The 67,393-nt window shown below is 52.6% G+C and overlaps 5 protein-coding genes across 18 annotated transcripts; 3 read left to right on the forward strand and 2 right to left on the reverse strand.

Annotated features, from left to right (window-relative positions):
* The first annotated feature begins 2,853 nt into the window (after positions 1–2,853).
* On the forward strand, positions 2,854–28,053 carry MYH6 (myosin, heavy chain 6, cardiac muscle, alpha). The gene is made up of 37 exons (XM_011930829.1): positions 2,854–3,054; positions 4,298–4,441; positions 4,690–4,846; positions 4,942–4,969; positions 5,235–5,346; positions 5,652–5,744; positions 6,264–6,327; positions 6,572–6,670; positions 7,217–7,320; positions 7,415–7,553; positions 9,440–9,708; positions 9,980–10,150; positions 11,359–11,668; positions 12,689–12,759; positions 13,045–13,132; positions 13,222–13,339; positions 13,486–13,609; positions 13,896–14,032; positions 15,658–15,913; positions 16,073–16,315; positions 16,462–16,638; positions 16,923–17,068; positions 17,328–17,418; positions 19,502–19,891; positions 20,220–20,346; positions 20,434–20,552; positions 20,887–21,083; positions 21,605–21,788; positions 22,025–22,190; positions 22,295–22,419; positions 23,318–23,626; positions 23,817–24,020; positions 24,905–25,030; positions 25,234–25,509; positions 26,631–26,726; positions 27,364–27,498; positions 27,863–28,053. Exons 1-37 carry the CDS (start codon positions 2,854–2,856, stop codon positions 27,884–27,886), a joined length of 5,820 nt encoding a protein of 1,939 aa, XP_011786219.1. The 3' UTR covers positions 27,887–28,053.
* A 2,105-nt stretch (positions 28,054–30,158) lies between these two features.
* CMTM5 (CKLF-like MARVEL transmembrane domain containing 5) lies at positions 30,159–33,081 on the reverse strand. Of its 10 annotated transcripts, none has more exons than XM_011930832.1 (5): positions 32,518–33,081; positions 31,430–31,582; positions 30,809–30,901; positions 30,549–30,633; positions 30,159–30,457 (listed from the first exon to the last, which is right to left on the reverse strand). In XM_011930832.1, the coding sequence occupies exons 1-5, from the start codon at positions 32,641–32,643 to the stop codon at positions 30,444–30,446; spliced, it is 471 nt and encodes a 156-aa protein (XP_011786222.1). In that variant the 5' UTR covers positions 32,644–33,081; the 3' UTR covers positions 30,159–30,443. The 10 variants fall into 10 exon arrangements, with proteins under 10 accessions (XP_011786222.1, XP_011786226.1, XP_011786229.1 ...); XM_011930836.1 differs by having other exon boundaries at positions 31,430–31,468; positions 32,518–32,831; XM_011930839.1 differs by lacking the exon at positions 31,430–31,582.
* Positions 33,082–33,493: 412 nt separating this feature from the next.
* On the reverse strand, positions 33,494–37,091 carry IL25 (interleukin 25). 2 transcript variants are annotated; one of them, XM_011930843.1, is made up of 3 exons: positions 36,933–37,091; positions 36,513–36,733; positions 33,494–34,269 (listed from the first exon to the last, which is right to left on the reverse strand). In XM_011930843.1, the coding sequence occupies exons 1-3, from the start codon at positions 36,939–36,941 to the stop codon at positions 34,014–34,016; spliced, it is 486 nt and encodes a 161-aa protein (XP_011786233.1). In that variant the 5' UTR covers positions 36,942–37,091; the 3' UTR covers positions 33,494–34,013. The 2 variants fall into 2 exon arrangements, with proteins under 2 accessions (XP_011786233.1, XP_011786232.1); XM_011930842.1 differs by having other exon boundaries at positions 36,513–37,045.
* A 7,035-nt stretch (positions 37,092–44,126) lies between these two features.
* On the forward strand, positions 44,127–53,183 carry EFS (embryonal Fyn-associated substrate). Of its 3 annotated transcripts, none has more exons than XM_011930844.1 (6): positions 44,245–44,870; positions 48,743–49,021; positions 49,295–49,435; positions 49,537–50,259; positions 50,622–50,711; positions 51,927–53,183. In XM_011930844.1, the coding sequence occupies exons 1-6, from the start codon at positions 44,853–44,855 to the stop codon at positions 52,359–52,361; spliced, it is 1,686 nt and encodes a 561-aa protein (XP_011786234.1). In that variant the 5' UTR covers positions 44,245–44,852; the 3' UTR covers positions 52,362–53,183. The 3 variants fall into 3 exon arrangements, with proteins under 3 accessions (XP_011786235.1, XP_011786234.1, XP_011786236.1); XM_011930846.1 differs by lacking the exon at positions 48,743–49,021 and having other exon boundaries at positions 49,537–49,653; positions 49,882–50,259; XM_011930845.1 differs by lacking the exon at positions 48,743–49,021 and having other exon boundaries at positions 44,127–44,870.
* A 2,740-nt stretch (positions 53,184–55,923) lies between these two features.
* SLC22A17 (solute carrier family 22, member 17) lies at positions 55,924–63,290 on the forward strand. 2 transcript variants are annotated; one of them, XM_011930847.1, is made up of 10 exons: positions 55,924–56,958; positions 57,152–57,655; positions 57,748–57,851; positions 60,188–60,342; positions 60,936–61,101; positions 61,301–61,446; positions 61,611–61,716; positions 61,875–62,092; positions 62,394–62,505; positions 62,670–63,290. In XM_011930847.1, exons 2-10 carry the CDS (start codon positions 57,389–57,391, stop codon positions 62,956–62,958), a joined length of 1,563 nt encoding a protein of 520 aa, XP_011786237.1. In that variant the 5' UTR covers positions 55,924–56,958; positions 57,152–57,388; the 3' UTR covers positions 62,959–63,290. The 2 variants fall into 2 exon arrangements, with proteins under 2 accessions (XP_011786237.1, XP_011786238.1); XM_011930848.1 differs by having other exon boundaries at positions 55,924–57,655; positions 61,061–61,101.
* Positions 63,291–67,393: the final 4,103 nt, after the last annotated feature.

The following is a 67,393-nucleotide window of genomic DNA, read 5'->3' on the forward strand; positions in this document are numbered from 1 at the left end:
AACCCCCTGGCTCGAATTCTGGGGCCTCGAGTAACCTAGAGCTGGGGACAGGTGGCCTGCATCCCCTGGGGGTAATGATTTGGCATAAGCACCTGCAGGAGAAGGGGATGTGGGGTCAACTCAGGTCCCTCCAAGGACACTGAGAAAAGGTCCGAATGCCCTGGAGAGAGAGGTGTGTTCCTGAGCCCAGGAATGGGGCGGCTGCGTCCTAGGGAGCCTGGGGAGAGGCCACATCTTAATGGAAAGTGCTCCTCCCCAGAGAAGCTGACCCTTGTCTCCCTACCCACCTCCACAGCCTAGAGCTATATTGAGAGGTGACAGTAAACTGGTGGGAGGGGGGCTGGGAGAGTGTTCCTGGGTGTGCGGGTGGGGGGGGAAGCCAGAGCAGGGGAGCCTGGCTTTGTTTCCTGAACACAATGTCCACTCTTAGTCATAACAGGAACAGCCTGCTGAAGCCCTGACACCTACAGCCTCTGAGGGGTGGCAGCATTGGAGGATGGGGAGCAAAGCCTTGAGGACCTGGGGTGCTTGAGGACACCCACAAAGAAGAGCATGTGAGTATTAGCCCTGGAGGGCTTGGAAGGGGGCACCAAAGTTCCGCCTGGGGAGGGGGCAGGAGACAGAGCCCCACCCCCATGGAATGCGGAGCCTGGGGACTAGCTGGTGTAAATCCCCAGGCCTGCCAGGCACCTGCACCCTCTGGCAGCCCGGAGAGGCAGAAGGGGGCAGCCCCCCACCCACCCCCCTCCTCCCTCAGGCCCTGGGATTAACACCATCTGCTTCTGCCCACCCCACCCCAGGAGTAGAGAGTGGCAGGGGAGGGCAAAAGCCTATGTGTGCAAATGTGGATGTGCAAATGTGTGCATCCGTGCACACAAAAGAAAGTAGAAAAGAAATCTGCAAACTTGAGTGGGTAAGTGTGAAAAATCTGCATGTGTGGCTGAAGATGGGCACAGACACAGTCAAGTCTACATGTGAGAGAGCTGAACTGGGGTTCTGTGTGAAAATCTGCCTGAGGCGGCAGGGGAGAATCCCTTCCATTGTTTGAGCAGGTTGTATGATGGCCACTTTATCAGGAGCATCAGGGAAGGGGTGGGGACTCCAGATGTGTCCCCAAACCAGGGTGGCCTCAAGACCTCGGGAGGACCCTTGTCTGGAGACTTGGGGAATAGAAGGAGACCAGGCATGGCACTTGTGCAGACTGAGGCCAGGACAGAAGTTCCTGACAAAAGAAAACTGAGCCATGGAAGTGGACAGCAGATCCCTTCCCTGGGCACCATACTCCAGCTTTTAGTCCCTAGCACTGGGGACTCCAGTTCCAAGAGCAGGAAGATGCTCCCAGCCTGGGGCTGTGTGGGAGCAGGTCAGAGTGGGAAGGAGGGGCTGGGGAACAGGGGAGGAAAGCCCATGGTTGGGAGGGAGAGGACAGGCATTTGGCCTGCAGGAGAAGGTGACCCTAACCCATGTGTTCAATTCACCCTTCAGGTTAAAAATAACTGAGGTAAGGGCCATGGTGGGGTGGGAGAGGCGGTGCGAGAAGGTTCTGTCTTCCCACTATCTGCTCATCAGCCTTTGGAGGGGAGGAATGTGCCTAAGGACTAAAAAAAGGCCATGGAGCCAGAGAGGCTGAGGCAGCAGACCTTTCATGGGCAAATCTGGGGGCCCTGCTGTCCTCCTGTCACCTCCAGAGCCAAAGGATCAAAGGAGGAGGAGCCAGGAGGGAAGAGTGGTGGGAGGGAGGGTCCCTCCGGAAGGACTCCAAATTTAGACAGGGGGTGGGGGAAATGAGATATAAAGGAACTGGAGCTTTGAGGACAGACAGAGACTCCTCCGGCCCAGGTAAGAGGAGGTTTGGGGTGGGATGCCCTGAAGCCCGTCCACAGATCCTCCACCGTGAGGGACCTCCTTCACCAGGAGTGGGGTGCAGATCAGTTGGAGGCTTAAGGGCTCTGTTAAAACTGCCTATCTCCAGGCCCAGGGAAGTTCCCCCTGACACAAGGAAGTTCCACAGGAAACCCAGAAACCTCTTTTCTTCTCTGACTCTCCATTTCTTTCTCTGCATCATTCTGTGTCTCCTACATGTTGTCCCCATCTTTCCATCTTCCTTCCTCCTTTGGATGGCTTCCTTCCCTTGATCCTGGTTTTATCTTGTCTCTTGGTCTTCATCGACACTTGTCACAATCATGCTTCTTTGTCTCTCTCCCTTGCCCTTCCTTCTTGGCACATGTTCTCACATCCCTGCCTCTCTGCTTCTAACCCTGTTTCCACACCCAGTCCCTCACACTACTACTGACCCGGCGCCCTTTCTTTTCTGCCTCTGCATCTTTCTCTTTCTGACTCCTTGGTCTGTCCTGCCTGTCTGTGCTCCGGGCTGCCTCCATCCCCCGGTGGCCTGTTGTTCTTCACTCTCCTCATCTGTTCTCTCTGCCCGGCTCTACCTCTGGGGTTCCTTGCTCCACCCATGGTTCAGATTCTTCAGGATTCTCCGTGAAGGGATAACCAGGTGAGAACTGCCCCCATTTTCTCTGCAGAGAGCAGGGCATGCTTCTCCTGAGAGCCAGATTGCTGCACCAGGGTTCTGCTGTCCCACGCACTCAGCGTCACCCCTCAGCAAACTCCAGCCAATGCCACCCCAGGCAAACCCCTTACAGAGATTGTCCTTCAGCATCACCTCAGAGAGCAAGAGAAGCAGAGCCCTGAGTCGGGGAGGGTGCAATAGCAGGTGCCTCTCCCAGGGTGGAGGAGAGGAGCGGGTGCAGGGAGGGGGGCTGCAGAGGACAAAGCCATTCGCTGGAGCCTGGGCCCCTCAGGAATAACACAGCCCTCCTGTCTCTGACCCAGAGGAGCACCAAGATGACTGATGCCCAGATGGCTGACTTTGGGGCAGCGGCCCAGTACCTCCGCAAGTCAGAGAAGGAGCGTCTAGAGGCCCAGACCCGGCCCTTTGACATTCGCACTGAGTGCTTCGTGCCAGACGACAAGGAAGAGTTTGTCAAAGCCAAGATTGTGTCCCGGGAGGGGGGCAAGGTCACTGCTGAAACCGAGAATGGGAAGGTGAGTGGGGCATGGCGCCAGGGCGGAAGGGAAGGAGGTCTGGGGAAGAAGATGCAGAGGTGGGGCCACTCGCAGTGGGAGCTGAGAGGGCTGGAGAAAAACCAAGGCCAGTGGGGATGCCAGGACATGCTCCTTTGAGGAGCCCAGAATCTGATCCCTCTCAAATTGACCTAAGCAGGTGCAACAGGTGCCACCCAGGGCCATCTGCCCCTTGCCAGAGAGGATGCTGAGGGAGAAGGATCTCAGTGTTCGTCTCAGAGGGATCTTGTAGATAAAGAGGGCACAAACACAACATTAAATGATGCCCCTTCTTGCACTTGTATCCCTCTTCCCTGTGCCTCAGTTTCCTCCATGGGTCCACTTTCTTAAATTCTGTTCACTCAAATCAAGAGTAAATTCTTAGACCCAGATGAACACAAAGATCAGGAACTTTTGAGCTGAGCACTCCATCCTTGACTGGCACTCAGAAGCTGCTGGTCCCTGGTTTACTCATGCCAGCCAAGAGAATCACCCCTGGTTACCAGCTGCGGCTCAGGGCTGTGTGTCTCATGAACTTGTTGACTGAATGTTACAACCCATTAAAGTGTAGAATAACAGGCCACAATCCCCTGGGGCTTTTGACTCTGATCCCAGCTCTGCCACCCGCTAGTCACTGTGCAGGCAAATCATTTAGTCATTTAGAGCCATGGATTTCTCCACTATAAAAAATGCTGGAATACCTACTGGCAGGATCTGGTGACATCAGAGCATGGCAAACTGCTGCCAATCAAACCACACCAACAGTGATGGATGGGGAGTGTGGAGTAGATGGGTGAACTGCTTTTCCAGCAGGGGTGAAGGTTTGCCCTGAGCAACAGATACCCTAGAGCACTGCCCGCGGGAGACAGCCTTGGGGTTAGCATAAGGTGTGCACAGATCTGAGAGCTGCCAGTCTCCAGGTCTGCCCCAAGATCCTTGGAACATAGGGACTGAAGAGTGATGGTCATGGGCACAGGTGTCCCCAGGATGGTCTAGGCATCAGGCAAGAGAAAGGTATCCTAGGACAGTCTCTAGGATGGGAGATACTGTGGGAAGCGACATTATCTGGGGAAAGTGTCCCAGGGGACATAGAGGGTAGGGGCTGGGGCACTGGTCAGAGCAAGGGGAGCAAGGCTGTGTCCTGGGAGGAGGTCAGTGGGCAATGCTGGCAAGGGTCCCGGAGGGAGTGTGGTCACCCATCCTCCTGCCTATGTGCCCCCTCCAGACGGTGACTGTGAAGGAGGACCAGGTGTTGCAGCAGAACCCACCCAAGTTCGATAAGATTGAGGACATGGCCATGCTGACCTTCCTGCACGAGCCCGCAGTGCTTTTCAACCTCAAGGAGCGCTACGCAGCCTGGATGATATATGTGAGTGGCTCCTGCACACTGCAGAGACTTCCTGTCCTGCATAGAGGCCAAAATAAGCCAGGGAGGCTCTCCCAAGGAAACAGGGAGGACTCTCCCAAAGGACCCAAGTCCCCTTCCCCACTCCACCCCTAGTCAGTCACAGGAGGAGTAGAGCCAGCTGAAGTGAACAGGGACTTGTCTGGCTGCCACCACCTCCTGTCCCAGGTTCTCCCCACCAACCTCATGACCAGCCTTGTCTCCTGCTCCAGACCTACTCAGGCCTCTTCTGTGTCACCGTCAACCCCTACAAGTGGCTGCCGGTGTACAATGCTGAGGTGGTGGCCGCCTACCGGGGCAAGAAGAGGAGTGAGGCCCCGCCCCACATCTTCTCCATCTCCGACAACGCCTATCAGTACATGCTGACGGGTGAGCCTGGTGGCCCCTGGCCTCTGCCCCTCCTCCTGGACACCCACCCAGACCCTCAGCCCTCACCCCATTGCTTCTCCTCTTTTTTCTTCCAGATCGGGAGAACCAGTCCATCCTTATCACGTGAGCAAGTGCCATCCTCCCACAGAAGGGACTGGGCTGGGGGCATACAGGCTGATGCCTGGGGTGTAGCTGGGAGGAGAGGTTTAAGGCTGGGATTGCAGGGAGCATGGGGCACTGAGCTCTCATTAGAGGGGTGCCAGAGCAATGAACCACGACAGGCGTATCCTGCCGAGTGCTGGGCTCTGATGGCCAGGCTGGGAAGGGAAGCATGCTGTATGGAGAACAGTAGGAATTCTGAGTTTTGATTGGTTCCTGTGGTCCCCAGGGGAGAATCCGGGGCGGGGAAGACTGTGAACACCAAGCGTGTCATCCAGTACTTTGCCAGCATTGCAGCCATAGGTGACCGTGGCAAGAAGGACAATGCCAATGCGAACAAGGTGCCATGGGGGCCACAGGCTCGGCAGAACAGGGGTTGGGGGGCAGGCTGACCCGAGTTACCTGTGACATGGTGGGGACAGCCACACTGAGGTGGGCTTCTGATGGTCAGCCCAGTGTGGAAGACCTTCCTGACAGGAGACACTCACCCTGAGGTCTGGGTAGGATCCTATGGAGTTGCAGACCCACCAGAGGTTCACCCAACCCCCCACCTCCATTCCTCAGGGCCAAGGCAGCCTCCCTGCCTTCTCACCACTGCCTGGAGGTGGATGGAGGATGAACCCTTGTGGTTCTGCTCCTTTCACAGGGCACCCTGGAGGACCAGATCATCCAGGCCAACCCCGCTCTGGAGGCCTTCGGCAACGCCAAGACTGTCCGGAACGACAACTCCTCCCGCTTCGTGAGTGCCTTTGACCACTCCCAGTGGCCTCATCCATCCTTGACAACAAAAAGGGGGTGCTGTTTTGCCACACCCAGTTGATTGTACTGTATCTGGCTTTGGGATATCAACATGCTCATGTTGGTGGGAAGAGAGCTTAGGCTTTGAAGCCAAAGGCCTGACTTTCCACTTGCTCAGCAAGTCCTCACACCTCTCTGAGCCCTAGTTCCTTCACCTGTGAAACAGGGGGACTAATATCCACCCTGCAGATTACTGGGAGGATTAGGTGAGATCATATGAGGGGTACGAGCAGGTGGCATTCCATGTGCATTCCCCTCTGGGCCGAGGTTCCAACTAGGAGGTCCCTGCACATTGTGTGAGGGTGGCATCCTCTGCCCAGCTTCACTTATACTCAACTGAAACACCAAAGAGGTTGTTTACATTTCCAGAACCATCCAGGACTTCTGGGCTGAATAGAGGTCCAGGATTTCATTCTATCCTTCCCACCAGTTCCCTCACTCTGTCCCATTCGTCCCCCAGGGGAAATTCATTAGGATCCACTTTGGGGCCACTGGAAAGCTGGCTTCTGCGGACATAGAGACCTGTGAGTACCAGCAGGGAGGCTGCCACCCTCCAGGTCCCCCTCTGCCTTCTCTCCCTGCCTGGTGGCCAGTCTCATCATTCCTGCCATCTTCTGTCTTTGTCTGCATTTGCCTCTGGGCTTTAGGATCCTTTTTGTTTAAGCCACATCTTCTCGCCTGTGGGTAACCCCTGCCCCCATGGCCACCTTCTTCTGGCTCTACTCTCTTTCCTTCCTCACCTGCCTTCTTCCCCTCCGCCCACCTCAGACCTGCTGGAGAAGTCCCGGGTGATCTTCCAGCTGAAAGCTGAGAGAAACTACCACATCTTCTACCAGATTCTGTCCAACAAGAAGCCGGAGTTGCTGGGTGAGCCTGCCTGCCACCCCCCACCCACTGCTGTCCCTGCTGCCCTCCCCAAAGCCAGCTGTGTGCAGGGCAGGGCCCTCCTGCTCCCCACTGTGCCCCCATCTTGCAGCTCACTTCCCTCCTCCCTCTGCTCACTCCGCCAGCTCTGTCTCCCTTCCCACCCAAGATCACCTGAATCTCCTCTCGCCTCCCTGTGCAGTCACACACCTCACTCCTTCTCCACCCTTCTCTCCACTCCTCCCTCAGCTTGTTTTTTGCCTTCTCTTTATTTGCCTCCCTATCTCCCATGTGTCACTCCCCTGCCACCCTCCCTCCTCCTTGTTATTGGAGCCCCTGCCAGGGCCCCTCTTCTACCCTTTCACTTCCTCTGGGTTCACTCTTGGTCCTTGCTGACTTCTCTTCTCTCCCTGCTCCCTGTCCTCCCCTCCTCCATTCTCCCCGTCCCTTACCCCTCCTTGCCCCCTCCCTCCCTTTCCCAACTCTCCCTGCCTCTTCCCTGCCCTCCGCCTGCCCCTTTGCTCCTGCCCCGCCCCTTGCCTGGTGCAGACATGCTGCTGGTCACCAACAACCCCTACGACTACGCTTTCGTGTCTCAGGGAGAGGTGTCTGTGGCCTCCATCGATGACTCCGAGGAGCTCATGGCCACCGATGTGAGTGAGGGGGCTGCTGCGGCCGTTCAAGGGCCCCCAGGAGCTCCTGGGGCCACCGCTCCAACTCCTCTCTTTGCTTCTCGCTCTGTCCCAGAGCGCCTTTGACGTGCTGGGCTTCACTTCAGAGGAGAAAGCTGGCGTCTACAAGCTGACGGGAGCCATCATGCACTACGGGAACATGAAGTTCAAGCAGAAGCAGCGGGAGGAGCAGGCGGAGCCAGACGGCACTGAAGGTGGGAGGGGCAGGCAGGCAGCACTGGGAAGGCCGGAGGTGCTGACCAGGCTCTCCGAAGGACTCAGATCCTACAGAATCTGAGGCTTGTGGGGCAGTGGGGTGTGTTGAGGGATGGTGAGGGACAGGGACGTGGGAGAGGTGGGCAGATAGAAAGTCCACCACAATCCCACCAATTCCTCAACCTCCTGCACTCACCAGAACTGAGATGGGGATTTTTTCTCTGTGCCCAAGACTCGCCCAGCCCCAGGAAGTACAGCCCCTGAGCTCTGCACATCACCATCACTAATGCAGGGCCTTTGCTCCTCAGCCCTTGGGTAAGCCCCTGGTGGGCTCATACCATGTTCTATTTGGGAAGCAGAGGGCCAGGGGTCAGGACACAGCCCAGGGCATTGGTGCATCAGTTTCCTCCTCAGTGAAATGGATCGACGATCTTTACTTACTCCTCTGGTGGCTACTGTGAGGTCCTTTGAGAAAATGTGAAGGTGCAAACAGTGTTAGACAAGTGGCCAAGAACATTCTTTCCTACCTTCAGGGACCCGTCTCCAAGTCTGCCCAGATCAAAATGTCAACCTGAAGTTCGTGATAACATACCAACAGTTATTACAACATTCTTGAAATTACACCAAATAACTCCTCTAAATAGAGAAATCCCCATGTTAGGTGGCACATTTGGAAGGCTGGGGGTGGGAGTGTGGTGCTGTCTGATATACTCTTGGGGGTCTTGATCTCCCAGCCAGTCAGATTTGGTGACATGTGGATGGAGAGGACAGCACGGCCAGTCCCGGGCTAAACATTGGGGTAGAGAACGAAAGAGACAGGGAGCAGAGGACATCTAGCCCCTCAGCCACATCCCTGCCCTGGAGAGGTGAGGGACACAGTGAAGGTGGGGATATGCCCACAGCAGTGCTTGCGAAAGACCTGGCCCACAGATGCCAGAGATGTAGAGAGAGAGAGAGCTGAGAAGAGCCAGTTGTGGCAAGAGACCATGGGCTGGATAAGGGCGCCTGGGCTCCAGCCTGACTCAGGCACACATTGGTTGAGCAACCACGGCAAGCCCTGTGCTCTTCCAGGCCTTGATTTCTTCCTCTTTAAGGAGAAGAAATTGGACCTGATGCTTCCTAAAGTCTTGGCCCCAGGACAGAGAAGGAGGCTCACTCATTGAAAATGCTCACTCAGGCCAGGTGCAGTGGCTCACACCTGTAATCCCAGCACTTTTCGAGGTCAAGGTGGGCAGATCACTTGAGGTCAGGAGTTTGAGACCAGCCTGGGCAACATGGTGAAACTCTGTCTCTACTACCAATACAAAAATTAGCCTGGCGTGGTGGCTCACATCTGTAGTCCCAGCTACTCGGGAGGCTGAGGCAGGAGAATTGCTTGAACCCAGGAGGTGGAGGCTGTCATGAGCCAAGATCGTGCCACTGCACTCCAGTCTGGGTGACAGAGCAAGACTCTATCTTAAAAAAGAAAAGAAAGGGCCGGGCGTGGTGGCTCAAGCCTGTAATCCCAGCATTTTGGGAGGCCAAGACGGGCGGATCACGAGGTCAGGAGTTCGAGACCATCCTGGCCAACACGGTGAAACCCCGTCTCTACTAAAAAATACAAAAAGCTAGCTGGGCGAGGTGGCTGGCGCCTGTAGTCCCAGCTACTCGGGAGGCTGAGGCAGGAGAATGGCGTAAACCTGGGAGGCGGAGCTTGCAGTGAGCTGAGATCCAGCCACTGCACTCCAGCCCGGGTGACAGAGCGAGACTCCGTCTAAAAAAAAAAAAAAAAAAGAAAAGAAAAGAAAAGAAAAGAAAAGAAAGAAAGAAAGAAAGAAAGAAAGAAAGAAAGAAAGAAAGAAAGAAAGAAAGAAAGAGCTCACTTACTCCTTTCCTTCTCATCAAGATGCTGACAAGTCGGCCTACCTCATGGGGCTGAACTCAGCTGACCTGCTCAAAGGGCTGTGCCACCCTCGGGTGAAAGTGGGCAACGAGTACGTCACCAAGGGGCAGAGCGTGCAGCAGGTGTACTACTCCATCGGGGCACTGGCCAAGGCAGTGTACGAGAAGATGTTCAACTGGATGGTGACACGCATCAACGCCACCCTGGAGACCAAGCAGCCACGCCAGTACTTCATAGGAGTCCTGGACATCGCTGGCTTCGAGATCTTTGATGTGAGTTGGGACCCCTGGGAGGGGGAGAACAATCACTCGCTCACTCCCACATTCAACAGCCATTTGCTGAGAGTCAGTTGTGGACCAGACACAGGAAGGCAGTGGGGACTGTGCGGTGACAGAGGTAGTCATTGTCCCTGTCTTCAGGGGAAGCCCTCCTCCACTGCCCTGACATGGAGGAGACCAGCCACACCCTGCTGGGCTCGGGCACAGCCCCAATGGCCACTCACACCCATTTCCTGACTGCTCCCACCCCTCATGCCCCCTGCAGTTCAACAGCTTTGAGCAGCTCTGCATCAACTTCACCAACGAGAAGCTGCAGCAGTTCTTCAACCACCACATGTTTGTGCTGGAGCAGGAGGAGTACAAGAAGGAGGGCATCGAGTGGACATTCATTGACTTTGGCATGGACCTGCAGGCCTGCATCGACCTCATCGAGAAGGTGCCTCCTTGGCCTCACCACCTATGTTCCCTCCTCTGCCATCCAAAGTGGCAGCCGAGTCACTTCTACACCCAAGAAACTAGAGTCCCAAGAATCCCAGGCCTTTCTCCAGGCCCAGCTTCTCCCCACTGTGAAGTCATGGGCATGAACAGGATGATCCCCTCCCCGTCCTTCCTTTTCCAGGACCTTGCACTTTATGTCCCTGTGTGGTGGTCCCCTCAGTGTCTTAAGAGTGAGATGTGGTGAAGGAGAGGCCCCTGGCCCCTCTGACTGCCCATGACAAGCGTCATTCATGGAAAGATCCTAGGCTGAAATTAGAGATGTTTGCCTCCCACCACCTTCCTGTTGGTTGACAAATAAGCTAGTCTCCAGCTCTCTTGCCTATGGGCATTCCTGAGAAGAGACAAGGCCACAGGCGGAAGGACCTGTGGGCTGGGTCTGACTTGCTCTCAGGAAACCTCTGCTCTTTGTCAGCACAGGCCAGAGCCAGGAGTGTCTGATCCACACCCAGCCCAGCCACGGCCTTCAGAAAATGGGAGCTTCCCCACATATTTTGGGTCATTATCCAGATTCTTAACCAGAGTTCTCATCTTTCAGAGCCCTCAGAATCCCATAAAACTGTGTGTGACAAAAGCATGTGTACATTCATACGTGTGTGCATGTGCATGTGTGTGTGTACGTGTGTTTGTGTGTACATGTGTTTTTCTGGAGACAGTTTTTAGTTTCAACAAATTCTTAAAAGGATTCCTGCCCCCAAGAAAAGTCAAGAACTACCACGTTTTCAGAAGTGCAGAGTGTGGTGAACAACCTGGATCCTTCTACCTAACCCTTGAAAAATTGCTACTGGTGTCATATAGACAGAGCCTGGCCCAGTGCCTTTGACACACATCTGTCCCTGCCCTCCTGCCTCTGGGGCAGTGAGCCATCAGGGAGAAGAGGCTGTGCTGTGAGGCGCTGTAGGCCTTGTGGAGGGTGATTAGGAGTGCATGGCTCTTTGTTGTATCCACTGGGCACAAAGAGGGAGGAAGGGGCTCTTTTAATTCCAGGAATATTGGATTCCTGTTTTGGGCTAAGAGGTACCAGCACAGCCCCTCTTCAGCAGGCCAGTGCTACTGGCTCTAGAGTCCTTTTCCTGTCAGGGTGTGGGACTGTGGAAGCCTGGGAGCGTGCTCAGTGATTCTCTCTTTGCCTCTTCACCCTGCCCTCAGCCCATGGGCATCATGTCCATCCTGGAGGAGGAGTGCATGTTCCCCAAGGCCACCGACATGACCTTCAAGGCCAAGCTGTACGACAACCACTTAGGCAAGTCCAACAATTTCCAGAAGCCACGCAACATCAAGGGGAAGCAGGAAGCCCACTTCTCCCTGATCCATTACGCCGGCACCGTGGACTACAACATCCTGGGCTGGCTGGAAAAAAACAAGGATCCTCTCAACGAGACTGTTGTGGCCCTGTACCAGAAGTCCTCCCTCAAGCTCATGGCCACTCTCTTCTCCTCCTATGCATCTGCCGATGTTGGTAAGTGGGCAGCCCTTGCACTGGGCCAGGGGACTTCTGAAGGCACAAAGGGTCAGGGTCCTGATGCTTCAAAGCACATGACTCCAGAGGCAAGCACAGGGGAGCCCATGAGTCAAGCCACCTCCTGGCTCACCTCACCACCGTCCATCTGGGCTTCTGTAGCACCTGCCGTTCTCTGCTTTGTGTTGTGGGTGTTGATATAGCTGTCTCATGTTTCATCAAGATTGGGAGTAACTGGAAATCAGTGAGGGTGGCACATGCATCCCTGTACCGTGCCCAGCAGGGAGCGATGCATGTGGGAGTTCTCAACAAACATTGAGAGGACATTGAACAAAGGAGCCTCCAGTTCAGAAAAGGAAGAGAAAGGATGTGGCTTGAAATGAAGAAGACAAAGTGTAAGAAGAAAAGTAGAGGCTGGGCGCAGTGGCTCACACCTGTAATCCTAGCACTTTGGGAGGCCGAGGCAGGTGGATCACAAGGTCAGGAGTTCGAGACCAGTCTGGTCAATATGGTGAAACCCCCTGTCTACTAAAAATACAAAAATTAGCCTGGCATGGTGGCGCATGTCTGTAGTCCCAGTCACTCGGGAGGCTGAGGCAGGAGAGCTACTTGAACCCGGGCAGCAGGGGTTGCAGTGAGCCAAGATTGCGCCACTGTACTCCAGTGTGGGTGACCGAGTGAGACTCTATCTCAAAAAAAGAAAAAAAAAAGAAGAAGAAGAAGAAGAAAAGTAGAATGTGGAAAGATATAAGAAGGAAGGGCAAGTCTAGAAGAGGGAGGGCTAAGGGCACTGATGTATGTCAGTGCCTACTATGGGCAAGCGCCAGTGAGCTGCCCCAGAGGCGTGGTCTTATCTAATCCTCTTTACAACTTTGCAAAGTTGTTACTGTTATCCTCAATTCTTGGAGAATTCCTTACCCAAAGTCTCAGAGCTACCAAGCTAGCAGCAGAGCTCTGCCTCTGCTCAAGGGCTCCTCTATTTTCCAGCTCCTGTTCATTATTCCTGCTCTCATTATTTAGGGGACAGTGGTAAAAGCAAAGGAGGCAAGAAAAAGGGCTCATCCTTCCAGACGGTGTCAGCTCTCCACCGGGTAAGAAGGGCCCAGGGGTGCCAGGACACTTGGTGGAATGGCCCAGCCCAGAGTCTTCTGGCTGCATCACCTATTCTGATGCTTGAGTTTAATGAGGAAAGAAGCTAGAGCTACGTAGTCATTTTTTGGTGTGTAGGTTCCACACAAGCCTAAACTCACGTCATAAATTATGTGCCAGCCCCTGTTCCTTTGATGATTCTGGTGGAGAGTGTCTGGGAACCAGGATTTAAGGGCCTAAGAGATGGTCCTTGTGGCTCCTAACTCCCCACCTTCATCTGCCTCCAGGAAAATCTGAACAAGCTGATGACCAACCTGAGGACCACCCATCCTCACTTTGTGCGTTGCATCATCCCCAATGAGCGGAAGGCTCCAGGTGAGCCAGGAGAAGGCCTTAGTCTGGGGAGGACGGCTGCCATCCACTTTATGCTAAGGCTGACCCTTTTCCCTTCCCTCCTGCCACAGGGGTGATGGACAATCCTTTGGTTATGCACCAGCTGCGCTGCAATGGCGTGCTGGAGGGCATTCGCATCTGCAGGAAGGGCTTCCCCAACCGCATCCTCTACGGGGATTTCCGGCAGAGGTGGGTATGAGGGCGCCCCAGAGCTCAGAGAACAGGGAAGCCAGGGCTACTCTGGTGGGAGTGGGAGGCTGCAGGTAGCCCTGGAATTCTGTGGGCAGAGCACATCACTGCAGAGCATGGGTGACTCTGGGCACTTCCTTCCTCAGGTATCGCATCTTGAACCCAGCGGCCATCCCTGAGGGACAGTTCATTGACAGCAGGAAGGGATCAGAGAAGCTGCTCAGCTCCCTGGACATTGACCACAACCAGTACAAGTTTGGCCACACCAAGGTGAGTCTAGAGCCCCATTGGGTGGTTGCAGGGCAGGTGGCCATGTTGAGTGGAGCAGAGAGGAGTTTAGGAGGCAGAACCCTAATTCTGGCTTCCTTATCAACCTTACCAAGGGCTGAAACCCAGGCTTCACTCCGGTCTTGTTTGTCTAATTTTTACTCTCACTTCTAGAAGGCATGGGATGATGGGTCACCTGGGAGCTCATCCAGGGTCTTCCACCCTCTTCTTCCACCCTGGATGCTCCCCTCTGAGGCTGCGGCCTATTGCATCTACCCCTTGCCTGCAGGTGTTCTTCAAAGCAGGGCTGCTGGGGCTGCTGGAGGAGATGCGGGATGAGAGACTGAGCCGCATCATCACACGCATGCAGGCCCAAGCCCGGGGCCAGCTCATGCGCATTGAGTTCAAGAAGATAGTGGAACGCAGGTGAGACAGCAGGAAAAGGGAGGCATGCACTAGAGATATAGAGGCATATCTGCAATGTCAATTAGGTGTGGGTCAGGAGACCTGGGTTCAGACCTACCATCTGGCCTGGGAAAGTTACTTTACCACTTCGAATCCCATTGCAAATTCCTCTTCTTCTTTTTTCTAAGAAAATTCTCTATAGTAAAATGCAAATTAAGACACCAATGAAATACCATTTTAAAACACTAGACTTTGCTTGCTCAGATGGTCTACAAATTTTAAAAAATGAAAGAAACAAGTAGATAATAATAAAATGAAAGAAAAAATAATTTTAAAAAGTTTTAAAAATCACTAGACTGACAAAAATTAAGAAGCCTGATCCACTGCTTACAGATGTGTAAATCAGTGCAACTTCCTAGGAAAACTGTTTATCACTATCTTTTAAAGTTGAACAGCTGCATACTTCTCCATTCCACTCCTGAGTACATTCCTATAGAGAAACTCTTATACATGTACACCATGACATGAAAAATAATCTTTTTAGCAGCATTGGTCATAATAGCAAAGATCTTAAAACAATTTGAATTTCCATCCACAGGGGAATGGGTAAATAGTATTACAGTCATTCAGTGGAACATCATAAAACGGTGAAAAGAAGTGAACTCCAACTACATGGTACAATATGTCTGAACATTAAACCATATTGTTAGTAAACAAAGGCAAATCTTGGAAGGATACACACAGTATGATGTAATTTTTATAAAGCTCATAAATAATCAAAACCAGCCATTCACTGTTTAAAGATACATACATACGGCTCGGCACAGTGGCTTACGCCTGTAACCCCAGCACTTTGGGAGGGTAAGGCAGGGGGATCACCTGAGGTCAAGAGTTAGAGACCAGCCTGGCCAATGCAGTGAAACCCCATCTCTACTAAAATTACAAAAATTAGCTGGGCATGGTGGCAGACACCTGTAATTCCAGCGACTGAGGAGCTGAGGCAGAAGAATTGCTTGAACCTAGATGGCAGAGGTTGCAGTGAGCCGAGATTGTGCCATTGCACTCCAGCCTGGGCAACAAGAGTGAAACTCCATCCCAAAATAAATAAAATTAAATTAAAATAAAGATACATACATATGCGGTTACAGCAATTTTCAAAACAGCAAGGAAAGGAAAAATAAGATTCAAAGTAGCAGCTGCTCCTGGTGGGGTAAAAGGGGTGTAGGAAGGAATGCACAGGTAGATCAATGGCTGGTAACATTCTAGCTCTTGTTTGGGTGGTAGATTCATGAATAGTCATTTTGCTTTCATGCTTCATAACTTACTTAACATTCTTATAAGCAAACCCCTACATGATTTTTAACATATTTGAAGTTCTTATGAAAATTGAAAAACTGAACAGAGTAGACATTCTATAAGTGGTAGTTTCCATTACCACTACTATCCCAGCTGGGAGGATATAAACTGCCCTTTCATCAAATTGATTAATGAATATTTATCAGGCAACTCCATGTTCAATGTAGTGATGTTGGAGGTGGGTGTGCACAGGAAGGAAGTCTACATGCCTACGAACTTGCTTAGTAGGTCCCACGATTGGGAAGCCCTCTTTTATAGTGCCCCACCCTGCCTCCACGTTTCCTTGTCAGGGATGCCCTGCTGGTAATCCAGTGGAACATTCGGGCCTTCATGGGGGTCAAGAATTGGCCCTGGATGAAGCTCTACTTCAAGATCAAGCCGCTGCTGAAGAGCGCAGAGACAGAGAAGGAGATGGCCACCATGAAGGAGGAGTTCGGGCGCATCAAAGAGACGCTGGAGAAGTCCGAGGCTCGCCGCAAGGAGCTGGAGGAGAAGATGGTGTCCCTGCTGCAGGAGAAGAACGACCTGCAGCTCCAAGTGCAGGCGGTGAGGCCACATGATTATCGCTTCAGCCCTCGCCTCCCCTCCCCTAGATTATAGCCCATCTCACAACCAGGTGCTGGGAGTCTAGGAGTGCCAGCTCTTTTTAAGACCCTAGGTCTCCTCTCTTTAACCATCAGCTTCCTCCCTGTTCTCTTCTCCCAGGAACAAGACAACCTCAATGATGCTGAGGAGCGCTGCGACCAGCTGATCAAAAACAAGATTCAGCTGGAGGCCAAAGTGAAGGAGATGAATGAGAGACTGGAGGACGAGGAGGAGATGAACGCGGAGCTCACTGCCAAGAAGCGCAAGCTGGAAGACGAGTGCTCGGAACTCAAGAAGGACATCGATGACCTGGAGCTGACACTGGCCAAGGTGGAGAAGGAGAAGCATGCAACAGAGAACAAGGTGAGGGCAGCTTCCTCTGGCTTCATCCCAGGTCTCCTCAAGACTCCCAGACTAGAGCGTGGTCCTGTTCCTTGGCGTGGAAGTCCCCATAGATGTCTCCAGGCTGGTGATCTTTGACCCTAAAGGGGATGGGTTTTGGTCGGCAGGTGAAGAACCTAACAGAGGAGATGGCTGGGCTAGATGAGATCATCGCTAAGCTGACCAAGGAGAAGAAAGCTCTACAAGAGGCCCATCAGCAGGCCCTGGATGACCTTCAGGTTGAGGAGGACAAGGTCAACACCCTGTCCAAGTCTAAGGTCAAGCTGGAGCAGCAGGTGGATGATGTGAGTAGTAAGAACCATGCTCCTGCTCTCAGAGCAAGATTTTGCAGGCAATACCAATGGCCCAGAAAGTCCTGATCCCTAGAATTGACTTCTATGGCCCTTGGAGCTTTTTAACTCTCTGTAGTTCCTCACTAGAGTAGGTCTCTGAATCCTTTGTGCTTGCAGGATTTCTCTACTGGTTTGACTTCCAATCCCACTGGACTTCAAGTTTAGAGGGAGGCAAAAGAGCATACACTGTGGATGTCATGTTTTCCACACTTTGCTTATTTTCTTCTCTTCATCAGCTGGAGGGATCCCTGGAGCAAGAGAAGAAGGTGCGCATGGACCTGGAGCGAGCAAAGCGGAAACTGGAGGGCGACCTGAAGCTGACACAGGAGAGCATCATGGACCTGGAAAATGATAAACTGCAGCTGGAAGAAAAGCTCAAGAAGTAGGAGACTGTGGTGGCCAGGAGGGGCTAATGGAGGTGTCTGACCTGGTAGATAGAATGCAGGGTGCTGTACCTCCACTGCCCACAGTTGCCTTGGGCACAATGGGAATGAGGTCAATCATAGCCCTCTTGCTCCACTCTCTGGGCTGGCCTGGGGAGGGGGAGGTACTGATTTTGGTGTACTAAAGCCAAAAAGAGAATGAGCGCCAGAGGAAGGAAGGCTATTTGTCACTCCCCCACCCTCACCCTTCTCCTGCAGGAAGGAGTTTGAAATTAATCAGCAGAACAGTAAGATTGAGGATGAGCAGGCACTGGCCCTTCAGCTACAGAAGAAACTGAAGGAAAATCAGGTGACTTTTTTTCCCCAGTGCAGGAAAGTGGGATCTCAATAGCCCTGAGGTGACTGAGGCTGCAGGAGCTGCTTAGGGTTCTACACAATATCTGGAACTCCAGGCAGCCTCAAAGATCCAACCATCCCTGACTTACAGGCATCAGGAACACTAGCCTTCCTCTGTGGAGCAAGAATACATTGTGTTAGCAAAACTGTTTGAGAAGGGAGACTCATACCTACTAAAGGGCTTCTCCTTTTGAGATCTGCTCTGCCTCAGGGACTTTCTACTCTAAGACAAATGATAGAGCTCTATTCTCCTCTAACCCTTCCTCTGGTAGTTCTGCCCTCTGAATGTGGGGTGAAAAAAAAAAAGCTTCAAGGACCACCTTCCTGTGAGCTGCTCTGTTCACATTCTTCCTAATACTAACCCAGCCACTAACCCAGGCTGAGTCCCCATAGGGCACTCATGATAAGAGCCAATTCCTACAACCTTGAGCAAGTCACTTACCCTGCCTGATCCTCAGATTCTCTTCTCACCTGTAAAATGACACTGACAATACCTACCACACAGGACCAGAGGGGATAACTAGGAAATTCTATACAGGCATCATATTAATATAGCCCAATTTAGAGAAGTCAGCCAACCACTAGCCTAAGAAGGTATTGTTTTGTCTTCTCCATGGCCTTCTCATTCCTCTGCAGGTCAAGATTAAGTGAACAGCCATAGTCTCCCTTAGCTTTAATGAACCTCAAACCTCAATATGTTTTTAGTATCGGGTTTGTCAGAAGAGCCCTGAAGTCCACTGTCATCCCCATTTTAGAGCTACAGAAGCTACATGGCCAGAACTTGACATAGTGACCCCAAGGGCAACAGGAACTCAGCTACTGGGGCAGGACCTTGTCCTCTCACTTTGGGGCAGACTGTGGCTGGTAGAAAGAGGTAGACTCCCCTCTGCACTTGAGGCCCATGACCCAGGCTGCAAGTAATGTATGAATATAATTCCACTCCTCTGGGACTGCACAGGGATTGGCCCACCTTCATTAGTATGTGCCCTCCCATCTTCTTGGATGCTCCTTCTGGATTTTAGCTAGAATGTCGGGCCATCCTCAGGTTCTACCCCAGGTCTGGGCAACTTCTTTGGCCTCTTGGACTCAGAATAACAGTCCTATTAATCTCATCAGGTCTTGGCAATAGGCTATGGCTCCTCCTTCATCCCCAAGATCTTGCTCAGAAGTCCCACCTTCTCCATCCTGGGAGCAGAGGCACGGTGGTCCTCTCTGCTGCTCCTAGGACTCATCCATGAACAGTCCTTTAAAGCTGTCCATAACCCCAGGTGAAGGGATTCCCACTGAACCCCCGTTTTGCTCCTGGCTAACCAGACAACAGATCAAAATGGTAGATAGGATATTCTCCCAATTTAGCCAAGACCAAGGCTAAGACCAGAAAAGTGAGGTAAGGGCATTTAAAGAGGATGAGAAGATGAGGTAAAGAGGAGAGTAGCCTGCTAGCACTTTCCTGGCCTGGAAGGGAGCAATTGTCTTGAAACCCAGCCCTGGGTATAAACACAGCAAGCCTGGGAGAGCAAGGAATATGGTTGATTGGACTTTGTGGTTAACTTGGAGAATTGCAAAAGTATTTGATTGTTTTGAGGCATATTGTCACAAATATTTGTAAAATACAAGCACTCACTTTCCTGTCTTATGGATAGCAGAACAGAGCCTAGTGAATCTGGGGACTCTGAACTTCTTGATCTCACAGGATCCCAGGATTCCCCTTCAAACACAGATTCTCAGGATTCGGGGCTGCAGATGCTCAGACTGGGTCTGAGATGCCCTGGGGAGCTTCAACCAAATTCCTATTGATGGCCTATGCATTATAGGATATTCGGCAGCATCCCTGGCCTCTGTCCTCTAGATGCCAGTAGCAAGCCCCACCAAGTCATGACAATCAGACATTGCCAACCATTCCCTGGGGCAAAAAATTGCCCCTGGTTGAGAACCACTGCTTGAGAGGGACGTGAGTTCCTGGTAGCCTCTTAGAGCGGGGGGATTCCAGTGGAGAGGTGCAGGCAATGGGTCTGAGCCCTTTGTGTCTGATGCAGGCCCGCATCGAGGAGCTGGAGGAGGAGCTGGAGGCGGAGCGCACCACCAGGGCTAAGGTGGAGAAGCTGCGCTCAGACCTGTCCCGGGAGCTGGAGGAGATCAGCGAGCGGCTGGAAGAAGCCGGCGGGGCCACGTCCGTGCAGATCGAGATGAACAAGAAGCGCGAGGCCGAGTTCCAGAAGATGCGGCGGGACCTGGAGGAGGCCACGCTGCAGCACGAGGCCACGGCCACCGCCCTGCGCAAGAAGCACGCCGACAGCGTGGCAGAGCTGGGCGAGCAGATCGACAACCTGCAGCGGGTGAAGCAGAAGCTGGAGAAGGAGAAGAGCGAGTTCAAGCTGGAGCTGGACGACGTCACCTCCAACATGGAGCAGATCATCAAGGCCAAGGCAGGCTCTGCTCGGCCTCCCCTCTCCCTCTCCCCTGCACAGGGGCACCTCCCCCACACCTTCTCTCTGTCCAACATCTCCCTTGTCATTCTCATTCCCTTCATCACCCTTTGGTCTCTCTTCCTCTCTCTCCTGCCCCTCTCTGGCTCTCCTCTCCCTATCTCATGTTCCTCCTTTCTTTAATTCAAGTACCTCTTCAGACTGCGCCCTCCCACACCTTCTGTGTCCCCCTCCTGCCCTCTGGCGTTCCCCATCTCTGACCCTCTCTTCCTTCCTCTGGTCAGCTCAGCCCCTCCCACACTCACCTTTCCTGTCTTGCTTCCTGAAGGCAAACCTGGAGAAAGTTTCTCGGACACTGGAGGACCAGGCCAACGAGTACCGCGTGAAGCTAGAAGAGGCCCAACGCTCCCTGAACGACTTCACCACCCAGCGAGCCAAGTTGCAGACTGAGAATGGTGGGTGCCCCTAACCAGCGCTGCACCTGCCTACGGCACGACATGACTTGTGGAATGGCCCACGAGCCCCTCTCATTTCACCTCCAGGAGAGTTGGCCCGGCAGCTAGAGGAGAAGGAGGCGCTAATCTCGCAGCTGACCCGGGGGAAGCTCTCCTATACCCAACAAATGGAGGACCTCAAAAGGCAGTTGGAGGAGGAGGGCAAGGTGAGGCCCAGTGGGGAGGTGGGCAGGCTTGATGGCAGCCCTGGGGCAATTCACCTCAATGCCAGAAATGGAGCCTGGAGCTGGAGAGAGTCCTCTGCATGGGAAAGACCCTCCAGTCTAGGTTCTGCCCTGCAGCTAAACGTCATTTAATGCGTCTTTCCTTATTCTTAAGGGGATGGGGTGAGCAGACTGGAAAACTCCTCAGACAGTGAGGTTTCACATCAGCCCACGTGGTGAATAAGGCTAGGCTTGGTTGAAGTACTAGACAAGAAGAGAATCTAGAGAATGGGGCACAGGGAGTCCCTCCCACCTCCTGGTGCCCACCCCTCCCCAGGCAAAGAACGCCCTGGCCCATGCACTGCAGTCGGCCCGGCATGACTGCGACCTGCTGCGGGAGCAATACGAGGAGGAGACGGAGGCCAAGGCTGAGCTGCAGCGCGTCCTGTCCAAGGCCAACTCAGAGGTGGCCCAGTGGAGGACCAAGTATGAGACGGATGCTATCCAACGGACCGAGGAGCTCGAGGAAGCCAAGTGAGCTCCAGATACCCCCTTAACCTGACTCTCGGAGAGGAAGGGGCGAGAGGACCTGGGGTGGGGACCGGCAGAGTGGTCATGGGAAGGAAGTAGAAGAGACAGGAGGAACTCGGAGGGCAACAGAAGTGTTTGGAAGAAAGCCTGAACTCTTTACTCTGTGAACTCTGGCTGGCCCTGACCCGCTTCCTGTGACAGGCGAGCTTTTGGCCCGGGTTATACCTGATGCTCACGTATAAGACGAGCAAAAAGCTTGTTGGTCAGAGGAGCTACCGTCGATCAGCCTGTGTGGGGGGCGAGGGCAGGGGGCACTGACGCCCAGATGCCACTGCAGGTAGGGAGGATGCCTGGGCAGCCCGGGCTGGCGGACTCTGTTCCAGGCACGAGCAGGCTCAGCTCCTGCTAGGCTGGACTTAACGGCGTCTCAAGGAGATACAGGGAGGGGGTGGGAGGAGGTCCACCCAAGGCTCCACTGTTGCCCAGTAGAGTCACACACACACCCTCCACCCTCACCTGGGCAGAAAGAAGCTAGCCCAGCGGCTGCAGGATGCCGAGGAGGCTGTGGAGGCTGTTAATGCCAAGTGCTCCTCGCTGGAGAAGACCAAGCACCGGCTACAGAATGAGATTGAGGACCTGATGGTGGACGTGGAGCGCTCCAATGCTGCTGCTGCAGCCCTGGACAAGAAGCAGAGGAACTTCGACAAGGTGGGCCCTGGGTGAGGGCTGCAGCCAGCATACAGGGCAAGGGGGCGTGAGGGGTTCAGTGCGAGGCCAGAGCCATCCTCCTTGGAGGTTGGGGAGGAGGGCAGGGCTGAGCCCAGGCTCAGGGCCAGGGACAGATCTTGGATATGGGGCTGAGGCGGGGGGCTGGGGCACTGGGAAGCAGGAGGGCTGGGGGGCTAAGGCTGGGGGGCTGAAGAGTGAGCCTTGTCCCCGGGCAGATCCTGGCCGAGTGGAAGCAGAAGTATGAGGAGTCGCAGTCGGAGCTGGAGTCCTCGCAGAAGGAGGCTCGCTCCCTCAGCACAGAGCTCTTTAAGCTCAAGAACGCCTATGAGGAGTCCCTGGAGCACCTGGAGACCTTCAAGAGGGAGAACAAGAACCTTCAGGGTGTGCTGGGGGCCCAAGAGGCCAGAGATGAGCTGGTGGGAGGGAGGGTCATGCGGGGGCAGGGGGAACACAGGCTTTGAGCTTTCTGGCCCTCTGGTCCCCAGAGGAAATCTCGGACCTTACTGAGCAGCTAGGAGAAGGAGGAAAGAATGTGCATGAGCTGGAGAAGGTCCGCAAACAGCTGGAGGTCGAGAAGCTGGAGCTGCAGTCAGCCCTGGAGGAGGCGGAGGTGAGGGCTGAGAGCTCCCAGCACCCCAACCCTGGTCTGCCACTGTCTCCCACATCTCCCTCACCTGCAGGTGAACCCAAGACAAAATCTATTCATTCCATATTCTTTGTTCAACGTTATCTATCCACTATTCACTAACCATGACTACCTCCAAAGCCAAGGTCTGCACAAAGGAAAATGTCAGTCTGATTAGACGCCAAAGTTTTTGTTTCTTACCAGGTTTTAAAAGTTGGAATCTGGCCATGATAATAACCACTTAAACAGTGGGTGGGAGTGTGGGCTCCAGAGTCAAACAGGCCTGAGTTGGAACACAGCTTGAGGACTTTCACTGTGTCATTGAGCAAAATCTTTAATCACTCTCTGCATCAGTTTTCTCATCTGTAAAATGGAATTAATTGCACATACCTCATACAATTTTACACATGATTATTATAAAGATTAAGGGAGGTAACACATTTAAGCACTTAATATATATTAGCTATTGTTACTCTTCATTTTTATGCACCTGGGAATAGCCCTGAGTTTTCTCGGCTTCTAACTTTTCTCAGGAAAGGGTGAGGGACCTGGAAAACAAAGATAAAATTTTGAATTTGTGGTTATAAAAGTTCCTCTCTTTTCTGTAATACTTTAGACAGGTCAGGAATTCATGCAGTGTTAGTGCCAGAGGGTATGGTAATCGTGAGGTCCAGACCCTTTCCTTGACAGAGGAAGCCCAGGGAGTCAAGCACTTTCTCCCCAATAGCACCATGGTGGGCATGGATGCAGATCCCACCTCCCCATCTCTTCTCAGCTCTTCTTCTCTGGGCCATAGTCCTGGCTGACACCCTGTATCTTCTCATCCTCTCTCCCAACCCTGCCCTGTGCCCTGTCTGCCTGCCCTCGCCCCACCCCTTCCCAGGCCTCCCTGGAGCACGAGGAGGGCAAGATCCTCCGGGCCCAGCTAGAGTTCAACCAGATCAAGGCAGAGATTGAGCGGAAGCTGGCAGAGAAGGACGAGGAGATGGAACAGGCCAAGCGCAATCACCAGCGGGTGGTGGACTCGCTGCAGACTTCCCTGGACGCAGAGGCACGCAGCCGCAACGAGGCCCTGAGGGTGAAGAAGAAGATGGAAGGAGACCTCAATGAGATGGAGATCCAGCTCAGCCACGCCAACCGCATGGCCGCCGAGGCCCAGAAGCAAGTCAAGAGCTTGCAGAGCTTGCTGAAGGTACACGGGGACAGGACGTCCCCTCACCCAGAGGGGACTGGCCTCCACGTGGCCTGAAGAAGCAGTGGTGTCTCGATACAGGCACTAGATTCCTCCTGCCCCTAGGTTACTGCAGGGACCTCTGAGAGATGCCCTCAGTGAAGGGCACCAAGGCTGGCTCCCCGCTCATGCCCACTCTCGTGATCCTCAGGACACCCAGATCCAGCTGGATGATGCAGTCCGCGCCAACGACGATTTAAAGGAGAACATTGCCATTGTGGAGCGGCGCAACAACCTGCTGCAGGCTGAGCTGGAGGAGCTGCGTGCCATGGTGGAGCAGACAGAGCGGTCTCGGAAGCTGGCAGAGCAGGAGCTGATTGAGACCAGCGAGCGGGTGCAGCTGCTGCATTCCCAGGTGAGACGGTCAGGAGCCACCTTGCGGAAACCTGCCGAGTGCAGAGCCCAGTACATCTAGAAAAGCCAGATGTTCTAAGTGAGCACATCTAACCAGGGTCAGAAATCATTTCCTCTCTTAGGCCAACTCTCATCTATGGTGGCTGCAGAACCATTGTATTGAGAAAGCCGTCTCTGCTTAGAAGCTAAGAGTGTCATGATTGATTGCTGATATCTGCCAAAGTCACAAGTCTGGGAGTAGTGGAACGTATCCTGTTATTTGATATTCTTGAACTAAAGGACAGCCTCCAGCTTGTTCTGTAAAGATGAGAGTTTGGGAGTTTAAAGAAGCATAACTGCATCTCTTGCAAACCAAGCTGGATAGAACACCATTTTTCTGCAGTCCCACCCACCCATACTGTTTTCAGTTGTACTCTGCAATGAGACTTTGTGCCCACCTTTTACAGTGCCCTGTGGAGTTTTGTTCTTTAGTATGTGTGAGAATGACATCATCCGCTTACCTCATCCCCTCTTCCTTACCCCACTACATTCTTGGTATAGCTGTAAACATCTCTGGAATATTGTCCTGGTAGAAAGTTGTTTCCATTTTCCTTGGAATATTGGCATGCTCCTACAAAAACATGTTTCTGAAGAGCTCCAGGGTATTACTGCAGACCTTTTGCTATTTGAAGCCTTTTTTCAGAATTTAGTAATCTTAGATATAATGTCTAGAATGTATCCACTTTCATAGGAAAAGGGAAAGCAGGTACAAAACAAGGAATAGTCTAAAAGCAGGCTTGTTGTTATTTTAAAAATGACCACTTTTAATTCTCTCTGGAGAAAGAGTATGAAATCAGGTAACAAAGTGCAGTATATATTTGATCATTTTTCTCTCTCCATGTCTAGAACACCAGCCTCATCAACCAGAAGAAGAAGATGGAGTCAGACCTGACCCAACTCCAGTCGGAAGTGGAGGAGGCGGTACAGGAGTGCAGGAATGCCGAGGAGAAGGCCAAGAAGGCCATCATGGATGTAAGTGACCACCCACCTTCTGCCTCCCCTAAAGACGCAAACAAGGCCCTGGGTTCAGGCCAGGCCAGGCCACTGTGCTGTAACACCAAGCCAACTCTGCAGTTCTGAGGGTTTGAGGGCCTGATGGGAGAAAGGAGATCCTCGGGGGACAAAAGGCCCCGGCCCTGGGCCCATGTTCCTTGCCACCTCTCTCCTGCACACAGGCCGCCATGATGGCAGAGGAGCTGAAGAAGGAGCAGGACACCAGCGCCCACCTGGAGCGCATGAAGAAGAACATGGAGCAGACTATTAAGGACCTGCAGCACCGGCTGGACGAGGCCGAGCAGATCGCCCTCAAGGGCGGCAAGAAGCAGCTGCAGAAGCTGGAAGCGCGAGTGCGGGAGCTGGAGGGTGAGCTGGAGGCCGAGCAGAAGCGCAACTCAGAGTCGGTGAAGGGCATGAGGAAGAGCGAGCGGCGCATCAAGGAGCTCACCTACCAGGTGCGGCGGGGGGCCAGAGGCCAGGAGTACATGTGGAAGTGGCTTCTCTGGCCCCACTGCCCAACCCACACAGGGCTCCTGTTACCTCCTCCTTGAGATGCTGTCGGTACATTTAACCTTCTTCTCACGCTCTGCAGTCAGTTTGACTTCAGTCTGTGAGTTTTTCCAGCAAATGAAGAATCTACTTCTACTTCCTGAAAACTCTTCTAACTAGCCTTTCCCCAGTTTTTTTTTTTTTTTTTTTAAATAACTCAAAGTGCTACCATGAAGACTTCAGAACAGTCCAAAGAATCTTTCCACCTTCAACTGTGGGGATAAGAGTCAGGCGAGGGGAAAAGACCTGGAAATCTTCCATGGAACTTCTGGCACACAAAGAGAAGGCCACAGAGAAAGAGGACCCCAGAATGTTTTAAGACCTTCATTTGCATAGCTCAGAGTTGTGCCCTTGGCCCGTTATTTTCAGCGTACCTGGGAAGAAAAGGCCAAGGAGACAAGGGTGTCAGTCCATTTGATAGATGGATACCAGAGGCACAAGAAAGAGGTTACGGATACAGAACCACAGAGTGATTTGTGGACAGAAGTAGAAATGGCATCCTGGCACATACAATGATAAAGAGATAGGAATGATCGAGTGATGTTGGAGCCAGTGATCCTGATGCCTGAATTCTGGTCCAGTACAATATATTAGAATGTAGAATAATCTGGATTATGATAATACCCCCTTCTTTCTGCATTCCTCATTATTCCTCTTCTGGTCAAGAACTGCTGGCCAAGAGAACCTATGTAGGTCCAGGTTGGAGCTTTATCCACCAGATTGGAGCTGGATCAGATCTGATGCTTTTATATTACCACATTAGGGAATTCCATAGGTTCTGAGCCCCTGCCCCAATTCTAGCTTTAAGACTTCAGCCTTCATTGCTTTGTGGATCCTTGACTGACAACCCTGCATTGCCCCTTTGACCTGCAATGGAGTCAGAGAATCTTCCCCACCACATCCCCACCTGGATCATTGCAGGGAGGGGCAGCAAAGGCAAAGGGAGAAGAGCAAAATGATGGAGGAGGGAAAGGTGATTGTATTTGCTCCCCCTCCAAACTGGCTTCTCCCACCCTCCCACCCCTAGACAGAGGAAGACAAAAAGAACCTGCTGCGGCTGCAGGACCTGGTGGACAAGCTGCAACTGAAGGTCAAGGCCTACAAGCGCCAGGCCGAGGAGGCGGTGAGTTCAGAGTTTTCTTCCCTTTCTCATCAACACACGTACTATATGTGAGAACCAATGTATGTCTCCCCCAGAGGAGCCTGGTCAAAGAGTTTGCTATAAGCTGTAACTCTCAAACATTTATTGTACACATCTGGTATGCTCAGAGCCATCAGGTGTTCTGAATTAACAAAGTCACCACCTACAAGCTGCTTACAATTCAGACACCATAACCCAACAGAAGGCTAGTGCAGGACATGGGGCAGCCAAAGCTGAAGGCAGGAAGGTGGCAGTGGAATTGGGCCTGGAAGGGGACCCAGCTAGGCACAGGGCAGTGGGGAAGACATCTGGGTGTATGTGAGTTGCTGATGAGCATGCGTGCACAGGAACAGGTGCAGCAAAATAGGATTCTGAAGGGTCCCAGATCGGGCAGCATGGGATTTGTCTTGGGCAGTGGATGGCTGTGAAGGACTCTGAGTGCTGGACATGTTTGAGGAGAGCGCAAGGCAGGTGCAGGATACCCTTGGAAAGGCTGTTGCAAGAATATGCATGAGGCATGGGTGCCTCAGGGACAGGGAGCTGGAACCTCCGGTTGAGAGGCTGAGAATCCCACAGCCCATCTCCAGCTCATTCACCCATCCTCATTGTCCCACCACAGGAGGAGCAAGCCAACACCAACCTGTCCAAGTTCCGCAAGGTACAGCACGAGCTGGATGAGGCAGAGGAGCGGGCAGACATCGCTGAGTCCCAGGTCAACAAACTTCGAGCCAAGAGCCGAGACATTGGCGCCAAGGTGGGTCCCTTCCCTGGGCTTCACTAGTCACTTCCACATTAGCATGACCCCTGATTTGGGTGCCCCTCAGAGTGGGCACTGCTTGCCCTATATGTAGGCAGTTCTGGGGGTCCCACAGCTCACATAACCTGAGAATCCGCTCTCCTGCTCAAAACAGCCCCCCACTGTCTAGAACTTCTGCAGAGATCCCCAGTTCCATCCCCCTAAACTACAAGTGCCTCTAACTTGAGACCACAAGACCCCTGGGGCCCTGCCTCTCCCTCCAAGGGCATCTCCCTTAAGCCTCTGAAAGCCCCAGGGATTTGTCCCCACACACTTCTCCCTCTTGCCAGCTCCCCACTCACACCTCTTATCCTTGTTGCAGCAAAAAATGCATGACGAGGAGTGACACTGCCTCAGGAACCTCACTCTTGCCAACCTATAATAAATATGAGTGCCAAACTCTGCCTGAGCCCATCTGTCCTTCCTGCCAGCTGTCCATCCTGGATCAAGGCAGTAGGGGGCCTGAGAGGAGGGAGGCCCCCAGCCCCTGTATCAGAGCTGCCAGAGCCAAGGCGTCTCATATCCACAAGGAAAGAGACCGAGGTGCAGAGGAGTGAGGTGTTCTGCCTGAGGTGGACATCTGTGAGTCCCAGTTCTGCTCAGTCAACCACACAAAGGCGGAGAGGGAGAAATTTCAAAAGTGGAGAAAACGATGGCATCAAAATGGTGAGCCAGTCCTAGATGGTAGGCGATAGAATTTTGGTGCTGAAGTTGAAGCCACTCTCCACCTACCCCACCCCTGAGGCTGCAACAATTAAAGGTGTCCTAGGACCCCCTTTCTTTCTGAAATGAATTTTCCACCGATGCCAGAAAAAGCTCAGAGTTGGCTGAGAATTAAGGTATGGGAAAGGAGATGGGAGAGATTCCATTCTAGTCAGTCCCTAGGAAGTAACTCCCAGGGAGCCCCCTCCCTGTCTTCCCCAGGGGTCTCCCCCTGTCTCCTGTGATTCAGCACCTCACTGTGAGGGCATCTTGAGACTCTGGGGCCAATCAACACTGAGCCCAAACCAATATGCCATGAGGACCAAGTCTGGGCATTGCTCATTTCATGTTAATTCTCACACAGACACAGATAGCACAGGTGCCTGTACAAGGAAACACTGTGGTCACATTTCTGCTCTCTCTAAGCTCCTACTGGGGACAGTCTGGCCTGGGTCACACAGCTGCTTGTGGGAGAGGACTGGTCCTGACCCCATTCTGCACAAAGCAAATCCCCACTCCCCACTGGGCTTTGCAACCAGGCTCTGCTAACCACCTCCTTAACCCTTCACCTGGCACCCTATCACCCTGACTCCCCAAGTGGAGCCTCTTTTATCCCTCCTCTGAGACCATGAGAATGGACTGTGCATAAAGCCCTGAGAACTGTGAGCAGTGACCAGAGAAACACAAAATCCTGTTGGTTCTAGCCCAGGAGAGGCTGCCAGCCCTGATGGTGAGCCAGGACATAAGGATAGGAGAACAGGAAGCAGGAGGCAGGAAAAAGGCCAAGAGAGAGGAGTGGTTGCCACCAAGGAAGCAGAGCACAGTGACCAGAGTTCAAGATCCAGGGTTCAGGCAGGACTTGGGAGCTGGGGCCTGCAGCTGGAAGGAGCGCTCCCGAAGAAAGATTGTATCTCAGGGCAGGAACACACATGCATCAGGGAGAGGAGATAGCACGTCAGCTGGGATGGAACTGCTGAGCCAGGCCATGCTGGGCTCCTTGGGCTGGGCAGGAACGTCTGGCTGCATGTCCGTCTGTCTCAGCCCAGCGTGGCTGACTCCCGGGCTGCAGCAGTGTCTGCTCCAAACTCCCCCGAGCCTTCCCATAGCGTTCACCATGGGGATGCCTTGACCAGCTTGTCTCTTTCCCAGCCTTTGAGTGCTCAAGGGCAGGCCCCCCTGTCACCTCTGAGGCTCTGGCACCCAGCACAGGGTCTGTGCATGGGAGATGCTCAGGAAATGTGTGCTGAGGAGCTGGCAAGCTGGGAAGGTGGACCCACAGTGGAGGGACGAGTTGGCCGTTCTTTTCTGAGCTACAAGGAGGCTCAGTACAGTATCCAGAACACTCGCTTAGGTGTCAGAAGAGCTGCGTTCTGGCCCTAGCTCTGTCACAAATGAGTTCACCTCCCCTAGCTGGGCCTGTTTTATCTTATGTGAAATGAGGGCATTGCACCAGCTGATATCCACAGGCTCTCCCAGCATTCACATTCTGGGAAATCTCTCCCTTCTCTGATGCCTCAGGCTGCCCTCTCCCTGCGTCCCGTGGGCCAAGTCTTCCCCACACCACGAGGGGGAGCTCTGCACACACCCCAGGCGAGTGCCTCGCCTCCAGCCCACTAACCTATGGGAACAGGTGTGGTGGTGGGTACATGCTCCCTTGAGGAAGGCTGTGCCTTCTCAGACACAGAACTCCAGATGCCCAGCCACCAGGCACACCACAAAGTGGCCATGCACACAGAGGTGTAGTGTAGAAGTTTTGTGTTGGGAGATGTCTTCAGCTTCTTCTGGCTAGCCCCCACATCCTCACTGTTCAGACACGGTCCCAGAGACAGACCATGACCTGCTCCCGCAACATTCCCATGAATACTCCTTGGCGTTCCTGACCTGCCTCATTTCTGGGGAAGAAAGAGACTTGCCAGTAGAATTTGAATATTTTAATTTGGGAATGACTTAGGGGCCCAGATTCCTCCCCACCACCCTCCCTCCCCCCATAAGTTCCCCTCCTCTGGCCAGAGCTTCACCAGGAGCCAGATCCCGGAGCACCAGGCTCCACAGATAAGTCCCCAGGGACGTCTCAGGCTGGACATCTCTGGAAGTCTGGGGTGGGGTTTGGCGGGCTGGGGGTTAGTGAATCCCAAGGAGACGTGTCTGGGCTCCACTGTCCCCTCTGGCTGGCTGGGCCTAGGAGCCAGGTAGCCCCAGAGTCACTGCTGGTCCCCTGTGAGGATGGAGCCAGGTAAGGAACCACGTCAGGATGAGTAGCTAGGGTTGGGAAGGGCATCTCCTCTCCACAGAGCACGGGCACTCACCCTGGATGGCCCCGGGTGCCATCTCAGTCCGGTAGATCTTGAGGGCATCATAGGCAAAGACGGAAACCAGGATGATGCCAAAAACCTGTGGGAGTGCAAGTGGGGATGGCAAAACAGAGGCTATCTGGCCATTGGGTTAAGGTATAGGGCGAGGTGCAAGCCAGAACCCCAAGCCCTGGCTGTGGCTTCTGACACAGAAAGTGTGCAAGCACCAGCCTGAGCTCTTGAAGGGCTGAGGAGTCCTGCAGGGCTGAACTCACAAAAGCAGCAATGGCAGCTCCATCCCGGGAGGTCACAGCTGCAAAGGAGACCACCAGGAAGATGATGATGGCACTGACACAGCGCAGGAAGTCCTGGGGGCCAGGGGTGCAGGGTTAACAGGACCTCAGAAGGCAGGGGGCGTTGCTCTGAGGTTTTCCAGGCTAGCCAGCAGCCCGAACCTGAGGGATTCTGAACCCCTCCATGGGATACCCCTCACACAATATGAAGCACATTCAAGAGACAGAGGGCTCACACTGCTACCCAGGGAGTGGAAGCAGATGAACCAGAGCAACCAGGACCAGAAGCCAGGTGCTAGAGCTGGAGCCCAGGTGACAGCAGCTGGAGTCCACCAGCCAGGGGGCTCAGGCCAGGCCAGGGCTGGGGCTGGACCTTTGCTGAGTGGGAGAGCAGATCTAGCGGATGTGGTCCTCCTGATTGCCCACGGCCCTGCAGCTGTGAAATCAATGTGAGTCAAAGCACACCTTTGAGCGCAGGGCATAGCATGGGGCAAAGCCCAGCTGAAATGTGGAAATGGAAAGAAGCTCGGGGAGGAAAGGAAAACACACCATTTAGAGGAGAAGGAAGGGCCCCAAACTGGGCTGGGGGTCAAGGTTCCTCACCAGACAGGGCCAGTTAAGCCGGTCGAAGTGCTGGTAGTACTGGGTGGCATAGAGGAAGAGGAAGGCAAGTGTGATGAAGAACTCCAGCAGCGCCGCGGCCATGTAGGCAGAGATGGAGGCCGTGAAGCAGATGAAGATGATGAGGGTCAGGGCCTGCAGTACCGAGCATGTGAAACATGCCAGGAAGGGGACACAGGCAGGGGCCAGGGCTTTGCCTTCCCCTCCTTGGAAGCTCCCCTAGGCTGGCACCTACCACCTATCCTTGGAGGGAAGGAAGGACTCTGGCACATCTCCCTATTCCCTGGTGTTAGGAACCACCGTTGCAGGGCATTTGCCCATCAAGGGCAGTCTCCAGCCTCCCACTCTGTTCCCAGCAACCCCAGCAGTCTGGCCAAGTCATACAGCTCCCAGGAGCACTATCCCACAGTAATTCACGGGTACAGTGTGAATACCAGCCCCTGGAGTTGTGCCCACAGAGACCCGACTCCACAGGGACCAAGAGGCGCCCCCTGCCCCATAATGCTTTCCCCACCCCTTGATGCATTTGATTCCATGCCAAGAGAGAAGGCAGATGCTGCATAGTGGACTCTGGGGACCCCTTTAGCTCTGATGACCTAGGGTGGCATACATGCAGAGGCCTTAAGTCTACACTGTGGTCTTGCTAAGAAGGGGGAAGATCCTTTCCTGAGAAGAGATGTTTCTGGGCAGCAGACCACAGATAAAGTGCAGCTGCAGGAAGTCTGCCCTTTTTGATAGTTAGACTTCTTGGACATGCTGAGAAGTGGCCATGTTAGAGGCTGTCATTGCCCCGTCCCATCCCTATGTCTCATGCTCCCTCAATGTCCCAAAAAGTCATCCTGTCTAACTGCAGTCCTTCCTGCTGCAACTGAAACCTGCTGTAAATGCCTCCAGGTGCAGAGGCAGCAAGAAGACAGAGTAGGAGATGAAGGGGCAGCTGGGGGCAGGAGAGGTGTCCAGAGGGCCTGGGGAGGGAGGCTACTGAAGGGCAAGTTGGGGGCTGGCATAAGGCTGGCCAGGAACCGGGGGTCAGGGAAATGGAGGCACCAGGTTGGGGAGGCAGCTGTTACCAGCTCGGTTTCCAGCAGGATGCCTTTGTGGGAGGTGAAGAAGGCCTTGTCCACTGCGAAGCCCTGGAGCTCTGCAACTACCCCCTCCTCAGGGGGCCGGTCCCGGCGATCCCGAGCACTGAGCATCTTCGTGGGGCCCACCAACACAGCCCCTACTGCCAAAAGCCCAGCAAGAGAAACAGAAATCTGGCAGGATGGGGAAACAGGAGCAAGAAGGCACTTCGAGAAACCTGAAAGTGAAGCAGGAGGCTTGCCCACAGGGTCCCGCGAGAGAAGGCAGCCACTGGGGACCTTGCCCAGATGGGCCTTCACCCAGCTGCCCAGAGTGCCTCTGCTGCTGCCCGCACCAGCCCCCTAGAGACCCATGGGGAGGGGCAGAGAGGGAGGAGGCTCTAATCCCTCCCCTTGCTTAGAGCCCAACCCAGCCTGGAATAGAGACGGGAGGGAAGAGGAGGAGGTCCGAAAAGAAACTGGGAGGAGCTGGGATGTGAGTAGAGGAACAGGGGCAGGACTGGGAGCCCCCAGGGACCTAAGCCTGAAGACATTTGTGTCCCCCTTCCCTAAATTTAACCCTCTTCTTTGGCTGGTCGTTTCTCCCATTTCCTTTTAGGGAGGGTGTGAGCTGGAGCCCAGGCCAGGCAGCACCCCCAGGACCAAGCTGCAGCAGCCAGGACTGGAGGACAAAGGCGGATTGTTGGGGGACAAGGGGGCGCTGTGTGCCTGCTGCAATGCCTCAATGGACCTCTGTCTCTCCAGCATGCTGGGAGCGCAGCCTGGCCCCCACCCTGGTGTTCGGGGTGGGCCAGGGAGACAGAGATGGGAGAGGATGGGAGGGTGCAGCAGAAACTCTGGAGGGCAGAGAGAGCTGGCAGGGTGGACAGAGGTGAGGGCCGATGGTGGAAAGGAGAAGGGACAGGCTGGGAGACGGCGAGGTGTTCAGGCACCACGGATGCCAAAAACAGATTAGGCCATTTTAAAATAAAGATATTTATTTGGATAAATCTCTATACATTCAATAACAGCTTCCTCCTCAGAATCATCCATGTCAAAAGACCAGTAACTACACCAGAATGCACCCAAAGTAGATGCTTACTGAGTGATGAGTAAACAAGCAAGCAAATAAAATGAGGGGCTCTTTCTTCTCCAGCAAGGGGAAAATATCTAGAAAGTGCCTGTGCTGGGCCAGGGTAGCAGGGGATGGGAAGAGAGGAAGAGACAGGAGTGGTGGCCTCCAGAAATGGGCAGAACTTTGAAAACCTTTCCTGAGAGAAAATGACAGGACACCAGCTTCCAGTGGCCCTAAGCAGCAGCTGCTCTTTTCAAAATGTGCAGAAGTGCCGGTTTCCCCCAAAGCCCCCCATCCTGTCCCAGGATCTTGCTGCTCCAGACGGCACTTCACAGGGGCCAAGCATCTGGGCATCCTGGCTCTTCGTGGCAAGTGGTTGTACACCTGGCTCCAGGTTTCCCAAAAAGGCACCAGCCTCCAGCAGGTCCGGCTAGCCCATCACCCGGGGCCGCACACACACACAAGCCAAGGAAACACGGTACAGCCTGCGCTCCAGGCAGTAGCCCTTGTGGGTGCCCTTCTTGCCATGGCACGGCCGCCGGTAGAAGACAGTCTGGTTGTGGTAGAGCAGCTCCGAGTTGCCCCGGGGGTCCATGTGGGAGCCTGTCTGTAGGCTGACGCAGTGCGGGCACAGGCAACGGGCGTGGTACAGGTCCTGGGGGAGCCGGTTCAAGTCTCTGTCCAACCTGTGGGGGCAGCACTTGTCAGGCCCTGGAAAGATGGGCCAGAAACAGAGAGGGTGGGGTGGCGTGGGAGTGCCAGAGGAAGGAAATGGTCCGTCTGGGGCCTTGGCCTCTTGTCTCAGTTCTGCACCCACTTGCTGTGTAACTTTGAACAAGTCACCTCCTTCCTCTATTAATTTTTCCCCACTGTAAATGAGGGTAGCAGGTGACAGAGTACTTTCCAACTGGTCCTGGGACCCTGAGGGAGGCAGCGGAGGGTGAGCAGGCTCCTGCCGTAGCCTGCATTGACTAGCACTGCTTCTATCTGGCTCAGCATGAGGTTTCTTACTGTAATGATTACACTTTAGATTTTTGTTTGTTTGCTTGTTTTTGTTGTTGTTTGTTTGTTTGTTTGTTTGTTTGTTTGTTTTTGACAGAGTACCCAGGCTGGAGTGCAGTGGCACAATCTTGGCTCCACATCCTGGGTTCAAGCAACCTCCACATCCTGGGTTCAAGCGATTCTCCTGCTGCCCTCCACCATACCCAGCTACTTTTCATATTTTTAGTAGAGATGGGGTTTCACGATGTTGGCCATGGTTGGCCAGGCTGGTCTTGAACTCCTGACCTTAGGTAATCCACCCACCTGGACCTCCCAAAGTGCTATGATTACAGGCATGAGCCACCAGGCCGGACTTTAGGCGGTGTTTCTATTATTATTATTAGAGCATTATTGCAAAAGTAAAAACCACTCTGACATCCAAGTATAAAAGAGTATAAAGAGTGAAAGCTAATAGTCTCTGCCTACCAGTCCCACTCCCGAGAAGCTATCCTCAACTATTTCCTGCACATTCTTCCAGACGCTGTACAAGCTTATATTATAAGCATACTTGAGAGTGCATGGAAAGACTTCTTTACTTACTCTGAAAGGATTTCATGGCAAAAAAATAAAAAAAGAAAAATGAAAAACCCTGAAAAGTAGATGTCCCACAGGTCTGCGACTCCGTTAGTCTGGCAGGTGACAGTCCCCAGTTTGTAGGACTATTCCCCACACAGACAAGCACTGGCAAATGGGTTTAGCTAGCACACCACTTCCTAAAGTGGGTTCCCTAATAAATCCCCTGCACCTGTTGGGTGCTTAAATGAATTTGGGAAACACTCGTTTAATGGTTTACTTTCTACAGACTTCTTGCAGACTTTACAGATGACAGTATGAATCTCCAAGGGGTAAGAAATAGAGCAGTCTTTCCTAAGTTTACCTGGCATGACTTTTTTCTGAGAAGCAGCTCATGGGACGAGCGTTGCACAGAACACACTTTGGGGAAAGCCACCTGAGTGGTTCACAGACTCCCAGCAAGGGGTCTGGAAGACAGCTGAGTTAACCTCTGGCACCCAGCCTCCCCTAAGAGGCTCCCGTGCCATCTGATTTGGCCCAGGACTCAGTCGGCTTCTGAGACCGCTCCAAAGCATCATGACCTGTAGTATCCACACTAGATCCAATCTCAGTTAAATCTGACCCCCTCCCCAACACTGAACTTCTCCATCCACCCCAAAGCCAATACTAAGACAGAACTAGAAGGAAGAAGTGAAATCATATGTCTGGAATCCCTAATACCCTAGTTTTTAATATTTTGCTTCATTTTTCTTATTTCAGCCCTTCCTAATAGTTTTCATATCATGGCACAAATAGAGAATTATAATATTTATGTGGCACACTGAGTGAAAGAATACAGTAACCATGATCATGATCAAAGATATCAAGTCCACAGCTCCAGCCAGCCAGCTGCCCCTAAAAGTTGAGGGTTTCACTCCCTTAGTATGCTTATAACTAACCCATTCATGGCCCAGGCAGTATCATTTGGTATTGGGATGCTTCATGCCTGTATCATGCTATTATTCCCTAATATTTTACCCAGAAAAACATGGGCCATTATAGAGATTTTTTTAAAAGAAAAGGAGAGAACCAACATAAATACAGACTTTTACATACATTATATTTCATTTGATTTGTACATTAGCCTATGGGGCATTACATCATTTTACAGGTGAAAAAAAATCCTGAGTTTTGAAAACTTGAATTGACTCAGGATCATCCAATGAGCGTCAGAACTCGGACTCGAATACGGATCTTGTCTAATTCCCAAACCTTTACAGCCCCTCCAAGATCAAAATGGAGAAGTAAGCTGGAACTGCCCTGGTCCCTCACATGTACCCTGACCAGCACACACAGGGGAGCACGTGCAGGCATTCGGGAGGGGCAGCAGACTCACTCATATCTCCAGGGGGAGATGGCCCTGCTGTTGAGGGGCCCATCTTCACTGGCCCTACAGGATACTGGGTGGTAGCTGGGGCTAGCTGGCCTTAGGGAAGGCACAGGCACAGTGCTCCACCTCAGCAACTCCTCAGACAGGTCCTGCCCTTGGCTGGGGCAGCAGCTGGGCCAGTGGCTGTAGGTGTGGGTTCCCATGACCATTGCCAAGAATGCAACCACCTGTAGGAAAAGGCTAATGAGAGAACTGTTCTCACCTAATCTGGGTTGCCCCCTCATCTGCACCTCCCCCTGGGATCCCAGTTTCTCACTCCACCTAGCCCCCTGGCCCAAACCTGGCAGCTTAGCCTCCCTCCACCCTCAGCAGCATCTCTGCTCCTCTCCCTCTCAGCACAGCCCTCAAGCAGCCCTCTGCACTGACCTGGTACATGCTGGGCACTGCGCACTCAGTCAGGTGGAGCACTGGCTGACAGGCCTCGTGGAAGCAGGTTGACTGGAGCAGGTTAGGAGTCCTGATTTTATTTTCAGCAAGCCTGTTTTGTTTATTCAAATTTATTTCCACTATCTTTTTAGGGAGTGACTTGAGATTAAAAAACAAAACAAAACAAAAAAACTCTGAAAGTATTTCCAAAGGCTGCTTAAAATGCGATACTCATGGAAGTTGTGATGACCATCATTACATGCCTGGTAGCTGATTGGGTAAACTTTGCTCTTTGAACTTTTCTAGCTGTGGGGTCAAAGCAATAGCGGTCTGCTGTTCTGTGTTCTTGTGAACTGGCACTAGCAGAATTTCCCTGGTTGGTTTGGTAGCCAAAATTAGGAAATGTCTTGTGGCCTCCCTTCAAGAGGCCTCATTTCCATGATCCATTCTGCTCCCATCCAGGGTCTGGTTTCACCATGCCCCTCTTCTCAGGTGTCCTCCTGATCGTCCACCTTCATGATTATTTCCTTTCCCTTAGATAACCTTTGACTCCTATCCCCTTTGTTCTATGACCTCTTCCACATTTTCGATGACCCCAAAATTCTATGACCCCCATCATCTATGACTTCTCCCCCATTGTCCATGACCTGCTCCCTAACTCCCCCTTGCCCTCGCCAGTCACTGCCCCGCCCTGGGGATACAAGCCTACCCTCACAGGGCTGCCGGAAGGCCCTGACTTCCTGAGTTTGTTGGCTGGATGGGCAAGGTCTGATGGAAGAAGCTGTGGGTGAGTGTTCCCATTGCACAAATGAGAAGGTGAAGCAAGGAAGAGGAGGGAAACTGAAACAGCCTCACCTAAGACCCAACAGGAAGGAGGTCTCAGTTCCAGGGACCAACCTGCTCTCATTCACAGAGCCGTGGGGACCAAGCCTATGACAGGGCCAGCTACTGCTTTCAGGCCATGAAGTGAGCCCACTCAGCCTCAGCAGGCCCAGAAACATGGGCCACTGTCAGCCAGGAGGGAGTATGTGTGCCCTAGAAAGGCTTAGAGTTGAACTTGACCACAAAGACACAGGTCAGCTGGCTCCAGGCTGCTTGAGAGACACTGTACTGAGAGTGGGCCAGCCCGTCCTTCCCCCCAGGTCCTTCTCTTAATGCTTGCCTATTGGCCTGCCTCATCCCCCACACCCACCCAACATACCCATACACAGACATTGTCCCTAGAATGATGTGGCTTGATTTGCATGTGCTTTCCCTTAGAAAATACTCCTCTAGTAACCAAGGACTCAGGAAATAAACAAAGGGAACCAGGAATAACTTAAACTGCAAAGTGAGGAGGAATCTTTCCAATGCATTAGGGCAAAGCAGCCCCAAAAGAGACAAGTGATGAGGTCAGAGGGCGATCTGGAAAATTGGGAGAACCTGCTCTGCTCTGGTGAGTCTTGGGGCACCTGGAACTGTGGGATGGGGGGCTCTTAGAAGAAGCAGGTGGTGGCTGGGAGAGCTGGGGCACTCAGGAAGATTCATGAGGCCAGTATCATGGCCCTACTCTCACTGCCTCACCCTCTGCCCCCAGTACTTGCAGACATCCTCTCCCTTCCATATCCTGCTGGCCTTAGCTCCTGTGCACTTACATGTGCCAGGCATGGTGCTAAGCCCTGGGTATGCATCATCTCATTTTATCCTTACAATGAAACCATGACATGGAAACTATTATCCCCATATTACAGATGAGGAAACTGAGGCCCAAGGAAATTTAGAAACTTACCCAAGATCACAAAGAAAGAGGCTGAGCTGGTTTCCCATTCCAGCTCTGACCAATTCCACATCTAACCTCGCATGGAAGTGCCACACCATGCCTACCCCCAGCTGGCTGTGAATGGAAGGGGAGCCCCACAGTGAATGCTTTCCTACTCACCTGGGCTTGGGTTGGGACAAGTTTCAACAACACCTGCTGAGGGCCACAGGGTGTGTCTGCCTGCTTAGGCATCCAGCCCTGCTGTTGGGATTCACTGCACTAGCTCCCTTTCCTAGCCTTTGGTCTGGCAGACATGGCCTCAAGTTGGCTTCTGGTGCTCCTGGGAAAACCTCAATCCCAAAACAGACTCTTAGGAGGCAGTGCTGTTTCAGAAGAGCTGGATTCCTATGGATCTCACTCTCACCAATCAGAACCTCAGGGCTAAGAAGATAGTAGAACTGGAGTTGGCTCAGATCTCCTATCTTGACCCCTGCCCAGGAGGGGATGTTCAAATGAGCCAGAAGTGATCCCAGCTACCTGTTTCACTTGCTGACACTGCAGGGAGGACCCAGCCTAGGAACGTCGCCCCTCAGAAGAGTCCTTTGGGGTGTCCCCTTAGGACAGAGGGATAACCCCTCCAGGAAAGGTTGGCTTTTCCCATCCCCATGATGACCAGGACTTACCTGAGAACCTGTGCTCTGAGCCACATACCCCCACCCCACCCCACTTGCTCACCCTCTGTCCTTATCTCAGTAGCAGCTTTGTGGGACTCCTTAGGGTGACTCCCTGTCATGAGAAACATTTTCCAGTGGGGTTTCCTCCTGAGGTGACTAGTTTTGGAATCCCTGAGTCACTTCAGGTTCCAGGGAACCCTTGGGGGTGTGAGGATAGGCGGGTGACAATAGGGAGAAGGCTGGAGGCAGGGAACAAAGGAAAGTCTGCATGTCACATGACATCAAGGTCCCCTCCCAACACGTCTTCACCTGCCTAGGCCTGACCTGGCAGCTGAAGAGACCTTCCTGGGTCTCTGTCCCTGTGGCCCTGAGGAAAGAGAGAAGCACCTGCCAGGAAAGGCAGGGAAGATGTGGTGGAATACACTTCCCAATCTTGGCTTGGAAAGGCTCTTGGAGCTTGCAGAACATGAGAATATGTCTTCCCTGCCCCTTCTCAGGAAGATATGCAAGTCTCCACCTGCTGCCTTGAAGTCTTGGCCCTGCCAATGACCAGCTCTGGACCTTGGGCCTTCTCTCTGCTCCTCCCTCTTCAATTGTAGAAGTGGATGGGTTTCGGTGGGCGGAGATTGGGGGGAACATTAACCTGGACGGCCACAAAGGTGCCAACCAGCTTAGCTGCTCCAGAGCTCAGCTCCTGAAATAGTGCTGAATCCACAGGACTCATCAGGGCCTATCGAAGCTCATCGGCACTCACTGTACGTGAAGCTAGGGCACTGAACGTCAAAATGGTGAGATACTTCTGCACCTGCTGGTAAGTAGAAGCTTCCCTCAGCCTTGGGACATCACCTTACCATACCTCCCTACGATCCAGCAACTAAAGGTTGAACACCTGGCACAGATGGAGGCCCCCAGAACAGTGCTCCCACTTTCTGATTGGTAATGGTTTAGCTACAAAAATGTCTAGGCTCAGGAGCAGCCTTCAAGGAGAACTCAGTCTAGACCCTGGGAGACACATGGAGAATCAGAGTTAGCAGAACAAGGAACCCAACAAACCCATGTCTTTAGCCCAGGGCTGGAGCCCGGCTTACTCAGCTTTGTCCTATGGTCATGGCTGCCTTCGTTCACTCATCCACTCACCTAATATTTATTGTGCACCTACTGTGTTCCAAGCACTATTCTAACTGCTAGAAATGCAGAGGCGGACAGGCCAGACAAGGTCCCTGCCTCATGAAGCTTGCGTTTTAGGAGAAGAGAGATGACAAACAAGGAAACAAGATAATTTATGATAATAATAAGTGCTATGAAGAAAATGAAACAGCATTATGAGATAGGGAGTTACTGGGGGTGGGAGAGAGGAAGGCGGGGCAACTTTAAGTTGGAAAGCCAGGAAAGGCCTTTCTGAGGATGCAGGATTTGACCTGATGACGGAAAGGGTCTGGGGGAAGTGGTTTAGGCAGAGAGGGCAGGACATGCAGAGTCCTAGAGGTGGAAAACAGCATGGCATATTTGAGAAACAGAAAGGACAGTGTAGATGATGAACAAGAGATAAGGAGGAGAGATGAGATGAGGTGAAAGAGGTAGGCAGGGAGCAGATCACATAGGGTCCTCCAGGCTACCACGGAGCATTTGGATTTTATTCTGGGGTCAGCGGGAAGGTATTGACTGGATTCAAGCATGAGCTACATGATATATTTCTTAAGGACAGGCACCATGTCCTTGACATGCTAGTGCCACCACAGGGCCACCATCAAATAACAATAATAGTAGTTGCCTTTGTCCAAAATTTGTACCTCATGGGCCAGATACTGTTCTTGGAATTCTCTTAATCCTCATAACAAGTAAATGCTGAAAGTTTGATTAACACTCCTACTTTACAGACAAGGAACCAGAGGCTCCAGGAAGTCACAGAACTTGCCAAGGTAACGAGCCAGTGTTGGAACCAGAATTAGAACCCAGGCAATCTGGGTGCTATGGGTCCAAAGAGAGGAAGACTGAAGAATTGGTGAGCACCCAAGAAGTTTTGGGTAGCAGGAGAAACAAGGAGAGGTCCAGGAAGTCTTGGGGTCAGTTGAGGAAAAACCAGCTCATTGGACCTGCAGGGAAGGGGAAAGAATGGGAGAAAAGACTAGGACCCAGGAAGCCAGATGGAAGGGTTCCTTCCTTTCTTCTCCCTGAATATGGCAAGGGCAAACCTTGAAGACCCGCTGCTTGAGGCTGCCACCCACCCAGGGTCTCAGTTACCTGCCAAGTCTGGGTTTTCTCCCACCTCATCTGCCCTCAACAACGAACACGTTCAGCTTTCAGGAAAGCACAAGTCAGAGGGAAAGCCAAGGTAAAGAGGAAAAGCCACGGAAGAAAAGCACTGTGCCTGGCAATCTACATAAGCATACTCCTCACCAAAGTCACTGCCACAGAGGAGGAACTGAGACTCAGATGCCCTATAACTGGACCAAGGTCACACAGCTAGTTAAGTAGGATTAACTAGCTGTGTGACTGACTGGCTACATTCCACACCTGGGTATTCCAGAAGCAGTCTTATTTCCCACTGGTCTGCCCTCTGCTGTCCCTCTTCTACCCTTCCCCGGGCAGGGAAGCTGGCTGCCCATCTCCTAAGCCACCACCTTGCCTGGTCCTAGCAGCTTCCTTCCTGCTTAGCCTTTTCTGGCCTCCATCTATTTCCCCTCATGCCAGTCAAGGCATTCATCTTTGAAGACAGGGTTTCCTGACCACCTCCACCTTGGACCCCAATTTGCCTTGGCAGTCCCCTGGGCAGAGATCACACCAAGTCACTCCCCAGCAGCTGGATATCTGTGTGCCTGGCAGCCAGGTGCCCCAGGGCTGGGGTCTGGAAGAGGTTGGAAAATCTTCCCTAGTGGCCACCTCCAACCTAACTGGAGCTGGGAAGCAGGAGATCTCCCTGGAAATTTAAAAGTTCCTCTGCCATCCTAGTGGAGTTGGAATCTATTCAGGAGTCTTCCATCACAGAGAGCCAGCCTAGAGCCAACAGAGTTCATCCCCATCCACATGTTTATCCCAGAATCTCTCCCTATTCCACCCCATAGGCTCCACCACACCCTTCATGCAGAGGTTTCTTCACAGGTGCTCAGGCAATAGAGTGGGGAAGGAGCTGGGGCAGGTGTCCTGACCACACTGTCCTAGGAAATGCCTAGATGTGTGGGCCTGTGGAATATTGAGGCGGGCTTATCTGTTCAGGTCCTCAAGTTCACCAAAGGCCTTATGTTACATTTCTGATCTTATCTCCAAATAAGGTTATGCACATACATACAATAAGGTTACATATGTGTTTGAAGGGTTAATTTGTTCAATGTAAACATCCAAAATATACCACAGCTTTCAACCCTGTTTATCATCTTGCTTTTTAAATACTAGGAACCTCAAAAATGCAAGAAGGTAGGCTTCACTCAAGCTTGAGAGGCCCTGATGTGTGTGTCCCAAAGGAAAGGTCCAGGGAAGCAGCACAGACTAAGGAGTTACCCCAGGGCAGAGGAGCTGTGGGGGGTTAGGAGCACCGTCCTTGCAGTAGAAACTCCTGGCGGGGCTAGATCCCAGCTTCTCTGAAAGAGTTCTAGCAACTTTTGTGCCAGCGGTCCCCAGTCCTCTCCCCATAGCAGCAAGGGTGAGCCAGGCTGAAGAGGCCGACAGGCCCAGACTGGCAGAGGAGTGTAAGAGGCCGCACAACCTGCCCGCCTGCAGCTCTAGGGCCAGACGCCCTGCTTCATGTTCTGTCACCAGGGCCAGAATCCATGTCCAGCGCCAGACTCCCGCCCTGTGCCCCGGAAGAACGGCCCAGAGAACCCCGCTGCCCTGCAGGGGAGGCGCCGAGGATTGGAGAGGCTCTGCTAAGGGCCCCCCTGGGCTGGAGGCGCGCGCTCCCTCCCTTGGGAAAGACAGATGTGGGGCTAATGAAAGGGAGGCCGAGAGGCGCGGGGCCGGCAGGGGAGACGGGGGCGTGGCGGGGAAAGGAAAGCTCCAGGAGAAAGCCGACCGGACCACCGCGAGCGAGGCCTGCAGCGGAGTCCAGAGGAGGAAGGCGCCGGGGACTGGGGCAGGGCCAGGGCGGGAACGGGTGGGGGAGGGGTACCACAGGCAGTTGGACCCCAGGGTCCTGAGCTGAAACTCAACACCCGCCTTTGGAAGAATCGTCCCCCTTTCTCCTCCGCCCCTTCCCTTCCCCTCCCCTTTCCCCTCCCTCCTTTCTCTTAATCCCCAGGACTGAGCCCCGCGCCGGAGAGGAGAGGGCCTGAGGGGAGGAGAAAGGAACAGCACTGAGACGGGCCAGGAGCCCAGGAAGGGGAGGGAAGGGCAGCCGCGGGCCAGGGGTGAGCCTGGGGGCCACGCGCGACCCCTGGAGCCTTCGCAGCCCTCTCAGTGTCCCCACCCCCAGCCCAGGCGAGTCCGCAGGACCCGGGACCCTGCTCCTCCTTTGCCTTCTCTTTGCTCCTTCTTTTGCTTTGTGGCCTTTCTTTCCCTTCCCAGAGACACCTGGGAGCTGCCCCCAAGCTGTGGGGCGCGCCGCGGGGTCCTGCCAAGGGTGCCTGTGAGAGGGGGCGGCGGGGCCGGCGCCGGGTGCCAGGGGCCGAGGGTGGGAGCAGGAGCTCGTGGCCTTGCGCCCTGGAGCCGAGGACTGGAAGGGGGCTGGGCCCCTCTGCTGCCTGGGCGCGGGCAGCGCGTCGGGAAGGCCGTCCCGCCTGTTCCAGTGGTGCCTGTGTGCTGGTTGCTGCTGCTCGGGGTGAGGCGCCGTGGCGGCGACCTCAGACCCCTGGGCGCGCTGAGTGAGTGCGCGCGTGAAAACCGCCGCGCCGCCGGGGGTGCGAGTGTTTGGGCAGAAGCGGCCACTCCAGCGACCCAGCCTCACAGCCACGCTCTCGGGGGCCTTTGGCTCTGGGCAACTTGGGACAAACTTCTCAGTTATCGCTCTCCCTGCCTCCCAGCGGGGTCGCCGCAGACCCAAGCCCTGGGAGCACCGCTCTGCAGCACAGCCGGCGGGTGGAGAGGGTTGGCCCCTGAACTCGCTCATCCAGCCCAACCGCCCCGGCGGCTTCTCCCAGCCCTCGAGGCTCTCCTGAGCTGCCTGGAGAGGCGTAGAGCGCAGCCCAGCGCCCGCCTGCTCACCTGCCCCGGCCCCCGAAGGGAACTTTCGGCTCCTGCGAGCCCGGGGCGCCCCCGCGGCCTAGGGCGGGCAGCTCCCGGGGACTGGACGAGGTGGTGGCGCCCGGGAGGCCGCGGGGACAGCACGCAGCGCGCGCCCTTGGATGCCGTCCCGCAGCGACGCCCCGGCCCGCCCCGCTCCTCCTCCTGCCTGGCTAGCCTGCCTCTCATTTGGGAAGTTTTGTGGGTTTTCTTTCTCCTCCTCCAACCTTGGCGGAGGCCACGACTCAGGCGCCACAGCTGGGGGCTAGAGGCCGCGGATCATGGTGCGGGGCAGCCACCGCTGAAGTCAGCAAAACCAAGCCTGGCCTGAGGCAGGCTGCGCTGGAGGCCAAAGCCATGGCCATTGCCACGTCGGTGAGTCCACCAGGGAGAGGAGGCTGCCGGGGAGAGACCTCCACGGCCTGCCCTGCGCTCCTGTCACTTTATTTCTGCCCTCTCTTTGTCTCTCTCCTTGGTCCCTTTCTTCTCCAGGAGGCTGTGTCCCCCTCCTCTCACTTTTGTTTCCCTTCTCCCTCTCACTCCTCACCCCCTGCTCCTCCTGGCTCCGGGCTCGCCTCTCTTCCCCGCCCCCTCCCCGTTCTCCTTTTTCTTACTAGAGGCTGCGCCTGAATGGAGGGGAGGGGGCAAGCGTAGCCCGAGTCCTATCTGCTTCTTTTGGGCGGGAACAGATGGCCACTGGTGGTTGGCAGGGGCTTGTGATTGGGAGGCAAGTAAAAGGTTTGGAGGGGGCTGAAAGGACCTAGTGGCTCACGGAAAACGGAAAAAAAGAGGCTGAAGGACCCAAGGAGGCCCATCTCGAGACGAGGGATAGGGAAAAGAGGGAGATAGACCAAAGGAGGGAGATCAGGAAGGCGAAAGAGAAGACAGAGGGAGGAGGGGAGGTGATGTCAGCCAGCCTCAGGCCACTTTCCAGGGATCAGGACAAAGGGAGGAGACAGCTGGCATGATGGGACAGTGGGAGGAGGCCTCCCAGAGAGCACAGAGGCCCTCTGCCACCCACATGAGGCTGGCCATTCCCTCACCAGTCAGCTGGACCGCTGGGGGATAGAGCAGGAGTGGCCACACCCATCATCAATCAGCCCATCAACAACTCTGTCCTGCAGTGGCAGGGCCCAGAGGCTTGGCCCCATTAGACAGAACTCAAACTTAACACCAGGGAGGAGCCCTCTACAGCCCCACCTCGGTTTTCTGTTCTACAGTCTATGCAGTCTGAATCCAGGCAGCTTTGTTCCCCTTCCACCCTCTTCTAGGTCCTGCCTAAGCTTCCCAGGGAAGCGAGGGTGTCACTTGCTTTCTGGTCCCTTCTCAGTGGGGACTCTTGGAGAGATAATTGTGAGACTGGAAAGAGAAGCACAGAGCCACCCAATGTCCTCCCATACTCTTTGAGGACAGGTTCAAGTTTGGTTCTTTCTCAGACCAAACTCCTTTTTTTTTTTTTTCTGAGACAAGGTCTCACGCTGTCACCAGGCCGGAGTGCAGTGGCACAATCATGGCTCACTGCAGCCTCCACCTCCTGGGCTCAGGTGATCCACCTACCTCAGCCTCCTGAGTTGCTGGGACTACAAGCACACACCACCACATCAGCTAACTTTTTGTATTTTTTGTAGAGGTGGGGTTTTGCCATGTTGCCCAGGCTGGTCTCAAACTCCTGGGCTCAAGCAATCCATCTGCCTCAGCCTCCCAAAGTGCTGAGATTACAGGCATGAGCCACCGCACCTGGCCCCAAATTCCTTTTAGTTCCTCAATCTGTAACGATGGCCAGGAAACCCTAGCTCAGAGTGGGGAAGGAGGCCCTCTGGAGATAGAGTACCTCTGGGAGTACTCTGGCATAGAGATGCTGGTTCAGGAGCCAGCTAGTCAGCTTTGTAGTCCCAAGAAGGTAGATTTTTCTTTTTATGGTCAGGGGCATTTATGCTAATCAAACTCACAGGATTCTAATAACAGCTATTACTTATTGAGCATTTACTGCACCTGGCCCTGTGCTACGCTTTATCATAGTTTCTTTATGCATTATCTCATGCAACTCTCACAACCACCTTGTGAAGGTAGTACCGTTATTATCTGAAAATGGATACGTGCATACGGAATTCTACAAAGCAGAAAACTGAGACTCAGAAAGATTAAACAATCTGCCCAAAGGTACCTAGCTAGAAAGGGACAGACCTCCAAACAGTGGGTCGCAACAGTAATCCCAGCTGTTTAGGATGTTGAACCCAGGCATTCGAGGTTACAGTGAGTTACGATTGTGCCACTTTACTCCAGCCTGGACCACAGAGCAAGAGCTGGTCTCTAAATAATTAAATATTTTAAATAAAAATTTTAAAAGAAAGAGACACAGCCAAGACTCAACCCCAGGTCTGCCTCTAGAACTGTGCTTTTAATCCCCTGGCTAGATCCAAAAGACTGATTTATAATTTACAACTAAAAAGAAAAGTGCAGCACTAACCGGGAATTTTTGTCAACTGGTTAGCATGTTTCCTTGTGTGTGACAATATCCTTTAGAAACCAAAATATAATCAGAAAATGGTTCGATGGGTTGGGAATCAGGCAAGAAGAGGAGTCAATTTGTTGTTAAAATCACCCAGCCATGAGGGGCCGGACAACCTCACCACCAGAGGGAAACATCAACCAAGAGGAATATGCACTCCTGCTGGCTCTAGCAGGGCACCCTTCTCCCCAGGGTCTGGTGGCAGCCTGCCTGAGATATTTAACTTGAGATTTTTTTACTGCATTAGTTAGTCCATTTGGCTGCCTGGCTAGTAATGCCTAACTAGCTGCTGTCCAACACTACATGTAAGTCACCACTGCCTGGGACCCCGCCAGCAAGCATCATCATTTAGCAATCAAAACTGAAGCTGAATGTCATTGTACGTTTTGAGTGGTTTAAGCTTGATTCTACCAAAAGACATCATGGAGCAAAAGCTCTGCAAAGGGTTACAGCAAAGGGAAATTGGGTATAAGAAGGCCTTCCTGTGTGCTTGACTTGCTTTTGAGTTAGGGACCTTCTCAGCCACTGTTACTACTATTTCTTTTAAGTAGATTCCTACATTTGTGATTGTGGCGAAGCAGTAGCACAAGTGATTGAGAGCACAGGCTCTGGGATCAAGCAGTTTAGGGTTCAGATTATGCTCCACCAGCTGTGCCAGCGATATGGCATCAGACAAAGTACTAACCTCCGTCTTCCAGTTTTCTCTCCAAAATGGGGTAAGGATGGTTCCTCCCTCGTAAGGTTGTTGTGGGAATTAAATGAGATGAGTTGATTAATGCAAAGATTTGCACAGTGTCTGGAAACATTGTTTGCACTTGGTACCTGTGACTTATTACTTGAGCTTGTGGCCCTTGATGGAAAAAGCTTATAAGCCCCCACCAGACAGGACTAGAAACAGGATGATACATGTTTCCTTTTGGTTGGCCTGCCAACCCCCTTCACACACACACAAAGACACACTCTGTCCTTCAATGGAAGGGCCCATTGCTAAATGATGATGCCTGCTGGTAGATTCCAGGCAGTGGTGACACACACACAAGAATACACACTTTTCTCCATGGTAACCTCAGCCTCTTCTGGTCGAACCTTATTTGTTCAGACTGAGAGCAAACAATTGCTTTGTTTCTGTTTTCTTTCTTATTATGCCTAGGCACACTGTCTGGACTAGGCCTCTCCCAGCCTCTCAGAATGAGGGGTCTCTGCGGCTGCTTAATCTAATCTTTTGCTAGTGAGGGATAATGACTTGGGAACAGAGAGAAGGTAAAGGAGATTCTATGACAGACTGTAGCAGGGCTTCATATGTTTTGGAAGAAATTCATTCAACATGTGTATTGACCAATTCCAGGTCAGGCCTTATTGCAAGGACTACAAATATAGCAGTTCCCATGTCCATAGGGTTTACAATATAAAGGAAGAAATCGATATAAAAAAAGCAAATAGACATAGTATGAAGTATGAGGACAGAAACAGTAGGTGGAGACAAACAGAATGGGGTGGGGAGAAGAGTAAAAAATCGGCCTCTTTGAGGAGAACTGGTCTAGTTGAAGGAACTGAAAGGAAGAGGGAGAATGCAGGTGATGCAGCTGGAGAGAAGCTAGGGCCCAGGCAGAAAGCTGCATCCAGAGTGCAAGTTTTTAGCTTGAGGAAAATGCGGAGCTCCGAAGGGTTTTGAGCAGGGGATGACGTGACCTGAAAGGGGTCTGAAGACCCTTCTCCCCACTCCCACCTCCCCCACCAGGCCCAGCTGGCCCGGGCACTGTATGACAACACCGCTGAGTCCCCCCAGGAGCTGTCCTTCCGCCGAGGGGATGTCCTACGGGTCCTGCAGAGAGAGGGCGCTGGTGGACTGGACGGCTGGTGCCTCTGCTCCCTACATGGCCAGCAGGGCATTGTGCCTGCCAACAGGGTGAAGCTCCTGCCTGCTGGCCCAGCACCCAAGCCTGGCCTCTCTCCTGCACCCCCAGCCCAGCTTGGCTCACCATATCCAGCCCCAGATCACAGCAATGAGGACCAGGAGGTGAGAGTGGGAGCCTCCCCAACCCCAAGTCAGAAGAGCCCCATTCCTCCCTGACTAGCCCCACCCAGGGCCTGCAGCAGGTGGGCAGGGAGAGCCCTGAGGCCACAGCTCTTCACTGCTCTGCGCTGGCCAAAACCTGTCTACCAACCTTTCTGAGCTGTGGCCCTCTAGGTACAGGGGGAGTTGGAAGGTCTGTAAGCTCCTCGCACTCAGACATTATTTGATCACTGCCCACTCCGTTCCTCCTGACCCCCCATCTATTTGATCCCTCAGGTGTATGTGGTGCCGCCCCCAGCTCGGCCCTGTCCAACCTCAGGACCTCCAGCTAGACCTTGCCCACCCTCTCCTGACCCCATCTACAAGATCCCCAGAGCCAGTGGGACCCAACTGGCTGCTCCCAGAGATGTCTTGGAGGTGAGGACTAGAGGTCCCTGTGTATGTTGGGTGGGAGACAAATTGCCCCAAGGGAGGGTTCATTGCTGAGCTGACAGATGACTGACCACTCCTCTCCACAGGTCTACGATGTGCCCCCTACCGCCCTTCGGGTGCTCTCCAGTAGCCCCTATGACTGCCCTGCCTCCTTTTCCCACCCTCTGACCCGGGTTGCCCTGCAGCCCCCTGGAGAGGATGATGCTCCCTATGATGTGCCTCTGACCCCAAAGCCACCTGCAGAGCTGGAACCAGATCTGGAGTGGGAAGGAGGCCGGGAACCAGGGCCCCCCATCTACGCTGCCCCCTCCAATCTGAAACGAGCGTCAGCCTTACTCAATCTGTATGAAGCACCCGAGGAACTGCTAGCAGACGGGGAGGGTGGGAGCACTGATGAGGGGATCTACGATGTGCCTCTGCTGGGGCCAGAGGCTCCCCCTTCTCCAGAGCCCCCTGGAGCCCTGGCCTCCCAGGACCAGGACACCCTGGCCCAGCTTCTGGCCAGAAGCCCCCCACCTCCACACAGGCCCCGGCTCCCCTCAGCTGAGAGCCTGTCCCGCCGCCCTCTGCCTGCCCTGCCTGTCCCTGAGGCCCCCAGCCCCTCTCCAGTGCCCTCTCCTGCCCCAGGACGGAAGGGCAGCATCCAGGACCGGCCTCTGCCCCCACCCCCACCCCGCCTGCCTGGCTATGGGGGCCCCAAGGTGGAGGGGGATCCAGAGGGCAGGGAGATGGAGGATGACCCAGCAGGACACCACAATGAGTACGAGGGCATTCCAATGGCTGAGGAGTATGACTACGTCCACCTGAAGGTGAGTGTCCCTGGGCAGCCCCACCAGGAGGGACCCCAGGGGTACCAGGGGAGGAGTGTGGAGACCTAGGGCACAGAAGCAGAACTTCCCTGCCTCCCTTCTGTCCCCCTTCCTTCTCCCCTGACCCTCTACCCTGCAGCCTGGGACCCCAGTACTTGGGCACAACACTTGTACTAGTGCCACACTGTTCCTCCTAGACCCAGCCTGGGGCCACCAGAGCTCTCTGGAGTCAAAGGACTACAACCTCGGATAACAGGAGTGTCCTTGGGAAGGAAGGGAGGCTGGGAAGGGGCAGAAAGGCCACAGAAGCCACCCCGTCCTGCTCCCCCACCCCAGCACTAAGACCTCATGTCCCCCTGCAGGGCATGGACAAAGCTCAGGGATCTAGGCCCCCGGATCAGGCCTGCACAAGGGATCCTGAACTGCCCGAGAGGGGGATGCCGGCGCTGCAGGTGACCCTGGTGGGAATGGTGCTAAAGAAGGGGGCCGGGGAGGGAGGAACAGGGACTTGGGAGAAGAACTGAGCCATCATCCATGGAGGGAAATGGGTTAGGATGGAGTGAGAGTTCACAGGAACCAGGGACAGAGTGGAGGGCATGTTAGAAATCTACAGGAAGGAACTGGAACCTGGAAGAGGATGTTAGGAATTCAGAAAGAGGGGAAAGAATGTGTTGGAGAGGAGTCAGAAAATCAAGCAGCCAGGAGAGCAGAAAGTTTCTGAGTTGTGGGGTCAGAGCTAGGCCTGGGGACTTCTGAGCCTCCTTCCAACTGTGAATTCCTGGGCTCCTAAGAGACCTGGCTTCTAATCCCAGCTCCACTACTGAGAAGCCAGGGGCTTTGAAGCCGTCAGTTAATCTCTCCAGGCCTCAGAAAGTGAGGTGGTTTCCTCAAACCTGTGTAGAATGGTCGCAACACAATAGCTACCATTTATCAGGTATTTACCAAGTGCTAGACCCTGTGCTAGGCATGCTGCATGTGTTAGTATTAATCATAGTCGCAGTTAATACGCATCTGGTGCTCACAGTGTGCAATGCACTGTGCTAAGCCCTTTCTCTATATCATCGCAATTGATCTTTGCTGCAGCGTCATGAGGTACATACTAGAACTTCACTATCTAGTACAGTAGCCACTAGCTACATATGGCTATTGAGCGCTCGAGATATGGCTAGTTCAAGTTGAAATATGCTGCAAATATAAAATGCACCCTGGATTTTGCAGACTCAGTATGGGAAAAATCTCAATAATTTTCATATTGATTACATGTTGAAATTATAACATTTTTATATTTGGTGTCAGATAAAATATATCAGGGTTTTTTTTTTTTTTTACCACTTTTAATGTGGCTACTAACTCATCTAAAATTTCACATGTGGTTCACATTATGTTTATATTGGACAGTGCAGTACTAGACTCCTTGTTTTAGAGTTCAGGAAACCCAGTTCAAAGCCTTGTCTGAAATCAAGTTTGAGGTTGTTTGAATCCAGATCTATCTGATATCAAGTGTGGGCATTTCACTGCTGCTCTCTCTAGAATCTAAACTTTCCGATGGGCAGAGGTAAGAGCTAAAAGGATCGCCCTTGGGAAGAAAGGGAGGAAGGAGAAAAGAAGTGAGGGAGGAAATGGCACTGATGAGAATGTTCTCTCTGACCACTCCTCTTGCCCTTCAGGAGGCCCTGTCCCCAGGGGAGCCACTGGTTCTGTCCACCGGAGATCTACAGCTCCTGCACTTCTATGCTGGGCAATGCCAGAGCCACTACTCGGCCCTGCAGGTGGCCGTGGCAGCCCTGATGTCCAGTACCCAGGCTAATCAGCCCCCGCGACTCTTCGTGCCCCACAGCAAGAGGGTGGTGGTGGCTGCTCATCGCCTGGTGTTTGTTGGGGACACCCTAGGCCGGCTGGCAGCCTCTGCCCCTCTGAGAGCACAGGTTAGGACTGGAGGTACAGCACTAGGCCAGGCATTGCGGGCCACTGTGCTGGCTGTCAAGGGAGCTGCCCTGGGCTACCCATCCAGCCCTGCCGTCCACGAGATGGTGCAGTGTGTAACAGAACTGGCAGGGCAGGCCCTGCGATTCACCACCCTGCTCACTAGCCTGGCTCCCTGAAGGTCCTATGGCACAGCCCTGTCCCTCCCCTATCTGCCAAAGCCCCCCTCTAGGCCTTGGGTGGCTGGAGGGCTTTGTTAAGGGACTAGGAGAAGTGGGGGTATCTTTCCCCTTTCCTGCCCTTTCTGTTCATCTCAACCTCTCACAGAGGTGTCTTCTCCCCCTAACCCACAGCTTTTTGTATGAGCCATTTTGTATAAATTATTTATATTTAATATTATTCCCTGCTTTGTCAGGAGCAGGTACTAGGCTCTGGGGCAATGAGGAACTGGACTCCTCTCCTCAGCCTAGGGTGGAGGTCACTGCACTGCCACCTACCTCTGGAAGACTGGCCATGAAAAGTCAGGTGGCAGAAACCTGAGGCCACATAGAGCCTCTCTCTTTTCCTGTTTCTTGGCTCTAGAAGATCAGCACTGCACTGTTAGCTGAGAGTGAGGGCAAGACATAAACTGTCCAGAGTTTGAAGGTCTCAGAAAGACCAGAGAGCTTCTCCCCACAGAAGGTGGAGAAAGCTGGGACTCAGATATGGGTGTGCACCTCAATAAACCCTGCAGTCTGCCTCCCTGACTCTGCTTTTTGGGAGCATGGTGAGCAGCCCTGGTGCTCAGCAGCCATACCTATGGGACACAAACTATGAACAGGATGCCTTTAGGGGTTTGGGGGAGATTTTGCTCCTTTCTTCAACAACTATTCACTGGACAAGTTCTCTGCTCCCATGATGCGCCAGGCACAGTTCTGCAAGTATGTTGTGAATGTATCATTCTAGTGGGATACACAAATAAGTCAGTTAAAATACATAAATAAAAACATAAACCTGCCATAGATTTCACATTTGCTGGTGATGGAAGTCGGCAGGATGGTGTGAAGAAACTAAGGAGATGAGGGGAGAGGCCAGTGAAGGAGACTTTAGACAGGATGGTTGGGAGGTGAGATCTGAACTGCTACCCAGAAGAGGAGAGTCTGAGGACTAGTATTCCCAGAAGGCAGATGCCAATGACTGACCTGAGGGCCTTCCTCCAAGACTTCATTGTCATATGATGTCATTAGAGAGGTGTCAATGTGGAGAGAAGCTGACTACACAAGGGCCTTGAAATGTGCCATCCTGGAGAGGCCACCCCAACTAAAGGCCCAGCCTCAGCTTTGCACCACAGGATAGCTCTGGCCAACTGGAGACTGCTGCTGGCCAGTCTAGGCACTCTCTTCCTTAGGTGACACCAAGAGGGTATAGGCCCTTTCACTCAGCTTCCCAGGTAGATCATCCCAGGATGACCTGCGCATCCACAAACCATTTTCAGGAGGATCCGCGGTGGCAGATGAATGCAATGTGTTGAAAGGTCAGTCCTCAGGACTTTGGTGAAATTGATGAGACCATGGCTTAGATAGGAGATCATTCTAGCCATTTACCACAAGAGAAAACATCTAAGCTACAAATCAATTGCTTCAGTTCTGCTTTCCCAAGATATTACCATGGCATGATGACTGGATTGGGGGCACAATCATAGTCTGTTGGCACCCCCGCACATTTGCCACCTCCCCTTTAGGTTCCTTTCTCATCTCACTCTCAAAGAAAAATGTACTTTCAGATTTTGGGGCCAACAAAATTCACCCCTATGTGTTGAAGTCCATCATCCATCGTCTTCCAAACAGAATTTCAAGAGATTAGCCTGGAATTAGAGTCAGAGGTTTCAGTTCAAGTCTCTGATCTGCCATGTACTTGTTCCTCCATGGGTAAAACATGCCAGTCCCTCTGAAGTCCTGGTTTCATCTTCAATATTAGCATGATCATAATGGTCTTACAGGGTTATTGTGAGGACCTAACAAGATAATGCATGTGAACAGCCCCACAGTGTATAAATTAAGTGATTATCATTATTCCAGGACAGACACCAGGAGTCAGACAATAAATCCCCAAGGAATATTGGGTATGCAGCACCATAGTAAAACCTGAAGAGATGCTGAAATGAGTTGGGAGAGGGGAAGTGGTAGGAGGCTGCTTGATGCATTAGAAAAGAAAGGTTTCGGCGGGGGGGCAGTGACTCACACCTGTAATCCCAGCATTTCGGGAGGCTGAGGCCAGAGGATGGTTTGAGCTCAGGAGTATAAAACCAGCCGGGGCCACACAGTGAGACCCTATCTCAACAAAACATCAAAAAATTAGCCAAGTGCGGTGGCACGTGTATGTAGTCCCACCTATTCAGGAGGCTGAGGTAGGAGGATTGCTTGAGCTGGGGAGGTGGAGACTGCAGTGAGCTGTGATCAAGCCACTGCACTCCAGCCTGGGTAAGAGAGTGAGACCGTCTCAAGAAAAGAGTTTCCTGTATGTGGAAAATTTCTGAACAGAAGAGACAAGTTAAAGGTGTGGTTCAGTGGAGAGAAGGGGGAACGATTTCCTGGCTGACAATGATAGAACACTCCTTTCTAGCCCTTACCTAGGATTAGAGAATAAAGTACCTATCAGGTAACAAATCTCTTAGAGATGTGCGTCTCTACCTTTAATGTATAATACCTACATTATTATACATTAAATGGAGATCTGGTTAAAATATAGATTATGATTCAAGGGTCTCTCGGTGAGGCTTGGATTCTGCATTTCTAACAAGCTCCCAGGTATGCTGCTGGTCCATGAACCACACTTTGAGTAGCAATTCTAGAGGTTAGGGAAGACTCCTGTATAGCAAAGATGTTTGAGCTGAGAGCTGAAGGATGAGAAAAATGTGACTAAGAAGTTTTTTAGGTGCAGGAATGAGCTTGTTCAAAGGCCTCGTGGCACTGGGGAAAACTAGAAGGTCTGTGGCTGGAGTGCAGAGAGTTTGGGGAAAGAAGTGAGACGGAACTACAGAGAGCATGTGATCAGGCATGCAGAACCATGTATGAGGTATCTAGATTTTTAATATTCACTTTGACAGTGAGGAGACACCACTGAAGACTGGTTAATAGGAAAGATACATGATCAGATCTGTATTTTGAAAAGATCATTCTATCTGACTATAAATGACATATGGGTGGCAAGGAGGTGTAAACAAAGTGGATGCAGAACACCAGTTAGAAATTAGGGGGCGAAAGTGGTCTTTGCAGCAGGTAGTTTGACTAATAGTGGCAGAGATGGAGAGATGTGGGATATCTGAGAACATATAGGAAGTAAAATGGGCAGAATTTTGTAAAGGATTCAACATGGGTAAGGAAAAGAAAGCTCTAAGGGATGTTGCCTGAGCATTTGGCCACAATGTGATGTTGAGGGTGCCATTCACTGCAGAAAAAAGCAGTGGAAGACAACCAAGTTATGGGGGAAAAGCACAAATTTGGTCTTGAACATAATGAGTTTGAGGTCCCTGTGAGTCATCCAAGGTGAAGGTCAAATAAGAGGTGGCTTCATGGGTCTGGAGCTCAGAACAGAAGTGGAAGCTGGAAATCAGTCTGGACATCAGGTTTGTATTGTTTGTATGGGTGATGTTTGAAGCTGTGGGCATAGGTAAGATCCCAAGGTGGAGACAGTGTGAGATGAGAGGAGGGCCTAGGACTAAGTCTCTGAGGATTCCAGACACTGAACGATGGTGTCTAAATGATACAGACAGGAATGGCCCTAAAAGCCAGCACCACCACCCTCCTCACTACCAATACAGACCCCTCCTGCAGTTGCTTCATCCCACTGGACTTCAATCATTGCCTCAAGAACCGAGATGATAATGGCCTGCCCATGCTCAGCACCAATGCCATGAGCTGGAAGACGATTTCTGCAATGGAGAAAAGGGGAGCAGGAGAGACTCAGCAGCAAAGGAAGGGAGTGTTTAAAGGAAGAGGGGGTCAACAGTGCCAAATGCTGTTGAGAAATGGAGATTCAACCAGGATGGGAGTGATGAAAACCAAGGAAGTGGTCTCCTTGTAGAGTACTGAAGCTAGGGCTGAATACAGGGCCAAGCCAGTCTTCCATATGCATAAGTTGTACTGTAATAGCCAGTTTACATGTCTGTCTCCCTGGAGTAATGGTCTCCAAAGTGGACCTTGTCCACTCTATTATCCTTAAAGTCTAGTGCAAGTCCTGGAACGTAGTGGACACTTACATTTTACTGATTAGTGAATGGGTGGATGAATGAATGAATGAGTGGAGGCAAATGATTGGAAGCAGAGGAAGAATCTCTGGCATCTGCCTGGACTAGCTACTATCCTTCAGCTTTTTTTATTTTTTACCGCAATGGCCTGCAGACCCAGGAAAGAGACGACAGAGCCCCCTTCCCCTCCCTCCCCTGGGCCCTGGCCCCCCTTCCTCTATCTGACGAAGAGTCTGGACCGAAGGTTCTGCTGACGTGGGAAGGGGAGGAGAGTCTAGAGGAAGAGGAGGGGAAAGCAGCGCAGAGATCGCAGAGACCAAGGAGGCGCCCGCGGCTGCAGAGCTGCGGAGCGGGATCTCTGCGGGCTCTCTGGGTCCGGGCAGTCGGCGCGCAACTGGGCCAGAGGGCAGCGCATCCTTTCGGCGCGGGCTGGCAGGGCCCCTGCGGTCAGCAAGCTGGCTCCCCGGGTGGCCACCGGGACCCCCGAGCCCAATGGCGGGGGCGGCGGCAAAATCGACAACACTGTAGAGATCACCCCCACCTCCAACGGAGTAAGTGCCGGAGCCCCAGGTGGCGACGCCATCCTCTCCCCGCACCCCCGCCCCCGCAGAGCGCTCTTCATTTTCCTCCTGCGCATCCCCCGCCCCTGACTGCCTTCCTAGCCCTCGCTCCCGCCTGCCCCCTGCCCTTGCTCTGCGGTTTCCTCCGCTTCACCCTTCTCCTGCCACCCCCTGCCCCCAACAGCAGGTCGGAACCCTCGGAGATGCGGTGCCCACGGAGCAGCTGCAGGGTGAGCGGGAGCGCGAGCGGGAGGGGGAGGGAGACGCGGGCGGCGACGGACTGGGCAGCAGCCTGTCGCTGGCCGTGCCCCCAGGCCCCCTCAGCTTTGAGGCGCTGCTCGCCCAGGTGGGGGCGCTGGGCGGCGGCCAGCAGCTGCAGCTCGGCCTCTGCTGCCTGCCGGTGCTCTTCGTGGCTCTGGGCATGGCCTCGGACCCCATCTTCACGCTGGCGCCCCCGCTGCATTGCCACTACGGGGCCTTCCCCCCGAATGCCTCTGGCTGGGAGCAGCCCCCCAATGCCAGCGGCGTCAGTGTCGCCAGCGCGGCCCTAGCAGCCAGCGCTGCCAGCCGTGTCGCCACCAGTACCGACCCCTCGTGCAGCGGCTTCGCCCCGCCGGACTTCAACCATTGCCTCAAGGATTGGGACTATAATGGCCTTCCGGTGCTCACCACCAATGCCATCGGCCAGGTGAGGCGGCCAGGCGGGCCGCGGGTCTGGGGGCGGGCAGAGAGCGGCGAGGGCGGGGCCTCACGCCCCCTGCACCCTTCTCACATCCCCAGTGGGATCTGGTGTGTGACCTGGGCTGGCAGGTGATCCTGGAGCAGATCCTCTTCATCTTGGGCTTTGCCTCCGGCTACCTGTTCCTGGGTTACCCCGCAGACAGGTGAGGGGTGTCGTGGGGGCAGGGCTGGTAGAAAGGAGGGGGTGCTAGGGAAGCTAGCCCAAGCAGCGGGTGCTTACAAGAGGTTGAAGACGATTCGCTGGACCCTGCAGTCTTCTCTGGACTTCTATTCAATGGTCTACCCATGTCTCAACTTCACTCCCCATCAAGAAATACACCTTCCCTACCTCTTCCGTGCAAGGGAATGACTGGACCTCCATGGACTATTAGTCCCATTCCCACTAATTAGTGGCCCCCTATCCATGAATCAATGGCCTCATCGCCAAAGAGAAAAGTGTCATTCCCACTAACAGCCCACATGGACTGTTAGCTCCATCTCAGTGACCTCATTCCTGAAGATCAATGTTAATTCCTAAACACCAACAGCTCCATTCCCACTGACCAATAGTTCAACTTCACAAGCAAATTACCTCATTTCTGACCAGTGGCTCCTCCCCTACAGGTCAATAACTATCTCCAAAGAAAATGTCCTCAGACTCAATAATCCACAGTCCCATGCCTGCCACCAAATGACCCCACCCTCTGTAGGTGAATAACCCATAGATTAAAAGGCACACCCTCATGGATCCTCAGGGCTTTGAGATCCTCTCACCAAAATCCCCATTTCCATGAGTCAATAGCTTCACCTCCAGAGATCAACAGCCCAATCCCAGCAACCAATAACTCTTCCCACAGATTAAAAAATCTCATCTCTATTCTGGTCACCATCACCACTGACCAGATGCTCTCACTGCACTAAACTTCCTCCTGGATGATTAGACTGAGCCCCATTGATCCACAGTTCCATCCAAGTGGATTAGTAGCTCAAGTTCTATGGATCAAAGCCATCCAACATTCAGTAGTCCAGTTCCTTAAAATCAATACCCATCCTCACTGCCCAATAGTCACACACCTCTGTGGGCCAGTGGTCCTAAACCCACATGTCAATAGCCCATGCCTATGCATCAGTGGCCTCATTGCCACAGACCAGTAGCCTCATTCCTATGGAACAATGGTTTCATCCCTAAAGATCAATAATTTGGTCTCTTAAAATCCGTAGCCTTCAGCACATTAACCAATAAGCCCATCCTCATGGAAAAATACTCCACCTCATTAGATCAATAGTCTAACTCCCAGGGATTGGTGCCCCCTTTCCAATGACCAGAGGCTCCCTATCTTCATCTCCATAGATCAGTGGTCTTATCCCCAAAGATCAATAGCCCAGCTTCCAAGGATCAGTAACCATGTTTTCACTAACTCATAGTCAGTGACCATCATCACTTACCAATCATCTCATCTCCCCTGGTCTGTGACCTTATCTTTACGGATTATTCCCATGGATTAATAGATTCATCCCATTGATCAATAGTCCTGCCCTATGGATTAATAGACCCATGTCCATGTCCCCACTGACCTTTCTTTTTTCTTTCTTTTTTTTCTTTTTTCTTTTTTTTTCTTTTTGAGACAGAGTCTCACTCTGTTGCCCAGGCTGGAGTGCAGTGGTGCAATCTCAGTTCACTGCAACCTCTGCCTCCCGGGTTCAAGCGATTCTCCTGCCTCAGCCTCCCAAGTAGCTGGGACTACAGGCACACACCCCCACACCTGGCTAATTTTTGTATTTTTAGTAGAGACGGGGTTTTACCATATTTGTCAGGCTGGTCTTAAACTCCTGACCTCGTGATCTGCCTGCCTCAGCCTCCCAAAGTGCTAGGATTGCAGGCGTGAGCCACTGTGCTCAGCCTGACCATTCTTAATGTATTAATAGACCAGTGTCCCACCTCCATGGAACAATGGTCTCATCTCCAAAAATCAATTACTCAGTCCCCTAATGTCATTAGCTTTACCTTCACTGACCAGTAGTATTCCCATGCACAAGTGGCCAATGGCCTCCCATCCACAGGTTAATAGTTCCAACTCTGTATATCAATGAACCCCCATCCCACATCTCCTCTGAACAGTCTAAGCAAGACAAGCTCCATGCCTACTGACCATTAGCTCTATTCCTAAGGATGAATGGTCCCAAATCCCCTAAGCAATTACCCCATCCCCTCTGATGAGTGATCTCATATCCATTGACAAGTGCCCTAATCTCTGACCAATAGCCCAAGAGTCAATGTTCCCACCTCTTACAGAATCACAACCACACCCCAGTGCCCAGTAGCCAGGCATCACCCACCCATGGTCCCCATCCTTTCCCATCTTCTCAAGCCTCTTTCCAACTCTTGCTCCCAGAACTTCATTCTCATACCTCTAACTCTAAAGTGTGCAGCTGGGTCTTTCCCAGCCACTTCCCCACCACCAGAGAGTCTGGGTGACCAGAAGCCCTTCCCACTTTCTAGGTTTGGCCGTCGTGGGATTGTGTTGCTGACCTTGGGGCTGGTGGGACCCTGTGGAGTAGGAGGGGCTGCTGCAGGCTCCTCCACAGGTGTCATGGCCCTCCGATTCCTCCTGGGCTTTCTGCTTGCCGGTGTTGACCTGGGTGTCTACCTGATGCGTAAGTGGCACCCTCCCAGAATTCCCTCCCTTGGGTCTCATGCCTACCTGCCTGCATCCCCAGGCCGTCCCCACTGCCCCTTAGGCCACATTTCAGCTGCCTAGAATTTCAGCTATCTTTCTGCCCAGGCCCTTGAAGAATCCAGGGCTCTTGCTTCTCTCTACACCTATCTCCCTATCCCCACAATCTTTAAAGTCTTCGCCCTGGACTTACTGCTGCCAGGGGATAAGGTGCTATTCCCCTGACAGTAGTAAGTCCAGGGACAAAGGTTGTCCCTAGCTGTGCGACCTTGGACAAGGGTTGATGTGAAGGTCAAATAAGAGGCCTGATGGGAAAGGGCCTATAAACTGGAAATGCTGAACACTCACCAGGGACTCTGGCCCTAGAGCCCTCCTAGGTTTGAGCAGGAGAGGAGAGAGGGCTGCACAATCTCCCCAATCCTTGCCACCCAGAGGTTAGCAAGGGAGGCAATGGCTACAGCCTCCACTCTGGGTCTGACCTCGCTCTCTGTCCTCCTCCCTCCCTCTCTTCTCTCTTATGTCTTCTTCCTCCCTGGCCTCCCTCTCCTCTCTCCACCCCTGCTGTATCTCCAGGCCTGGAGCTGTGCGACCCAACCCAGAGGCTTCGGGTGGCCCTGGCAGGGGAGTTGGTGGGGGTGGGAGGGCACTTCCTGTTCCTGGGCCTGGCCCTTGTCTCTAAGGATTGGCGATTCCTACAGCGAATGATCACCGCTCCCTGCATCCTCTTCCTGTTTTATGGGTCAGTATTGCCCTTCACCTGTCGTCTGGCAATTCCCATCTCTGCCTCCAAACTAGCCCTAGCCCAGAGACCCCTCCTCTTCTCCAACCACCCCTGGTCCAGGCCTACCCCAGCCCCAGTCCCTCAGAGGTGCACGTTTCCCACCCCTAGACCAGGAGAAGGGAGGCCTCACAGTATACCCCTTCCACCTTGCCCCCAGCTGGCCTGGTTTGTTCCTGGAGTCCGCACGGTGGCTGATAGTGAAGCGGCAGATCGAGGAGGCTCAATCTGTGCTGAGGATCCTGGCTGAACGAAACCGGCCCCATGGGCAGATGCTGGGGGAGGAGGCCCAGGAGGCCCTGCAGGGTAAGAGATAGGGGTCCCTGTGAGTGTTGCTTCACTTGCACACATGATGGTGCCCTCTGCATGGTTGTAGCTGTGCCACCTTCTCCCAGGGTCCCCACCACCCATGTGGGAGGATCCTGGGTTCTCAGGGTTTTCTTCTGACAGCTCCTCTCTCTCTCCCAAAGACCTGGAGAATACCTGCCCTCTCCCTGCAACATCCTCCTTTTCCTTCGCTTCCCTCCTCAACTACCGCAACATCTGGAAAAATCTGCTTATCCTGGGCTTCACCAAGTGAGCCTGGGTGTCTGGGCTGAGGGCCAGGCCAGTAGCTGGAATGGGGGCTGGCCGGGTGGGAAGGCCCAAGGACCCCTGCAGAGGACCATCAGCATGTGGAAGGCTGCAGGAGGGGATTCAGACTCTGTTCTTTGCTTCCCCACCCCTTCTCACAGCTTCATTGCCCACGCCATTCGCCACTGCTACCAGCCTGTGGGAGGAGGAGGAAGCCCATCGGACTTCTACCTGTGCTCTCTGCTGGCCAGCGGCACCGCAGCCCTGGCCTGTGTCTTCCTGGGGGTCACCGTGGACCGATTTGGCCGCCGGGGCATCCTTCTTCTCTCCATGACCCTTACCGGCATTGCTTCCCTGGTCCTGCTGGGCCTGTGGGATTGTGAGCATCCTACCTTTCCCACAGTGTGGGCTCAACAAGGGAACCCCAACAGAGGTGTTTCAGACAGGCTCAGCCATTTCTTCTGGCACAAGCCTCCCAAGACAAGCCCCAGACCCTGTCCAGCTCTTCCACAAGCCTCCACCAGGCCGCACAGCCCCATCTGCTCTCCCAGTCAGTTACTGAATGCCCAGAGCCTGCCCAGCTAAAGCCATGGGAACAGAGAGCCAAGGGGATGACACCCAGGACTGGGAGAGCCTTGACCTCCCCACCTCCATTCATATCATCCCTCTTGCGTCTGCAGATCTGAACGAGGCTGCCATCACCACGTTCTCCGTCCTTGGGCTCTTCTCCTCCCAAGCTGCCGCCATCCTCAGCACCCTCCTTGCTGCTGAGATCATCCCCACCACTGTCCGGTGAGAGCAGGGGTGACCCCAGGGGCAGAGCCAGGACCCTTGGCCTCCCCTTCCCCCAACCCACTCCTGAGGATGGGGCTTTCGGGCTGGAGGAGGGGGCGCTGTGGGAGAAGGGCGGGGCAAGGCCACTGCTGTGGGCTGAGCTCCTCCTCCTTCTTCCCCAGGGGTCGCGGCCTGGGCCTGATCATGGCTCTAGGGGCGCTTGGGGGGCTGAGCGGCCCGGCCCAGCGCCTCCATATGGGCCATGGAGCCTTCCTGCAGCACGTGGTGCTGGCGGCCTGCGCCCTCCTCTGCATTCTCAGCATTATGCTGCTGCCGGAAACCAAGCGCAAGCTCCTGCCGGAGGTGCTCCGGGACGGGGAGCTGTGTCGCCGGCCTTCCCTGCTGCGGCAGCCACCCCCTACCCGCTGTGACCATGTCCCGCTGCTTGCCACCCCTAACCCTGCCCTCTGAGCAGCCTCTGAGTACCCTGGCGGGAGGCTGGCCCACACAGAAAGGTGGCAAGAAGATCGGGAAGACTGAGTAGGGAAGGCAGGGCTGCCCAGAAGGCTCAGAGATACCTTACGCCAGCCATCGCGGAGAGCTCAGAGGGCCATCCCCTCCCTGCCTCCTCCTTGCTGCTTTGCGTTCACTTCCTTGGCCAGAGTCAGGGGACAGGGAGAGAGCGCCACACTGTAACCACTGGGTCTGGGCTCCATCCTGCGCCCAAAGACATCCTCCCAGACCTCATTATTTCTTGCTCTATCATTCTGTTTCAATAAAGACATTTGGAATAAATGAGCATATCATGGCCTGGACTTCCCTCCCGTCTGTTTGTCCTTCTATGTCTTGGGGGAAGGTTTTTCTCAGTGTAATGCACACCAATAACAATCTCCCCTCTCCCTCCCTGTGTCCTGCCCAGAGTGATGACTTACAGACAACTGTCACCACTTACTGACTGCTTGCACTGTTGCCAGAACGGGGCTAAGCATTTGAGACACTTCGTATCATTTAATTTTTACAGCATTGCAAGGTAGGTGTTTGGATCAATGTTTTTGTTGTTGTTGTTGCAAGCAATAAAAACTGGCTCTAATTAACTTAAACAAAAAGGGAGTTATTAGATTTGGTGGGGCAGGTTGTGGTGGGAGCTCACAGAATGAAGGAGAAGCAGAACTAGTCATAAAATAACTAGTCAGGAGCAGAGAAGACTCCTTGTCTGAGGAGCAGAAACCAGCGACATTTTTGTCCGGGCTTCTAGATGAGTGAGCTCCAGTGGAATGTAATCTTCGGGTTATCCCACTGAAGATTCCTTTCCAGAGAGCATGTCACTGGCTAGATAGAGTAACATGCCTCCTACACCCCATTTCTCCCAACTGGGAATAGGGAAAGCAAAAGCAGAAGCGGGACTGGGTGTTACTCAGAAAAAAAACAATGGAAGCTCAATACAGCATTATTACTCTCTTAAGCAGATGAGAAAACTTATGGTCAGAGAGACTCAGTAACTTGCCCAAGGTTACAAAGCTAATGAGTGACAAAGCTAAGACATGATTAGATCCCAGAGAGCGCTTCATGGATGCATACTGTAGTCACCTTCCCAACTCGTCTAACTTTTGGGCACGTTTCTTAAAAGGCAAAAGTGGGTTCTCTTGGCTCTCTGGAAGGTGGCAGTAGAAAACTGAGACTTCTACCTCAGTGCCAGGGCCTGCCTCTTAAACCACACCTGGTTTGGCTTTACCACTTTGGGCAAATCTCTTAGCTTCCAACTTCCTTTAAGAGTTGCTATGAGGATTAAACAAGATAATGTATCCTAAGTGTGTCTTAAACTACCCCCACTAGGTGTAAACTGTGTAAACCAAAAATTATCTGCGACAAGTTTCAATCAATTTAGAAAGTTTATTTTGCCAAGGTTAAGGATGCACCCATGATACAGCCTCAGGAGGTCCTGAGGACATGTGCCCAAAGTGGTCGAAGTACAGCTTGCTTTATACATTTTAGGGAGACATAATACATCAGTCAGTACGTGTAGGATTTACAATGGTTGGATCTGGAAGAGCGGGACAACTCAAAGGCAGGGCCGGGGCTTCCAGGCTATAGTTAGATTTAAACATATTCTGATTGGCAATTGGTTGAAAGAACAGTAGAAAGGAATGTTTGGATTAAGCTAAGGGGTTTTGGAGACCTACGTTTTATCATGAAGATGAAGGCTTCAGAGAAAATAGATTGTAAATGTTTCTTATCAGACTTAGGTTTATGTTGATGTTAATACTGGAGGGATATAATGAGGCATGTTGGACCTCCACTTCCCATCATGACCTGTGCCAGCCTTTCAGGTTAAATTTTAGAGTTCTCTGGCTGAGGGGATGTGTCCATTCAGAAGGTTGCAGTGTGGGTGGCGAGGCCTTTGAGTTTTATTTTTGTTTACATTCTCGCCCTTCTGGCCAAGATTTGCCAGAGATAACATCAATGGCCACCAATTTTGATTTTGTTCCATAGCATTGCCTGGGTGACATGGCTGCCTACCCCAGGTCCATCTTGTCCCTCAGTGGGACTCCCTATAACCGAGGGACTTACACTCAACAAGACTTACAGCCAATTAATTGCTCTAGGCTGGATAGGAATGGACATGGACAGGCATTCACCCCTTAAAATTGTTTTTCTTTTAAGTAGAAAGTGAACAAACAAAAAGCCAAAGGAGAGGTTACAAAATTGACTTATTTTTAAACTTCTATGCATTAAGCTACTGTAATCTTGGTTTTAGTTACGGACTTATAGCAATTAGCTATATAAAACATAAGCATTGTTCAAAAAAAGATTTTATATATATCTATCAGCACAACTTATCACTGGGAGTATTATACCCAGGAGGCTGGGTAAGTCGCAAGGTATCTTTATCTTATCAGTAATTATTTTATTATAATTCTACAGGAAGTAGGAAATTTTTTTTATTTTTATATTTTTTTTGAGACAGAGTCTCACTCTGTTTCCCAGGAGGAAGTGCAGCAGCGCAATCTTGGCTCACTACAATCTCTGCCTCCTGGGTTCAAGCAATTCTCCTGTCTCAGCCTCCTGAGTAGCTGGGATTACAGGCGTGTGCCACAATGCCCGGCTAATTTTTGTAGAGACAGGGTTTCACCATGTTGGCCAGACTGGTCTTGAACTCCTGACCTCAGGTGATCCACCCAGCTTGGCCTACTGAAGTGCTGGGATTACAGGTGTGAGCCACCACGCCCAGCCAGGAAATTCTTCTTGGTTGGGATGGATGCAAAGGTGACACATAATAGCTTAGAAGACAAAGTACTTTATTTTACCATCTGTTTACATGTTTTTGTACCCATCCTTGATTTGGAGGGCCTGACCTTGACCTAATTCTATCCCTTAAAACCAACCCTTAACCATCTCACGCATCCACCTCGTCCACAACAGTCCCTGGGCTTAGAGAGAGGGTGCTTATATAGTCTTAGCAGCAGGGCATTTTCAGTGAATAACAGATCCGGCCCAGTGGGATGCCAAATGAGGGAGATTCACATCTCTGGTCTTCAGAGTACCATGATTTTGGTTTCCTAGGAAATAGAGCAAGGAGAGATAAATAACATAAATATTTTGACAATCAAAAGAATATTTGTGTGTCAGAACAGAAAAAGGGAGCTGTTCTATTAGAGTACCAACTAAAAATATGAAGAAAAATTATAATCTGGTACTCTTTAGAGGATTATTGTAGCCAAGAAATAATTCATTGTTCAATCTGCACTCAAAAACAAAAGTCAGGGCTGAAATTTGTGTACAAAATAAGTTTTAGGCTTATTATACTTTGGCTGATTATTCATATAAAGTGCAGCAAGAATTGTTTGGCCACATAGGCTCCTATTAGGTTGACTTTGCTGGAACTTTACCTACAAATATGTTATTCTAGTCAAAGCCTTGGCAAAATAACCAGTGTCTCCAATTGCTCTGTTCTAAAAGACTCTTACTAAGCTTATGCAAATGACTATGTTGTCATAAACTCACAATCCAAATTTTGGAGAACTCAGATAGATAGAAAGGAAAATTTGCTTACAAACACGTACTTCACCCAGTTGCTTTAAACTATAAATAACTCAAAAGAAAAGGATTTGTTTGATTCTTCTTTAACCATAACAGCGGCTTTCAAACAGGATGTTTGTTCACCTTGGAACTGCCATTCACAAGTCAAATAGCTAATGAGAGTTGTCTACCAGGCACTGTAGAATCTAGCAGCTCCTTACATAGTTAGAATCATTCCTAGGTGAAAAAAAAAAAAAAAGAGGCTTCCTGCTCATGAGTGTCTCCTCCTTGTATTCTCAGGTAGCAAGATCTTAGGTAAACCATTTTTATTTTGTCATGGAACTCCTTTGGGCACCATTATTTCCATTGGCATAGGGTAGCTTCAGTTAACATTCCATAGCAAGGCAGTAAATGCCTCTCAAGCGGAAATTCTCTAGCCCAGTCATTGTCACTGGGAAGTGCCCACAGTCTTTTGCCATCAGCACGAATAAATGCTCCACAAAGGGCTATAAAGTGGTGGATTTGTTCAACTAGCACTCCAGCTTCTACCCTACACTTTGTGGGCTCAGGCAATCTTACTAGTTCCCATTTGGCGTGTACAACTAACATTTCTGAAAGAGCAGATTTACATGCCTTCAGTTTTATGGCACTAGATAGGGAAAACACACCCCAATTAGACACAATACCCATTTTCTCTTTTCTTTTTTTTTTTTTTTTAGATGGAGTTTAGTTCATTGCCTGGGCTGGAGTGCAATGGCACCATCTTGGCTCACTGCAACCTCCACCTCCCAGACAATAACCATTTTCATAAGACATTTAGGTAAAGGAGTTACAACTACCTTACATAAAGCCTGTTTATGTAAACATCTCAAATTTCATAATCCTTTCA

The sequence above is a fragment of the Colobus angolensis genome, unplaced genomic scaffold (assembly GCF_000951035.1).
Source record: "Colobus angolensis palliatus isolate OR3802 unplaced genomic scaffold, Cang.pa_1.0 Scaffold88, whole genome shotgun sequence".
In the NCBI taxonomy this organism is placed as follows: domain Eukaryota; kingdom Metazoa; phylum Chordata; class Mammalia; order Primates; family Cercopithecidae; genus Colobus; species Colobus angolensis.

Bases quoted from the DNA above. Each gene is read 5' to 3' on its own strand.
- EFS (XM_011930844.1), top strand. The intron at 49,436-49,536 runs GTGAGGACTAGA...TCCTCTCCACAG, and splicing joins CTCCCAGAGATGTCTTGGAG to GTCTACGATGTGCCCCCTAC. The intron at 50,712-51,926 runs GTGACCCTGGTG...CTTGCCCTTCAG, and splicing joins GGGGGATGCCGGCGCTGCAG to GAGGCCCTGTCCCCAGGGGA.
- MYH6 (XM_011930829.1), top strand. From the start codon at position 2,854: ATGACTGATGCCCAGATGGCTGACTTTGGGGCAGCGGCCCAGTACCTC. The intron at 7,321-7,414 runs GTGAGTGAGGGG...GCTCTGTCCCAG, and splicing joins AGGAGCTCATGGCCACCGAT to AGCGCCTTTGACGTGCTGGG. The intron at 16,639-16,922 runs GTGAGTAGTAAG...TCTCTTCATCAG, and splicing joins TGGAGCAGCAGGTGGATGAT to CTGGAGGGATCCCTGGAGCA.
- CMTM5 (XM_011930831.1), bottom strand. From the start codon at position 32,643: ATGCTCAGTGCTCGGGATCGCCGGGACCGGCCCCCTGAGGAGGGGGTA. The intron at 31,583-32,517 runs GTAACAGCTGCC...TCGGTACTGCAG, and splicing joins TCCTGCTGGAAACCGAGCTG to GCCCTGACCCTCATCATCTT. The intron at 30,634-30,808 runs GTGAGTTCAGCC...GCACTCCCACAG, and splicing joins GAGCTGCCATTGCTGCTTTT to GTTTTTGGCATCATCCTGGT.
- SLC22A17 (XM_011930847.1), top strand. From the start codon at position 57,389: ATGGCCTCGGACCCCATCTTCACGCTGGCGCCCCCGCTGCATTGCCAC. The intron at 61,102-61,300 runs GTCAGTATTGCC...CCTTGCCCCCAG, and splicing joins ATCCTCTTCCTGTTTTATGG to CTGGCCTGGTTTGTTCCTGG. The intron at 61,717-61,874 runs GTGAGCCTGGGT...CCCTTCTCACAG, and splicing joins CTTATCCTGGGCTTCACCAA to CTTCATTGCCCACGCCATTC.
- IL25 (XM_011930842.1), bottom strand. From the start codon at position 36,790: ATGAGGGGGCAACCCAGATTAGGTGAGAACAGTTCTCTCATTAGCCTT. The intron at 34,270-36,512 runs GTGAGTCTGCTG...CTGCCCCCACAG, and splicing joins ATCTCCCCCTGGAGATATGA to GTTGGACAGAGACTTGAACC.